Here is a 72,089-nt window from a genome sequence, read left to right as displayed (position 1 = left end):
CCATTTTGAAATTTGACATTGAAATCCTAATTAGTCAAATGGGTTGAATGAAATTTATAATCGACCGCATTACCCTAAAAAGGGAAACGGGTCAAATGAATTGAGTAAAATTTAAAAACTTACTCAAAATTGACCGAACCATCCCTAAAAAGGAACTTGATCGAATGAAATTGAAAATTTTATTCAAAAATGGATCGGATCATCCTAAAAAGGAACTTGATCAAATGAATTGAATGAAATCGAGAATTTATTCAAAATTGACCAGATCGCCCTAAAAGGGTAAATTGGTCAAATGAATGAAATTGAATTAGTGATTTATTCAAAAATCTGCCGAGTGACCCTAAAAAGGGTAAATTGGTCAAATGAATTGGTGATTTATTGAAAATCAACCAAGTGACCCTAAAAAGAGTAAATTGGTCAAATGAATTGATGGTTTATTGAAAATCGACCAGGTGACCCTAAAAAGGGTAAGTTGGTCAAATGAATTGATGATTTATTGAATGAATTGGCAAAATGGATTGGTTGAATTGTCCGGCCATTGGCTACTTCAAAATTATTGAGGTGCATTGGTCTATGACCTTCTAAAAATCAAATTTTGGCCTCAATTTATTTATCGTCTCAATAGGAGGAATCATTTGTGAATTTCTTCAAATTAATGTCCTTCACGCAAGGGATTTTTACCAATTTTTGATAAAATGGCCAAAAAGTGATTATTAGATGCTCATATTCCAAAGATCACTCTATGAAAATGATCGGATCCTACCTTACCTTGTGCACTACCCCTTTGGATGGTACAAAAGTAAACGTGCAAGTCTCATTTGGATTAAGTATCCGAGACACAAGGTGGTTTATTCCTAAACACGGGATTCCCTATGTGGCATTCCCTTTCTATGGTTTATGCATGATGCCAGTTTATTAAAGCGATGTAAATATGTGACAAATATGACCTAAAGGACATAAATAATGCATCGAGGGGAAAAAGGTCTAAAATGAAATGTACTTATCGAAAATTAAGTGTAATGACTGAAATTTAAACATGTGAGTTATCTAGTGGGTAAATCACTAAAAGAGTGCCAAAAAGGCCTCTTATTGCTATGGCACATGAATGCAGGCCAAGAAAACAAAGAAATGGTTAGTGCAATTGATAGTACACATAACACATTGGGAGCAATTAAGAAAAAGAAATACAATAAAAACAAGTAAAAGGGGTGGAACCCCTTCCCTCGTGCCTAATGTGCTTAAAAGGGTGAGGCTGACTCTACCCTAGGAAAATTCTAATATGGATGCATGAGGCTGGGGTTCACTAATGCCTAGACTCGATAAAGCTTCGGCTCCCAAGCCTTCAGACCTAAAGGCGAAGGGTCATCACTCCCAGGGCCTTTGATCGGTGGCTCGAGTGATCCCTTAGGTAGCGCTATGGGCGCAGAGCACACCATCCGCCTACCCAAGGCAATCGATCCTAGTCCTACAAGGCGGTGTGGGATGGCGCCCACGAAAAACAAAATAAAATGGGATAAAGCAAGTAAATATGCACGTATGAAGTGTTCCCCTATTTTGAGGGAAGGGGTTGAGAACCACGCGAGGCTCTAAAGGTGACACACCCCCTCCCAAGTGCAATGCAAGCGCGAGATAAATAAGTAAACATACATCCAAACATACATTCATGAGTCGAGGGATTGGTTTGAGACGCGAGTGATGCAAAATCCTAAAAAGGAAAAAAAATGCAACCCTAAAACACCCAAATGTAATATATGAAAAGGTTAAAAGAAGGAAAAGGTTGATTAAATCAAATTTGCTCGGACTCTCGAATGTCCCCAGTGGAGTCGCCAACTGTCGCGCCCCACTTTTCGATCGTCGAATGTATGATGTGTGAAGTGTGGTGTGTGAACGTGTGCAAAGTAAAAGTAAAGGCCATGGGACTTTGGAAAGCGACGATTTGGCCAAAAAATAGTTTTAAAAAGGGTTTTGAAATGAAAAGTTTGGAGTCGCCACTTGGTAATGGTTTAAGGTGTACCAAGTCACCCAAAAATGAGTTTTAAAGTCAAGTAGTAATAAACCCTTTTTAAAACGACTCCTAGTCTACGTAAACCAAAGAAAAAGGTTCGGGAGTCACGTTTGACAAAGGGGAAGGCAAGGATAGAATCCAAGGCACCCCTTTGACCTAGCCAAAGGCTAGTTGCGTTGATTTAATCAAAGATTTTCTTGTTTTAACCAAAGAATTTATTACATTTGAGTGCCCTACATGAATGCAAACCCTAGACCTAGGGGAATTGGGGGAAATTTCCCTTCAAAGGTTGAGTGGTGCCAATCACATTAATTGTGAAGCCCAATATCAATCCTTTGAAGAAGTCACGAATAATGCAAGTGGGATGCAAATGAATGGAATGCATGTGTGTAATGTGAGGACATGAGTTTGAAAAAGTAATAAAAGAAAATAAATATGTAAATGAAAGTGTGCACGTGAGTGGGCAATGTACGGTATGTGAAATGATAATATGAAGTGCATGTGTGCAAGTAATGATAAAAGTGTTCGTGTGCAAGTGAAGAAACTCAAAGGTGCACGTGTGCAAAAATGGGAGGAAAAGTGTTCATGTGCAAGTGAAAGGATAAAAAGGTGTACGTGTGCAAATGAGAGGGAAAGTGAAAGTGTAATGATGGAGTGGACTTAGAATGCATGAGCCTAGGGAATTCATGCAAAGTGGGACGGGGAGACCTAAATCGTGACTCAATTTGCCCTTTTATAGAGAGGATATAAGCGTGCTAAGGCTTTAGAAAAAGCCACACTCGTCTATATCCCATATTTAAGGGGATTCTCAAGCAAATGAACCCTGTAACTAGCATGAAATGCAAAAAATCCTAAAATGAAGGAAAGGGGGGGGTTCGAGGAGCATGCCAAGTGATAAAACTAAGAAAAATGCATGATATGTGGTGAACAAGCAAATGATGTGCTAACGAGGGGAAATCCCTAAGGGTCTAGCGTTGGACTAGCCCATCCTATGAATTCCGACTAGCGTTGGACTAGCGGAAACGTACATTCATCCATTCCATTCATTCATGGCTATGAAAGCAAGTAGACATGCCAAAATACTCGTAAACACATAGCACATAGCATTTAGCATGCTCGACTAGATGCAAGAGCCTAATAAAGCGATTAAACACGTAGCAACAAACACAAGCAACCAAAGGGAAGGGGAAATGGACCAGATGCTCTCCGAGCCCTATCTATTACAAGCCAAGAGGTGTACACATACCCCATAAAAGCATAAAAGGGGAAAGGGAAATGGACAAGATGCTCTCCGAGCCCTATCTATTACAAGCCAAGAGGTGTACACATACCCCATAAAACTTAAATAAAAGTAAAAGCAAGTAAATGCACGCAAGGAGATAAGGAAAGCGAAGTAGACAGGCATATTCACATAACACGTAGGAGCACGTAAGGTCAAATGTAGTGCAAATGAGGGATAGGGTGTACCTCCCTTGAATTGACGCCCCAATGAAGTGAAATTATCCAATTACCCTCCAAAATAATAAAAAGGTCAAGGCACCACTTTATTTAAGAAAAATTAAAAGAAATGGGCAAAACAAGGCTCACTTAGTCATAAAGTCCCTAAAGTCATAACTTAAATGCAATTGACAAAGCACGGTAATTAATTGAAGCAAAACAAGCAATGAAGTTGCAAGAATTAAAATCATCAAGGACCAAATTGAGGAGATTATCCAATTGGTTGGGCCGTAATACAATAAAGGGAGGATTGAGGGGTCAAAGTGAAATTTGGCAAAGATTATTTCATGCAAATTCATGCAAAGTTACGGTTCAACCTTCTGCAACAAAAGAAACAAGTGAACTGCCGCACTTTTATTCCACTTTCCAACATCAAATTAGATTTGATCACATACTTTAACCCAAAGCATTCTTGATCCAATATCCAATTTCAAATTAAACAACACATAACATGGACTTGCCATCCGAATCAAACCAAATCATAGGAGGAAATCATGCAAAATAACAAAACCTTCACGCAAAAATTTGATCAAAGAAGCTTTCTTCAACTAGGAAAATCTGTTTCAATTTCAGTTTTAACATCAAAGTTTGATCACAACTTCTAAACCAAACCTCCAAATTTTTGAACTAAGCGTTAAGACACATGAATTAGATGTTCAAACAAACATATAGCAAGAAATTAAACCAAGAAATCAAAAGACTAAGACGGCAAAATGCAGCAAAGAAATTGGCCGAAACACACATGTTCCAATCAGCAATGAACCAATGAAACCTTCTCCATTTCTAGTTGCTAGATTTCTGCCCAAAACCTCCCATCAATTACCCAAACAGCCACAACAAAAATCCCAGCTCAAAATTGATTAGCATCCATCGGACAGACATGTCATACAGCGGTTACTCATGCTCAAAAAAAAAAAAAAATCAAAACAGATAAGAAGTTACAATCCCAAATTCTTGCCGCAATTTTTGCAGATCATACATGCAATTGTATCCATGTAGGAATCTAATCAGACTTACACTCTCACCACCTTCAAACTCACGTAATCCTCATTCCTTAATCAACTAGACTAATCTAGGCAAAGAAAGTGAGAAAGAACAAAGAATATGACCAGAAAATCCTGACAGCTTTTTGCACAATGAGATTCGTAACAAGCTATGTAGTTCTCAAGGAACTTATTCGATTACTTGCTGATTTCTGGTGCTGTGATTTTTGTGTTTTCTTTCAAAAAATACCCAGCACAAACTATCAATCATTGCCCAAACACATAATCCTATAAATCATTGCCGTAACACAGGTGAAAGCTGAAATCTAACCATATGCTGGATTCAAACCACAAACTCTTCTCCCCCTCTCATTTTTATTTCGTAACTCATGCCCAAAACACAAAGGACAAAGGGAAACAGAAAACAAAACAAACGTAAGGGAAATGGCAAAACTGATTACCTAAATTGCTGGGGCCGAAACAAGATCTTCTGCTACGCTTTCGTACGGAATCGAAATTGGAGTGGTGAAGGCAAGGCAGCTCTTTCACGAACAGATTCAGCAATCTTGCAGTTGTCCTTTCTTCAAGGTATCTGAATAAAAACTACTCCTTTCCCTTCGTAGATGGAGCAGAAATTGATGGCTTCACCAGTAAGGCTGGGTCGGGGAAGACAATACTCGTGAAAGCAGGCTGAAAGATCAGCCTTTTTACTGGTTTTACTGAGGAAAGTCTTTGTCTTTTTCCTTGCTCACCGAAGCTTTTCCCTTTAAACTCTCCTCCTCACAAGCTCCACTACCAGCCCTTTTTCTCTCTAGCCCCACCTTCTTTTCTATTTTTCTGGTTTCTCCTCCTTATCCCTCAGCTCTCTTTCTTGCTGTTTTCTTTTGTTCCGTTAGCTCTCCAATGAAACCCCCCCTTGCGGCTGATCCTTTCTCTTGTTTTTATATGGTGAATCAACCCTAAGAACCTCTGTCCTTTTTCGTATTTTGCAGCTTCAGGAGCCGTCCCCAAAGTCCTCTTGCAAGCTGCGACCAAAACGCAGCTTGCGTACCGTGGTGTTCTTTTTTTTTTTTTTTTTTTTTTTTTAACTTAACAACTAGTTACTTAATCAAACAAAAATTGGTAATAATAAAAATAACAAAACAACAACAAAACAACTTACAAAACAACTTAATTAACACTGGATAAAATAAAAACAAAATGCAACTTCCCATTTTCTTCTTCTTTTTTTCATTTTTCTCATTTTTCACTTTTTCTCTTTTTTCCCGAAATGAACCAAATAAAAGATAAATTAAGTAGAAATGACTAAAATAGATGAATAAAGCCAAAATAAAACAAAAACTCTATTTTTCTTTCTTTTCATGATTTTCTCTTAATTCTATGCTAATTTTAAACTTAAAAGCTAAAACTGAAAACTAAAACTAAAAGTGAACAAGAATAAATAGCAAGTGAAATAGGTCAACTAAAAGGGCGAAAATGAATAAAACTAAAATATCATAACACACAATAACGAACTAAAATGCAAGCAATCTAAAATAAAAATCATGAAGTAGATGCCACATATAAATTATTCAAAATTTGGTGTCTACACGAGGTCTTCTTGATAGTTAAAGTATTGGAAAGATGGGATTCTGGGAACATTGCATTTTTGGAAAGCAGAAGAGAGTTAGCATCTAGTTGCCGACAGTTCACAGGACAAAAGGAACTTTGGACTACATTCATTCAGACCTCTGGGGACCTTCTCGTGCTTCTTCTAAAGGAGGTGTCGGGTACATGTTGACTTTCATTAATGACTATTCAAGGAAAGTTTGGGTATATTTTCTTAAACATAAAAATGATGTTTTCCTAACTTTCAAACAATGAAAAGTTTTGATTGAGAAACAAACAGGAAAACATGTTAAGCGGTTGAGAACAGATAATGGCATGAAATTTTGTGAAGGTGAATTTAATGAATTTTGTAAGAATGAAGGAATTGTTCGGCATCACACTGTCAGGATGACGGCTCAACAAAATGGTGTGGCTGAAAGTATTAACAGAACGCTTTTGGAGAGAGTAAGATGTATGATCTCCAATGTAGGGTTGACAAATGACTTTTGGACAGAGGCAATCAATATGACCTGTTATATTGTCAACCGTTCTCCTTCTGCATCTCTAGATTTCAAAACTCTTGAGGAAATTTGGTCAGATACTCCTGCTAATTACTCTAATTTAAAAGTTTTTGAGTGTCCAGCATACATATATGTGAATGATGAAAAATTGGAGTTTAGAGCTAAAAAGTGCATTTTTCTTGGGTATGCTTCTAGGGTGAAAGGATACAAATTATGGTGTCCTGATCCCAAATCCCCAAAATTTGTAATCAGTAGAGATATTACTTTTGATGAATTATCTATATTATCTTCCAAGAAAGAGTCTTCTGATCCTTGTACTACTGATAGTACACAGAAGCAGGTGGAGCTTGATATTGGCTATTCCGATCCTTCTCAGTCCAAATCTTCTATTCAGCAAGAGCCAATAGATGCACCTGAATCTACTGTTGAAGATAATTCAGAAGAAGAGGAGTATTCCATAACCAGAAATAGAACAAGGAGAGACATTCGATCACCACAAAGATATGCAAATTTAGTTGCATATGCTTTGTCTATTGTAGAAGAAACTGATGCAGTTGGTGAGCCTTCTACCTATTCAGAAGCAGTTTCTTGTGATGATTCTGCAAAGTGGTTGATTGCGATGAATGAAGAAATTGAATCACTTCATCAGAATGAAACTTGGGTTCTTGTAAAGCCGCCTTCAGATAAGAAAATTGTTGGATGCAAATGGGTCTTTAAGAAGAAAGAAGGTATCCAGGGGTTGAAGATGCAAGGTATAAAGCACGATTGGTTGCAAAGAACTATAGTCAGGTACAAGGTGTTGATTTAAATGATGTGTTTTCACCTGTTATTAAACATAGTTTTATTCATGTTTTGCTTGTTTTAGTTGTCATGTATAATTTGGAGTTAGAACAATTCGACGTTAAGACAACTTTCTTACATGGCGAACTTGAAGAACAAATTTATATGAAACAACCCCAGAATTTTGAGATTGAAGGTAAGGAAGACCATGTTTGCTTGTTGAAAAAATTCTTATATGGATTGAAACAGTTTTCAAGACAGTGATATAAGAGGTTTGATTCCTTTATATTGGGTCATGTTATTTGAGGAGCATGTATGATAGTAGTGTTTATTTTTGAAAATTAAATAATGGTTCTTTCATTTATTTGCTACTTTAAGTTGATGATATGCTCATTGCTGCCAAGAATTTGTCGAAAATTTACACTTTGAAACTGTAGTTAAATAGTGAATTTGAAATGAAAGATTTGGGAGCAACTAAGAAAATACTTGGCATGGATATTAAGCGAGATCGAGGAGCAGAGAAGTTGTTCTTAACCCAAAAAAATTACCTGAAGAAAGTCCTAGAGCGTTTTGGTATGAAAGATGCAAAACTTGTAAGTACTCCTCTTGCTAGCTATTTTCGGCTATCTGCTACTCAATCACCACAATCAAATGAAGAGAAAGATTATATGGCATGGGTTCCTTATTTCAGTGCAGTCGGCAGTGTTATGCATGCAATGGTTTGTAGTTGTCTGGATATTTCACAAGCAGTCAGTGTTGTTAGTAGATATATGTCTTGTCCAGGTAAAGAATATTGACAGGCTGTGAAGTGGATTCTCAGATACTTGTAAGGGACTTCAAACGCTTGTTTGGAGTTTGGAAGAAATAAAACCACTATGATTGGTTTTGTAGATTCAGATTACACCGGGGATCTTGACAAAAGAAGATCATTTTCAGGCTACGTATTCTGCATTGGGGGTTATGCAGTTAGTTGGAAAACTACTTTACAATCCATTGTGGCTCTATCTACTATGGAGGCAGAATACATGGCATTGACTGAGTCAATCAAAGAAGCCTTGTGGTTGAAGGGATTATTTGGCGAGTTTAATCTACATCAGGATGTTACGGTTATTCACTATGATAGTGAAAGTGCTATACACTTGACTAAAGACCAGATGTATCATGAGAGAACAAAACACATTGATATAAAATATCATTTTATCCGGGATATCATTGCTGAAGGAAAAATCCTTGTTCGAAAAATCAATACCAAAGAGAATCCTGCTGACATGTTTACAAAGTCTCTTCCAGTTTACAAGTTCAAGCAGTGTTTGGACTTGATTGGTATTCGTTGATTGGTGATTTAAGCCCATTGGGGTTTATGTGGAGAAGGTGGAGCAGTATTGCTATTGTTGATGTTGGGGACATGCCAAGGTGAAGATTTGTTAATATGTGACTTTGTCCCACATCGACGAAAGCCAAAGGAAACCTTTCGTTTGCTTCCTATGAATAAGGGAGCCTATTGAAGGTTTTAATTGCACCAAACCAAGAGAGCATTAGTGGCTATTTGGGCTTTTGGGTCATTAAGCCTTTTGTAGTAGAAATACTTTGGCTCTCTTGTGTTTTAGTATTAGGTGTCTTTTGGGTTTAGAAACTACTTTTCTAAAGCTTTTGTATATCTTCTTTATCGTGGAAGTTTTGCTCCTCCTCCGTCCGTGGACGTAGGTCAATTTGACCGAACCACGTAAATCTCTGTGTCTTTTATTTTGCTTTGTTATTTGTCTTTATTGGGTTGCCACAACCCTTTTATATGATCAGTTTTACCGCCTAAACATTATATGGTCGGTTATATCGTCTAAGCATTATATGGTCGGTTATACCGCCTATTTTATTCTAATTTTAGTTTGTTTATTTTTGAGCCAGTCCTAACATGTTGTATTTGAAGATGGCATATCAGGAACACCAATCCATTCTACCAAGCTCGTCATATCCTCAAGAATGAGATTTTCAAGTGCTGGAAAAACATATGGCTCTACCTAGACTACTGCAGCTTGATCCAATGTAATAATCAGTTCCATAAGATGAAGGAGCTATAATTCTTACATTAGTAAGCCCTTCCAATTTAAGATGCTGGAGAAATGGTAGTTGTCCGAGCATTGGAATTTCTTTACTTTTTTCACACTGGACTAGTTCTATCTCCACCAAATTCTCAATTAATAACCATACATTCTCAGTTTTGATAGTCATTTTGATAGTCCACAAAGGACACTCATTGCCCATGAATTTCTCCATCTTCAAGCTTTCTATATTTGGGTGATGTCAGAGGCCTTCCAGTACATTTTCGTCGTGGTTGTCACCTTGTCTATTCCTTCCCCAATAATATCGCTATCGAATTTGTAGATATTTGGCTTTCCAGATAAATTTGCACTTCTAGCTTCTTGTGCATCATTTAGCAGTTCTAGATTGCGCATCTTCATTCACATTCAAGGTTACTCAAGCATCCCAGCTCGCTAATTCTACTGCCCTTCTCTTGATCTACATTAAAGGGTGACAATGTTTGAAGATCAATCAGTTTTCCTATCCCAAATGGTATTTGAAATTGCTAAGTTTAACCTCAGGAAATTGACGAAAGGATTTTTGACAACTCTCAAAGACAAATAACAAAGTAAAAAATAAATGAAACAAGAATACAGGAATTTATGTGGTTCGGTCAAATTGACCTAAGTCCACAGGTGAAGGAGGGACAATTTTTTACTATGAAAAAGAGAGTATAAAAATGCTATAGGAAAGTGTTATTAGACCTAAAATACTTAATACTTAAAACACAAGAGGGTCCAAAATATTTTACTAAACAAAAAAAAGTTTAATGACCCAAATGCCCGAATAGCCCACTAAACCTCTCTTGGTTTGGTATAACGAATCCCATCACAGGTCCACTATATTTATAGGTAACTAAGAGAAAGACTCTCTTGTACAAAAGACGATGTGGGACAAATCCACTTTAACAAATTTTCACTTTGATGTGTCTCCAACATCGACAATAATAAATCTGCTCCACCTTCTCCACATAAGTCCCAATGGGTCTAAATCACCAACAACGAATACCAATCAAGTCCAAGTATTGCTTGAATTTATAAACTAGATGAGGTTTTATGAACATGTCAGCATGATTCTACTTGATACTAATTTTATGAACAAGGATTTTTCCCTTAATAATAGTATCTCGAATGAAATAAAATTTCATATCAATATGTTTCGTCCTCTCATGATACATTTGATTTTTAGTCAAATGAATGGTACTTTGACTGTCATAATAAATAGCAGTAACACCTTATGTAGACTGAGTTCACCAAACAAACTCTTCAACCATAAGGTTTCTTTGATTGTCTCGGTCCTGACCATATATTCTGCCTCAGTAGTAGATAAAGTTATAACAAGTTGCAAAGTAACTTTCCAACTAACTGCATAATCGCTGATGTAGAATACATAACCTGAAAGTGATTTTCTTCTATCAAGATCCCCGGCATAGTCAGAGTCTATAAAACCAACCAAAGCGTTATTATTTCTCTCAAATTCCAAACAATAGTTTGAAATCTCTCGAAAGTATCCGAGAATCCACTTCACAGCCTGCCAATATGCTTTTCCAAGACAAAACATATATCTGCTAACTACACCGACTGCTTGTACAATATCTAGACGAGTATAAATCATTGCATACATAATGCTGTCAACTGCACTGGAATAAAGAACCCGTGCCATATACTCTTTCTTTTCAACTGACTGTGATGACTGAGTAGCAGATAGTCGACAATGACTAGCAAGAGGAGTAATCACAGGTTTAGCATCTTCCATGCCAAACTTTTTTAAGACTTTCTCAAGGTAATTTTCTTGGATAAAAAATAACTTTTCAACTCCTCGGTCTCTCTGGATCTTTATGCCAAAAATTTTCTTAATTGCTCCTAAATACTTCATTTCAAATTCAATACTTAATTACAATTTCAAAGTGTGAATTTTTGATAAATTCTTGGTAGCAATGAGTGACAGGTGCTGAACCTGTGCAATAATAATAAAAACCTAACTACCACTAAACGCAGGCAATAATTAATCCTAGGTACTGGAGTAGGGACTCTAGGTGTGCAATGGGTTACTTGATTCATCCTGTTCCCGAAGAGTTTGATTAATCCGATATACCAGAATTAACTAGTTGACAAAATTTACTAAATAGTAGACAGTGACAAGTAGGGTCGTCTCCTTAGGGACTGGGAATATTTGTCTCTTTGAGATTCCAATTGGTAAAGGGGGATTTTGTCAGACTAAAATTAAAACAGTTAAGCAATTCACTAAAAATAAATAATTAACTAGCACGAATATAGGCAGGAATTGAATCAAGAATAGATAAATTTTAGTTAAGGATACAACTATTCGGGCACAGTCCACTCACCCGATCATTGATACAAGGGAGGTTCACTTAATTTATTAATAGGCTAGTTATAGTCGCCGACGAACTCTAACGACCAATTTTTCCTTAATTTATTGATAACCAAGGTACGGTCATTGATTACCCCTAACCAGAAAATATTCCTAGGTACGATCATAGGAATTAATTTTTCAATTGCATTAAGAACTAGAAAAACCTAACCCCAATCAATAACACGCTACAAGGGTTACTTAAATTGGATTGCACATTTCCCTAGTGTGTAAACACGCCAGTTGCCACTACTATTAATCAATCAAATAATTACGGATTTAATTGACTAATTTGGCAAGAGATTAATAAATTGTATTGAACATCGGGCCCTTGACATCCAATTAACAAAATAATCCCACGAAAATTCAAATAGACAACGTGCAAATATTAACAAATTAAGGAACGCGTGAAAACTAATTAGATCTCATAGATATTCGGGACTGCACCGTCGAGTTGATCCTTGACTAGATAAAAGACTTAGCCACGCCGCATAAATAAATCTCCATGCAAATTAATTGATTGCAAAAGTATCATGTTTTTCACTAGAAAGCCGCTGTAAAAGATGTTTTTCCCGTTGGAAAATATTGTCGAGCACCTCGTGCGCATGAAAAGGAAAAAGAAGGAAAAACTATAACTAAAGCTATGCTAAAAATTGTAACTGCCCAGCCGCTGTACGCTTTTTCCTTTCAAAGCCAAAAAAATGTTTCATGCCCTCTAGTCCGTCGGTCCCTACCGAATTGAGCAAAAGTCCAAGAAAAGTCGGGCTATCTCGAATTGACTCTTGTTTCCTATTGCTAGTAGGACTCCTCCGTACCAGCCATCTCTTCATCCACCCAAAAAAGGAAAAGGAAATCAGCTTTGGTCCCCTCTTGTGGGCCACGTTGATGGGGCTTTGTAGAAGACTCCCACGTGTGAAGTAATTTGCTTCAGAAAGTCCCTCCTTTTTTGTAGTTTTCTACTCCATTTCCTGAAATTAAGTCCAAATACCAAATATAAGTAGATATTAACAATTAAAATAATATTTTGTAGGAACAAAAGAAAAATTAGTAATAAAATTGCTAACAATTAATACCCTATCAATGAGCATGTTATCAACATAAAGCAGCAAATAAATGAAAGAAGCATCATCTAACTTTTCGAAATAAATACAACTATCATAAATATTTCTTGAATAATCATGACCCAACATAAAAGTGTAAAACCTCTTATATCATTATCTTGGAGACTTCTTCAATCCATATAAGGATTTCTTTAGCAAACAAATATGGTCTTCATTTCCTTCAACTTCAAATCCCTGAGGTTATTTTATATAAATTTTCTCTTCAAGTTTATCATGCAAGAAAACTGTTTTAACATCAAACTACTCCAACTCCATATCATACATGACAACTAAAACAAGCAAAACACGAATAGAGCTATCCTTAACAATAAGCGAAAATATTTCATTAAAATAAACACCTTGTACCTGACTATAACTCTTTACAACCAATTGCATTTTATATCTTGCATTTTCAACCCCTGAAAAATCTTCTTTTTTCTTGAAGACCCATTTACACCCAACAATTTTCTTATCTGGAGGCGGCTTCACAAGAATACAAATTCCATTTCAATGGAGAGACTCAATTTCTTCATTCATCGAAATCAACTATTTAGCAGAATCATCACAAGAAATTACATCTGAATAGGTAGCGGGCTCACCAATTACATCGGTTTCTTCTGCAATAGATAAAGCATATGCAACCAAATTTGCATATCTTTGTGGTGGTCGAATATCCCTCCTTGGTCTATCTCTGGCAATAAAAATTTCTTCCTCTTCTGAATTATTTTCATCAGTAAATTCAGACGTATCTACTGGCACTTGTTGAATAGAATAACCAAAACTACCAATCTCAAACTCCACCTGCTTCTGCATACTGTCATCTACTTGACAAGAATTAAAAGATTGTTTTTGAAAGATAATATAATTTATCAAAAGTAACATATCTACTAATTATAAATTTTAGAAATTTGAGATTAGGATACCATAATCTATACCCTTTCACCCCAAAAGCATACTCAAAGAAAATACACTTTTTAACTTGAGATTTTAATTTTCCATCATTTACCTGCATGTATGCTGGACACCTAAAAATTTTAAAATCAGAATAATCACTAGGAGTACCTGATCAAAGTTTCTCAGGAATTTTGAAATTAAGAGCAGTAGAAGAAGCACGGTTGACAATATAGCAGGCCATAGAAATCGCCTCTATCCAAAAGTCTTTTGTCAACCCTATATTAGAAATCATGCACCTCGTTTTCTCTAAAAGTGTTTTGTTTATAAGTTCAGCTACACCATTTTACTGAAGCGTCATTCTGACAGTGCAATGCCGAATAATTCCTTCATTCTTGCAAAATTCATTAATTCCTTTTCACATAATTTCATGCCATTTTCTGTTCTAAGTTGCTTAATCTGTTTACCTGTCTGTTTCTTAATCAAAACTTTCCATTGCTTGAAAGTAAGATAAACATCATTTTTGTGTTTAAGAAAATAAATCCAAACTTTCCTTGAATAATCATCAATAAAAGTCAACATATACCTGATACCACCCTTAGACGGAACACGAGATGGACCCCATAAATCAGAAAGAATATATTCAAGAATACCTTTCATCTTATGAATTGCTGGAGAACTAAAACTAACTTTTTTTTGCTTCTGAAAGACACAGTGTTTATAGAATTCCAATGACCCAATACTCTGATTGCAAAGAAGTCCCCTTTTGCTTAGTATGTCCAAACCTTTCTCGCTCATATGTCCCTAACACATATACCATAATTTGATGATGTCAGAAGCTGATAAAGATGATGATGATGAAATTGCAACCGAACCTGTGACAGTAGTTCCCCGTAACACATATAAACTACCAATCCTGCAAGTTTTTATTACAATGATAGCACCTTTAGAAACCTTCATAATTCTATTTTTAGCTATGTATTTGCACCCAAGAGTCTCTAAAGTGCCCAAAGAGATGGGATTCTCTTTCAAATCAGAAAAATGTCTAACATTAGTGAGAGCCCTCACAACACTATCATGCATTTTAATTCGGATTGTACCCTTACCAACAACATTACGAATTGCATTATTGCCCATCAAAACAATTCCTCCATTATAGATTCATAAGTGAAAAATAAATCCCTATTGAAGTACGTGTGATAAGAGCATTCTGAATCTAAAATTCATTCATTTTTATACATTGTCCTGCCATTAGTCACAAAGAAAATATTTCCTTCATTCTCATCAGCTGCAACACCAGTTTCGGCAATCTCAATATTTTTCTCATCAGATTTCCCCTTTTATTTTAATCTATTTTTTCAATTTAAAATAATTGGCCTTAATGTGCCCCAATTTATGATAATAATTGCATTCTAAATTTTTATGTCTGGATTAGGGTTGCAAACGAGTTAAGTCGAATAGAGTGTTAAACATATCAAGTCGAGTTAGATTTATTTATATGTGAGTTCGAGTTCGAGCTCGAGCCCGTCGAACTCGGAAAATAAAGCTCGAGCTTGGCTCAACTTAGGAAAAAGCAAATTCGAGATCGACTTGCTTTGACTCGTGAACCTAGCTCGATTTTTGGCTCGCGAGTAGCTTGAATTTTGCTCGTTTTGTTGGCTTGTGTGAAGTTCGATGTCAGCTCAAATTTAGCTCGATTTCTAGCTCGTTAGAAACTCGAGCTTGGCTCGACTTAGGAAAAGGCAAATTCGAGATCGACTTGCTTTGACTCGCAAACCTAGCTCGATTTTTGGCTCGCGAGTAGCTCGAGTTTTGCTCATTTTGTTGGCTCGCGTGAAGTTCGATGTTAGCTCAAATTTAGCTCGATTTCTAGCTCGTTAGGAGCTCGAGCTCGAAATCAGGTTTCTGGAAATTTAGGCAAGAAACAACATTTTTGCCCGCATATTTTGATAAAATTTGAGCATGATAACAACAATTTTCACATATTCTTGATCCTGAGGCCTACAAATCCACTAATACAATCATAAACATATAAGACATAAAAATCTAAAAGTCCAACACTTGAAATGTCATTGTCACACAAGGAAACAAACTACAAGAAGTCACCAACAAGTTTCAAATATAAATGGTGTCTTTAACACTTCATCAATAAGTTGGGTTCCGATGCATAAGCTCTTCAACATTAACTATATTAAAAAGCAAAAGAAACCAGCAAGTGAGCTGCCAAAAAGAAAAAAGCAAAATAACAGCTAAAAAAGTGAAAGAATCAGCCCAGCTTTAGAAATTGTAACACGAGAAACCAACAAAAATTAGTCCAAAAAATTAGGAAAAATAGCTTGAAACACAGCTAAAAGTAGCCAAGAAAAGGGACCAAACAACCACAAAAAACTGTCCATATCAACAAAGACAATGAAATAACAACAAGACAAACAAGACATCTTCAACGTTGCCAGTCTATTAAGCAGCAAAAAATCATAAACTTAGTTGCTAAAAAAATCTCACAATTTCAGTGTAGTAGTTGAGAGAAATCCAGCACAAAAAGTCATTAAGAAATAGCTCAAAAAATCAACAAAAATAAACCTTAAATGCAATTACAAACTAGCCAAGGAAAAGACAAAAAAATAGCCAAGAAACTTCTACATTAAAGGCATTGAGGTCTTAATATCATGAGTTACAATTGGACAAAATTCTCAATAGGAAATTAAAGAAAAATTACCTCGAACATCTCCGAAGTCAAGAAATAGGCAACATAATCTCTTGTGTATTCTTCAATTTCTGTAAAAATAAAAAATTAAAATAAAAGAAATCAAGAAATAGTAAGAGATATTTTAAATATTATGTGTGATAATTTTGCTTTTTAGTTGCCTTTTCTCTTTTTTCATCGTGTATAGCTTACGATACCAATCTCTAGTACAGATTAACATTTCTATAGTTTTTGGAGCCAAAGAAACACGCTATGAATTGATTACTCTGGTTCCAACACTAAATGTATCTTCTGAAGCTACAGTGCTTATAGAAATGGCTAAAATATTAGCCGCCATCTTGAAAAGAATCTTGTATTTTGTTGTGTCTTTTCACCATTTCAAGGCATCCAAATTCACAATATCTACCGTTGAATCATCTGCAGTTGTAAGGAGACCATCTTCAAAGTAGGTATCCAACTCATTCTTGGTGGGTTGAATGCTTTCAACGGTAGCAATATGGGTCAAAATTCACTTATACCCGAAACATGGGTCACTGATGAAAATGCACTACTACTGCTCTTAGTTGGGTGATCATTGCCAGTTAATAGTTGAGAAGATGACCCACTTTGTCCTAAAATATGTATCTCCAAATATTCATCATATAGGTCATACAAGGCTTGTCGAATTTTGCCTATATTATGTTGCACTTCATGTGGAGGATAAAGTAATGGAAAGCAATAGTTTATGACTCTCATCTTACATTTGGGATCCAAAATAGCTACTATAGACATTAAGAAGTTACATTTACCCCAGTACTTATCAAATTTCAGTTTCATCTTTTGCATCATTGACCGAACAAAGTCATCTTCAATATCAACCTTACTATCTACCAGTACTTTTATTTGACAAATTTCATTTAGATATAAATTTGCCGTTAGATAATCACTACCAGATATCACATGAGTTGCTGTCCAAAACACTTGTAAAATTTTGCACGCTTTTTCAACCTTTTTTCCAATCTTCTATGGTCGGACAAAAATTATAATTTGGCTCTCTATCTCTGTGTCTTGGAAAAATGTCTTGAAACTTCAGTGCACAAGTCAGCATCTCATAAGTAGAATTTCACATTGTCTTGCAGTCATCAATTAGCACTTTTCCTGACAACTGCAGCTGGCATACAAGTTCAGCAAATTGCAAGCATCTTCCATCTGTCTTGTTGATAAACTCCATACTATCTCTAATTGTGTCAACTATTTCTTTGATTTGACTGAGCCCGTCTTGAACCATCAAATTCAATATATGAGCACAACATCTCACATGAAACAGTTTTTCTTTTGCTAATAGACACTTGTTTCTGGAGAAAGTGTCCTTCAAACATCTCAGTGCACTATCATTATTTGAGGCATTATCGACTGAGACTGTATAAACCTTGCTCTCAATCCCCTAATCTATTAAACATTGAAAATAGCATCCGCAATTTGGATGCCCCGATGTGGAGGAGGGATGTGCAAATTGAGGACTCGTTTCTATAATATCCAGTGACTATCAATCCAATGTCCGGTTACGACCATATACTCATTTTTTTTTGGGCTTCCAAAGATCTGTAGTTAAGCTGATTTTCTTGACTTTCTTTAATTGGTTCTTCAATTTTGTCTTCTCTCTTTCATAAACTGACATGCAGTGATTTTTGTTCATAGTCCGACTAATTCTTTGCCATTCGTGCATCCCTCTTTTTTGCATCAAGTTGAAACCATCTTCCTCTACTATTGAAAATGGATGCTCATTCATAAGCACCCATTCCGCAGTAGCTTCTCTCATGGCTGCCATATCAAATGTCTCAGTATGAAGGTAAGCCTGAGAAACTTCGGCAGAATCAGCAGGTGGAAAATTTATCTTTGTTTGTTGTACTGCGTTGTTTAGTTTTTACAATCGGATAGCACATGACTTCCTCTGCCTTAGCAAACTTGAAGTTATACTAGTTTTCATCTTCTTGAATTTTGCATGGCAATGTATACACTCCGACATGAGAAATTTTTAAGGGCCAACTTCAACATCTTTGAAGTCATCCCATGCCACTGATTTTCTGGCCGTCTTTTTTTTCCTAAAAGCATCCAAGCCATCATCTATAGTAGCCTCTTCATTGGTTGTTTCAACGGTTATATGTGTATCACCTTCTAATGCCTCATCTTCACTCCCTAATTCTTCATCTCCAAGAGAGAATTCCAGCTCTTCATCAACGTTAACAGCAATATCTTTGTCAGTGATATTCATAGGATTGGCAAAATCACCAACTGATCTAATAATTGGTGAAGATTGCTCTTGGTTGGATGTATCCATCTTACAGTCTCAATTTCTTTTAACTATACATAGAGAAAAAAAAAAGATATGAGCAGCATTCTTTTAACTATTAACAGGGAACAAAAACAATAAAACACATTGATAGGCTTAGCTAAGTGTTAACAACGTTTCTAGTAACTAGAATACCAATGAATTTCTCAAGTCTGAGCTAAACTTAGAGTTAAGTGGGTAGGATTCCTGGCTGGAAATAAGAAAACATTTCCCATGAAATTAATATGTTAAATTTCCATCTAATGTAACTGGTATCATCAATGATAAGTTAAAACTTGAACTAGATCCAGGAGAAATATCTCCAACAATAGACAATGTAAGTCAAATTACAAAGGCCAGACAACAAACAGAGATGACTTCAACCCGGAAGCAGATCACAAAATAGAGGAAGATGAAATATCTGAGAGCACAAATAGTACAAGTAAAACTATAAAGGTATAAGACCAGACTAACTAAAGTTCATCCTTATTTATGTAAAATCAGCTTCCTAATATTACAGTTTCATAAAATTTATACCTGTTTGAACTACCTGAGAACATTGAAGCAACTAAGGGAGTGAACACACAGATGCCAAGAGAAGACAAGATTTCTGAAAGGTCTATCCAAGTTTCAATTGCCAAGGTTATTGGAAGGTGTAGCAAAGAAATAAAGGACAAGAGTATTGACAATGTGACTGGTGATGAGTCACCAACCGGAATATGTTAAAAAAAAAACACTAAGACCACATTAAATGCAAGTCAAAGTACAAAGGCCAAAGAAAAATATTAAGAAATTATTGTTCTATTTTGGTAACAACTCAGCTCCACAATGCTGATGTTGCATAACTTTATTACAGCTTGAAGAATACAGTATGATTGATACAAACCAAAGTTTAGAGAAGGAGATCACAAGTACAGACAAAGTTGCTGAACAACCTTTCCAAGTATCAACTGCAAAGGAACAAGTAAATGATATCCCAGGAGAAGGAAAGAAGGAAAGGAATGTGACAGATGTAGCAATTGAAGATGAATTACAGCCAGAAGTAGCTCCAGGAATAAAGGCAGATAATGCATCTAGGGCCATGATGAATGCAAGTGGAAGTGTCAAGGTCAAAAAAGTTAAAAGTACCAATAATTTGAGTATTCCTTTTCATGATAGCTCAATATCATACAGCTGCAAATAAAAAATTCATGCCAGTTTCAAGAACCTGAGCCAATTGATGCTGCTCAGAGTATTGAACAACAGATAACAAGTAAAGACAAGGTCGTTGAAGGGCTTCACCATGTATCAACTATAGACAAAATAGTAAATTATCACCATGCAGATGAGGGAGAGGAAAAGAATGCCAAGGATAAAGCTACCATAGATGAATTAAAGCTGAAGGTAGAATTAGGAGTCAAAGCAGATGAAGTATCTGAGACACATTATGCAAGCAAAAGCACAAAGGTCAAAAAATAATAACTAACAATTTCATCATTCCCTTTGGTAACAAATTACTTTGTAATGCTAACATTTGATAAAATTCATACTAGTTCAAAGAAGCAGAAACTGTTGATGCAACTAGCAGTTTTCAGGAACAGATGCCAAAGGAAGACAAGGTTGTTGAAGGGCTTGCTAGAGTTTCAACTATAGAAGCAGTGGTTAGTTGCAGCCAACCAGATTGAGATGGATCTAACTCATAGATTGAGATGCTTGTTTGAGACCTCTCGCAAAACTCAAATCCAAGTTCTCTGGCTGCAACTACGAAAGCTACCTTGATGGAGGTCGAGGGGGAGGTGGAGTTGGAGGTGGTAGTGGGCTTGCTCTGTTTCACTTAGCTTGGTTTTACTCAAAGGTTTTCTCAAGCTCAATCAACTCAGCAGCAGTAGCAGTCAAGCTCAGCAGCACCAACAGCACAAATGCCGCCGATGATCTGGGGATGTTAGACAAGCTGGGGAGCGGTGGTCCTGGTAGAGGTGGGCTTAGTGGGTTGCAGTGGAAGAAAAGCTCGGAGGTGGTGGAGATGGAGCTGGCGGACATAGCGATAGCGGAAGTGGGAATTAGGAATTTGGGACAGAAGAAAATTTGAAGTTTCGGATAAGGGAAATGGGAATTTGGGAACCTAATTAGAGAAACAGGGCTTCTTGTAAATTCCAATTGATGTAGAGGCATCTTAGTAATTTCACATTTACTCGAGCTTTTCGAGCGGCTTGTCGAGCTATCGAACCTAAGAAATGGAGGCTCGAGATCGAATCGTTTGTATTAATGAATGGCTCGAGCTCGGTATTGACCAATCTCGCGCCGCGAGCAGCTCAAGTCGTTACTAGTCCTAGTTTGGATTTAGATTTAGATTTAGATCTATTACCGTCAAATTCTCTTTTTTCGATTCTGCCCCTAACAACTAGACCTTCCACCTAATTCCCACTAAATTTGCCAGTAATATCCCTGTCTATTTGCTCCTTAGATTTTAATGCAGATTTAATTTTTCGATACGAAATTGTTTCTTTTTCATAAATCATATTATCATGAAAATGTTTAAAGGATTGGAAAAGGGAACACAAAAGTAATAGGGTCTAATCCTCATCATCAATTTTCGAATATATACTCTCCAAATCCATAATAATGGAATCAAATTTATCAAGATGTGAGAGTGTAGATGTATCTTCAATCATGCGAAGCATATACAGACTTTGCTTTAAATAAAACCAATTCTCAACTGTCTTCTTCATATACAAAGCCTTAAACTTATCCCACATGGCCTTTGCCAAAATCTCAGTGGCTACCTCTCGCAAAACCTCATCAAAGAGATTTAAAATAATACTGGATTTTGCCTTCTTATCCATCTCAACAAAATTTGCATCTGTCAAACTCTCTGGCTTTTCCTCAATTCCCTGTATTGCTAAATCAACTCCATCTTGAATCAAAATGGCCTCCATCTTGAGCTGCCACATCCTGAAGTTGACATTCTTATCAAATTTCTCGACAATAGTTTTTGTTATTACCATTATTGCCACAAAACCTAAAGCCTCCGAAGAACCTCTGATACCAGTTTATTAGGTCTGGCCCCAGAAAATTGATGAAAGGATTTTTGACAACCCTAAAAGACAAATAACAAAGTAAAAAAATAAATAAAACAGGAATATAGGAATTTATGTGGTTTGGTCAAATTGATCTATGTCCACGGGCAGAGGAGGAGCAATATTTTACTATAAAAAAGAGAGTACAAATATGTTTTAGGAAAGTGTTCCTAGGCCTAAAACACCTAATACTTAAAACACAAGAGAGTCCAAAATATTTTACTAAACAAAAAAGGCTTAATGATCCAAAGGTCCAAATAGCCCACTAAAGCTCTTTTGGTTTAGTGCATCGAATCCCATCACAGGCCAATTATATTTATAGGCAACTAAGGGAAAGCTCCCTTGTACAAAAGGCGATGTGAGACAAAGCCACTTTAACAGAAATCTTTCAAGAAATTAAAAATAAAGGTGTCTTGAGCTGATCAAATTTTGAAAGTTTTGCAGAAACTTATTAATAGAACCAAATAGATGGAGGGCCCTCAGAATTACCACATTATACAGCTTGCAAATCGGGTTTGGCAGAACCTTAATATGAGTTCCTGACATAGTAAGGTATCTTAAATGTGTTAGCTTGTTGATTTTGGAGGGCAGTTCCTTGAGAAAATCTGCATCCTCCAGATTTAGTACACGCAAGAACACAACTCTAGCAACACTTGGTGAGGAACATCATATTTCAAGAACAACATGTGCAGATTTCTTGCCTTTTCTTCCAACAGATTTTGGGGTACGTCATTTGATGTGCTCAATGTGGGGCATCTTTTTTCAGCACTTGAAACAGACTTGCAAGATCATGCACAGGATCATGCATCTTACAGCTAATGACATTGTCATATATATACTTCTCCACATGTTGAAGTAAGCAGTTTTGGAGTAAAATGTGGAAAATCTTTACCCCTGTTTTCTCTGTCACATCACTTCCTTGATTTGAATACCAAAATCCTTCGGATATCCACAGTTGGGCCAGTTGTTCCTTTTTCAATTTGAAGTCCCTATTAAATATTGAGCAATAAGTAAAGCATTTTTTGGCAGGAGGAGTCGGCAAATGATCAAAGTTCAACTTCAGTATTTGCAAGATGCTACTACCATATTCATCTCCATTTACATGAGAAAGGCCATCATTCAAACTTGGTATCCATTCAGATTTTCCCTTATTGGTAAAATTCCCCCTTCCAGATTTGTTCCACGTAGGATAACTAGGATTTAAATCTCACGGTCACTATTTCCTTTTCTTGCTTCTTTCCTCCCCCCCCCCCTTACAAACAATTTAAGTTCAAGAACATAATTGTTTCCTCTTTTCATTTAAGGACAAAGTTACAATGCTGATAATTATGATAGCAATATTCGGACAACCTACTATTGTAGGTTTTTATTGACTCTAGCGGCACATTTTTTTTAACGTCTTTCAATATTGTATTAGAATAATTAATATTAGTATTAGTAAATTCTTAAATAAAATTGGTAATTATATCTCCTAACTAGTGAATATGGCCACGGTTGGATTTTTCTAAAAGGTGAAACCTGAATCGATCCATATAGGGATGGTTACGGTTACAGTTCTTGAACTTTCAATTCCGATCCAATTTTAGTTCCGATTTTATTCTGGTTATGGTTTCAATTTCCTTTGATTAAGATTCCAGTTCTTTTAATTATGCTTAAACGCTTTTGTAATAAAATTGATTCTAAGAAAATATGATAATGAATGTTAAAAAAATAAACCTTATTGTATTATCAAGTGCAAGGAAAAAGAAAAATGACGCAAATTGTATTAAAAAAAATCTCAATGCTGATTAGATTAGATAGGTCTGGAAGTTAGATTAGTTATGAGGCATAGACTTTTTAATGGAATGGGATAATGGGTTGTTGGATTAAAATAGGAGTTGCTGGTGTTAGATGCTGACTATTAATATTGAAATTTAAACTAGCCAAATAGTTTTATGTAGCAAATGACTTTTTAGACTATTTGAAGGGGTCCTAATAAGTGTTTATTATGTGTGCTTTTAAGTAGTCTTTTAGGCTTATTTTTGGTATAATTTAGGGTTTTTATGGTGTAACTTGCTCTCTGAATGTCCAACTAAATGTGCAAATTTCGTTATATTTGCAGGAATTGACAAGAGTTATCAACGTTTTTGGGAGGTGGATCATTTGAGCTCATTAGTGATCAATTCAACAAGTGATTTGGAAAGTAAAAGAGCATCAAATGCAAGTGTTATTGGTGCATTTCATGAACAAGTACTTAGACATCTTGCTAGCACTCTTGATGAAGTGGAGCAAAAAAAAGGCAAGAAAATGTACCAGAATAGAAACTACGACTTTGAATATGCGAGCTGAGGTCAAGTATTGTGCTCTATTTCACTGCAATTTGTTCTGCAACATGCTCTATTTTCACACATCTTTCTAGCTCAACTCCAGCACAGAATTTCGACTGCACATGCTCAAGATTCCTTAGGGAAGAGAAAAGAAGCTTTATGTCATATTATTAACCACTTTTTGACTTTCCTAACATTATATATGTAAGAATCATTGAGAAAAAGGAGAGTTAGTCATTAGAGAGAATTATTATCAGATTTTAGTTCAAGAGTTTAGTGTTAGCATTTTCTTGTTGTTTCTTGCAAGAAACTTGTAAGAACAATTGGAGATTTCATTGCACAACTCATTTTTGTTGAAGAAATAGAAGATTTGGGAGTTTGTTCATCATTTTGGCTAAACTTTCTTTATCTATCATTTTACTTGTGATTTAGTATGTGTTCATGCAATGAAACTATATTCTTTCTTGTTACATATCACATGAGTTTCTGAATTTCTAAATCTAGGGAGTATATGAAACTTTTGGCTATTTGATATGAGTTGAATATGATTTACACTTGCTATCTCTTATATTAAATAATTCATTTATGCATGAGTATCACTTGTTGTTGCTTGATCATTAATAACAAGTTATTTGTTGTTATTACTCAATAAAGTTGGTGATAATGATAGAACAATATATATGGAACTTAAAGAGTAGACTCATGAGAATAAAGATATATCTAAGTGAATTGCATTTCATTAAGAAAACAAGAGTAGATCTAGTTATTAACAATGAAAATAGGGAAAACCCTAGTCTAGGTCATTCCATTATGAGAGTGAGTTTTGATAATATTTGGAAATAAATCCCTAATTAAACAAGAGTAGTAACAAATAGAAATTTATGCTTTGAGTAATCAATTTACATATTATTCAATCAAATTTATTTTTCTTTAAACTAAACTTACTAATAGTAAAAGAAAAAAATTTTCATCTTTAAGTGAAAAAATAACCTATATCCTTGCATTATGAAGTGTATTGAAACTATTACTCTCCTCGATTATCGTCCTCCTATTCTACTCTCACAATCATCCTAATTGTTTCTAACAAATTTGCATTTTTTTCTAATGCTATTTATTATTGCAATTTTCTCTTTTAATTAATGGCCAACACTAACTATTTAATAAAATAACATTAATGACCTCAAAATAGCAATTAGTATACAAATACTTTTAAAAAATCTAAATTTTTTTCGAGATAATGCTCATAAAAATAAGATCCAAATGCTAATAAAAATCACATGCACAAATATAATCAATTGAGTAATTCAAATTAAATTCATTTTATGTATAAAACAATCCTAAAGTAATTAGCACACTATGATACCATGTTGTATTAACAACAAAAAATAATTTTTGACTAAAATTCTCAAATATCCATGACATGTGTATGAAAGATATTTTACCATATTGTATCTCACATCTACTCATTGATGTTAATTTCAGGAGGAAAATTTTTATAATAAAATCATTTTGAATTTAGTTTTGAGATTTAAAAAAATAAAAATATTTTGGGAATTATTTTTTTATTTTCTCAAAATTAAAAAAAATGTTGTATTTTATCAATTGTTGTCATTGACACTTATTGTCTAGACCAACTTTTATCAATGTAAAATTAGTGCCATTCACAATAATTGAATCAAGTTGCACAAGTTCTGCAAGCTGCAAGAAAGCTTTTTGGCTGAAGAACTGGCCTTGAAACTGGCCCAACACTAGCAAGCATGGCTGGTTTGTGATCATGAACTGTCTCAGTAACCCATGATGTAACCAATGTTGGTTTTGAAGCCAAATAACTCTATAAAGAAGACCGAATCAACTTTTGCACAAAATATAAAAGTTATAGTTCTTTGAGTTTGCTTTCCAATTCCTCAAAAATCAGGTCAATTGGAAGTTTGAATGCTGAGATATGTTCAAAATACTAAGGACTAATTTGAAGAACATTGTAGCTGAAATATGCTTCAGTAACTTAGACTTTTGGCTACGAAAACATAAGAATTAGACTTTGATGTCTCATAAGAATCGTAGAGATTAGCATTGATTTATCCAAATGTAAATATTTAACTCAAGTAACAATATAAATAATAGATATTTAAAAAAAAAGAAAAGAAAATATGTGCTTAATTGATCGAGGTCAAACAACAAATTCCATTAATGGATAACTAGTACATGTTAAATTATATTTTCATTTTGCTAGAAATCAATACATATTATCTATCAACCAAGGACTCAATTACTAATTCTTTCTACAAATCATACCTAAACTTGTGATGTGATACGTATTGCATTTGCTCACCTTTATACTCATGTCATTGTCCTTTCTCTCTAATTATTTTTTAAGGGTGCAAAATTCTTTTGATTATAATAGTGAAAAAGCACTAAATTTTTTATGAAATTATTTCAATTTATTTACAAAATGTTACTACTTTTAGGGGAAACTGTGTATTGTAAGAATGGTTTAATAATTTTCTGATAACAACAACTACGACATTAAAAAGGCAAAAAGACTTGATTTTATTGTGCTTTAATTATTAATACTTTTACCAATAATAATATGAATAGTAAGATTGGTGCAAATTTCAAAACAATAAACACATGAATATGGTAAATTTTAGGCCGATCAAACTAATATAAGGAATGTAAGCCATAAAGTAGTAAGTTTTAGTCATTTGTGAAATGACAATTAAAACAGTTTACACACCATTCACCCATAAAAACTTAATATTATTATAAAATGGCATTTTTAGAAGTTTACGTACCATTTATCCATAAAAACTTAAGGTTATTCTCATAAATCTTACTAATTTTGGCTAAGTGTAAGCTTCACAAGCATAATGTTGAGTTTTTGCAATAAAATAATAGCATAGTTAACTAAAATCTGGAAAACATAAAATACAATATATAATATGTGTCTATATTATATATCATTAAAAGTGCAACCCAAAAAATATGAGTTTGGCAAAAAGTGCATAGAAATCCATATGTAAATAATACAAAATATATTTGAAAGCTACGAAACTTAATATATGAGTAAAATTACTATAATTTTCAAAGATTATGCTACATTAATACAAGTTTAAATTTTATGCTTGTGTCCCAGACAATAAATATATTAAAATTTTATCATCTTATTATACTCATAGATATTAAATTATAGAAATTGTGATATATAAACAAGTGCTATTTTATATATAAACAGGAGGATTTCCAAACCTTCAAGCTTTTCAAAAATTGAAAATAGCTTGGAATTTATAATACAACAAAATTTTATTGCATGTTTTATAAGGTTATGTGAAAAGTAGAATTATTTTTCATAGTATTTTTAGAATGTATAAAACACTGAAGATTTTTAAATGAAAGAAACAATCATGTATTACACAAATATTTTATACGTACTCACTCACTATAATACTAAGTTTCAATTTTTAATAAAAAAATCCTAGCATTATTTCAAATAAACAACCTACTGCTAGTTTGATATAAGTTTTTAAAGTAAAATACTAAATTTTGTGCCCCAAACTAGTAAGTTTTTATCATTAATCAAATTTACTATATTATCAATAAAAGCTTACAATTATTTGTACTAAACTTACCCTCTATTATAGGACTGCGAATGAACCAAGCCGCTCACTCGAGTTCAATCAATATCGAGCTTGAGTCGAGCTCGAACTCGACTTCAAAATATTAAGCTCGTTAACTCGCGAGTTCGAATATATATATATATATATATATTAAGTATATATATTTTTTTATTTTTATTTTGAGTATATATATTTTTTATTTTTTTATTTTAATAGTAAAATTACATATATATTCTTAATATTTTATTATTTATTAAGAAAAAAAATATTATTTTATTTATTTTTTAAAAAATAAAAATAATTATTTTTTATTTTTTTGAACTTGAGCTTTAAATTGGTAGCTCGTCGAGCTCGAGCTCGAGTTCAAGTTCGAGTTCGAGTTCAATAAAACTAAGTCAAGACTCGGCTTGATTAGGCCAAAAGTCAATTCGACTCGGCTCGTTTGTAGCTCTACCCTCTAAAAAGTACAAGTAATTTTGGGATATAAAGTAGTAATTTATTCCCAAAAAAAAGTAGGTTTCATATTTATTTTAATTTACTTTTTGAAACATAAAAGTTACTAGTTTGTTACATTAATTGACTACTTTAGATGACCAACTTACCACCAATTTTTTAGGCATTATCCTATATAGGTGGATGGATCCAACAATTAATCAAATGATCATTAAAAATGTGATAACTTGTAGTATCACGTAAAAACTTTTGTTAGGATAACAATGGTTACTGGAGCATTTTCCTTCATTTAAATTAGACATACGAGATTATTCTCCACGAAATTTGTTTCCCAATCTTGTTTATCGCCAATATCCATCCCATTGAGTTTTCTTCCTTGTGTGCTATATGTTTTATTCTATAAACAAACTAGTATGAGTCTACGAGAGCACGTGCGATACACGTGGCGTAATGAAGGATTTGCTTTAATAAAATTTTATTTCTATAACCAACATCTTAAACGTCCATAATAGTCCAATAGCCATCCAAAACTCATAACAAGAGTCATAACTCTAGGGTATTTGAGGGGATGCTTGTCCACTATTTGAAAGCTCTCAAGGATGTTCATATTTTTTTTCCTTTAAAAAAATATTTTAAGCTACTAATTGTCCCCTAAGGAATTTTCAAAACATGTTATATTGATATGAAGGCTTATATGCATATATATTTCACCCCCTCAAATTAAAATTTCTAGTTCCATTCTCTAGTGCATATTTATTCATTGCCAGCACCTGTTTGAACAAATGAAGAGAACAAGACAAAGCTCATGAAACAAGTTTTTTTAGGAATAGCATTAGTGCTACCAGAAATCATCCTTTTTTGGGTAACTTATGATTAGAGATGACAACAAGGTGAGGTGGTGAGGTAACCCTTTCTTGCCTCCCATCCCATCACCCAAAAACCCCCTATCCACTGCTTTATCTCTCACTGCCCCCATCCCTGTCATATCCTTTGCCCTACCCTTTCTCGTTATCTTGATCAGTGCCTCGCCCTGCCCTATTACTATTTTCATTTTTATATTTGACTTTATTTTCATATATGTAGAGTACTAATAATTTTTTTAAATTTTTAGAAAAAATTAACATGAAATAATGTTTAAAAATTATTTTGATCTTGTCAATGTGATACTCTATATTTGATGTTATATAAAATCTAAATCAATTACCGTTATTTTTTTATAAATTACATGCCATAACAAAGAAAAAAAGAGCAAACTAACATAACAAGTTTACCATTAAGCCATAAAAAATTAACAAATTTTATCATAAGAAAATATCACATTATCAATTTCATTTTATATGTATATAATTATATTATATTATGTATTTTATATTTATATATAATACTAACAAAATTAAGTGAGCGGCGCTAGTACTCTCTAGCTCCCCGTCCAGTTTAAAGTGTGGGGAGATTTACTCCCCCCACCCCTTACTTCATGAATTTATTACTTCAAGTTTACATTAATTTGATGGTTCTATAATGAACTAACAAATTACGAGAGGATGAATGTTCAAACGTATTTCTTGAGGAGAAATATAGACGTCCACACTTATTAATTTCATAACCTTAAAACTATTTTTTGAAATTTGAACACTTCAAGCTTGGGTTAGCACGACTGTTTCGAAGCCGCTACCCGCCTTACGGCAAACTTTATAGTGGTCATTGAGCAAATTATAAGATTTCCTATATAAGTGTTTTTTTTTTAAATCCAAATGATAGTTTTTTATTAATAATCAGCAGCAATACAAGGAATTTGAGAGTTGGAAGCACAACCCCCAGCAACAACTAAGAACCTGAGAAACTACGCCTTGTCAACCTGCACACATACATAGCCAAGCCCTCGACAATGAAGATTCAAAGCCGCCCAAATCCTCCCTGGAAGCAGATCAGGCGACGTACAAAAGAACACCGATGCAAGTCGCAACTTAGACAGCATATTTGCAAAGGAATTAGCCTCCCTAAATATATGCTGAATCAACGCTGAAAAGAAAATTAACAGCGCTCGTATCCTCCTGAGCGTGTTATAGAGCGGCCACTTGGCCACTGCTCCTGTAGTGAACAATCAAACCAGGCTTTCTGAGTCCACCTTTATCACCAGCCGCTCCTAGAGCTGTTTCGAACACCGCTAAAGTCCATACAATAGCGAGGCACTTTCTGCAAATAGCATATCACTCTCCCCAAACTCCTTGTAGAAAGCAAAAATTAACTTACCATCCGAGTTGCGCAACAAACCACCCCCATAAGCACGGCCTTGACTAACACTTGCATCCGTATTTAGCGTGAACCAGTGTATCAAAGGTTTCGTCTAGGTGACCGCAACTGCACTATGCTTCAGACTCATAGTTACCGCCCAACAAGACCATGGGTCCTCCAGGTCACCCCTAAAGTTGTTCCCTGATAACATCCCAGCCCTCCCCAATTGCTCAACTAACTGCTCCACCATGAAAACCACATCTCATGCCTGATAAGGAAGGCCTTCAAATTGAGCCTTATTTCTCCTCTTCCACAAGAACTAGAAAACTAGCAATAGAATGATTGTTCTTATGTGACCCCGCAATATCCGGTGAGTAGAACAGTACCACGAAAGAAGTGTGGCTGAAACAAAGGAGGAAAGACCATCCAAAATCCCGAATCTTTTCCGAATATCACCCCACACCTCTCTTGCTACTGAACCAGTCACAAAAACATGCAATAAGGACTCCTCCGCTGCAAAACAACAGGGACATTGACAGCCCAAAGAGATACCTCACCTCTTCAGAACCATCTCTAGGGGAACCCATCCCCGAATCAACTTCCATGCAAAGAAAGACATCTTGAGGGGGACACTACAATTCCAAACAAATTTGGCCACATGTGAGACACTATGCCTCTGTCTATTAGATTCCCATGCAGCTCTGACTGAAATTCTCCTGTGGCAGCACCGAACCATACCATGCAACCTCCTGGTCTGGATATAACTAGGCATCTTGTATTTGATGCACCAAACTCTTTGGCACCCATTCCCTCAGCCTCTCAGCCTTCCATCCACCATTATCAAAAAAACTCTGCTAGCAACATATGCGAAAGGTTTAAAATAGAAGCCATCTCGACAAGTGGTAGGTCAAAAAGCCAACGGTCGTACTAGAAGTTAACAAACCCCTTGCTATCTAAGTTGCTCAATAACTATTCGCATCTTGCTAACTATTTGACAATGGTTCTAGCCAGTGCCAAAGCCAGAAAAAAATCTTAGTGGGGGCAAAAATAACACCAAAATTTTTTATCTACTCTTTTTTCTAATTTTTTTTAAGCAAAAAAAAAATAAATTCACCAACAAGTACAAATGGGGGAAGAAAGAGGGGCCGTCGGTTGTGAACGAAAAATAGGGGACTAGAGGAGGAAAGGGAACTTGGGGAGTGGGGACCAAAAGGAAAGATTGATATAATTGGTACTTGGCCTTATTGGGGGGAAAATGGGGGACCAGAGGAGGAAAGTGAATGATATAAATTTTGTGATCCATTCTTTCACATTTTTTCTAAAAAAACTCTAGGGGCATCTTTATAATCATGTTAAAATTGTATAACTATTATAGGAATTTAAGGGGGGCTGTGGGGCCCTTTAAATCCGCCCCTGGTTCTAGCTATCAACATTTAGATTTCTTTAAATAACAATAATGATTTAATTAATATTAACATGGGATAACTTTTTTTTAAGACTTGGTTTATTAAGCAAAATTGCAATATTAGATATGTTAACATTATCTGAAAATTAATACAATGGACACTTACCAACATTCAACATCAATATAATACAATATTCGATCAAATAATTGACTAACTCAAAAACCAAATGACTGATTTTCATTAAAATTGCTACTTCATATGAAAATATATACATATGTATCGCTTAGAACTTGGCAAAACTATTACATTAATTCCATTAAGAAAGATATCTAATTTTTTAAATTGTAGTACCCATTCACAAACTAAAAGTTTTGAGAGCTTTTAACTTTTTTTTGGGAATCTTCCAGCATATGTCTTCAATGATTACTTTTTCCCATGGCAATATATGGAGCAGTGAGTTATCTCCGAATCGGTAAAATCATGAATAGGGATTTAAAGAACTTTTTCTTTATTTTTTGTGCTCTACAAATCATATCAAAGAATATGAAGTCGAATTTCTTTGGTTGCCATAAGAAAATCCCCATTTGGGTTTGAGTGAATGGCCAAAAACATCACTAAACTATTAAAAATGGCATCCTCTCACCAAACTTTTTTTATGGCAAAAAAGGTCACTAAACTCGCAAAAAGGCTCTAGCGGAGTCATTTTACTGAATTTCAACGGTTTCTCGTCCGGTGGCATGGGCAACGTGGATTTGAGGAATATAGTCAAGGGGCAAAAATGTCCGAAAGATTATTGGAATAGGTAAAGCCATAGATTGTTTCCAAATGCACTCTCGAGTAGCCTCCCGTCTCCTCTGCCGACTCTGACCAGCCGCTACCGCAACCACCACCACCTTCCTCCATCACCACAATTATCACAACTCTTTCAGCAGCACCACCTTCTCGGAATCTCACCCAATATTCTCCCTCTATCTCCCCAACCACCACAACCTGTTCCCAAACCTCTGCTTCTTCTCCACCAGGGCAGCTCGACCTGTTTGTCCAAATCGATCCGACATCGAAGCCCGAGCCAGATAACTCCAAACCCACCGGCTATGGACTTATGCCCTGACCTTTAGCTGTATCGTGAGGTTTATAGTCATCGTTCTCAACCAATTTCAAGACCAACTCGTCTTCTACGTCACCCCAGCTGATGCCCTTGTGAAATATTCCCAAAACCCTTCAAAATCCAAGTTCCGTCTTGGCGGGCTCGTTCTAGAGGGCAGTTTGACGCAGATTCCCTCGTCGCCGAAGATGGAGTTCATGATTACAGACTTAATGATGGATATTTTGGTGAAGTACGAGGCTTCGTTGCTGAATTTGTTCCGGGAAAGGCATTTGGTTGTGGTAGAATGGTTTATTAGGAGCGAAATAGTAGTAGTAGCAATCACAAGATGGAATGGTTTATTAGGAGTAGGAAATGTTATTTTAAGGCCACTGAGGTTTTGGCTAAGCATATGATGAGAAATATATGCCTCCAGAAGTGGCGACGGCAATTGAGAAGAATAAGAAACCAGCAATTGAGAAGAATAAGAACGTTTTGATTTAGGAGCAACAGCAGTAGCAAGGAGCTGAGGGGAAAGGAGCCGTAGATGGGGCTGTTAGAACTGCAAAGTTTTAGAGGAATTGGTAATGATTTTGATTTTGACTTTGACGTGAGCTTCTATGGGTTCACTTGTCCCAACAAACCGTTGGACATTTTTGGCCCCATTAGAATATTCATACAACTCAAGGACCTTGTAACCGGATGAGAAACCGCTGAAATTCGGTAACATGACTTTGCTGGAGCGTTTTTGCGAGTTTAGTGACCTTTTTGGCCACAAAAAAAGTTTGGTGACCAGAGGGTGCCATTTTTAATAGTTTAGTGACCATTTGGGTCATTCACTCTTTGGGTTTTGGATAAGGGTGGCAATTTTTTCATATGATACGACAACACGACTCAAACATGATTTGAAATTAATGGCCATTAGCACAACCTGAATTTTAATGGGTTATTATTGGATCAACTTGTTAGTGGCACGAATATAAGCAGGTTGAGTCGAGTCAACCTCTACATTGACATGCTAACTCAATAAGGTGCTTACTTTATGATACTAATTAAACTCTATAGAAGTCATTTTGAATATTTAGTAGAAACTAACAATGATCAAATTTGGCTTGAAGATTTCAATTCGAAATTTTAAAAAGGGATAATTTTAGAAACCTCCACTGAGGTTTCTGACAATTTCACTAAGTTCTCTTGAGGTTTTCAATATTATAGTTATCTCCTTTGATGATAGACAATGACTATAATAACCTTCATAATTTTTCAAAAAACAAGCTAACAAGAAGGTAAAGATAACAAAAAAAAGGGAAATTACAAAAAAAGGAAAACAATTACAGATAAAAAAGGGAAAAGATGATAGAAAAAAGGAAATCAATTTTGGTTGACTAGGCCATATATTGCGGCCAAACTGTTTCAGCCATGGCCATTAAATTATAACTTTCTTTCACTCAAATATGCTAACAAGGCAGATGTCTCATTCCTTATCGTCTGCTTGCCATCACCATCTCTATCACTATTAGATGGTTAATTGTGCATATAATTTGTAAATAATTTCTCCTTTATTCTGCTAAAATATAATGTTAAGTGATAGATTCTACTGATAGTTGATTTTCAGTGTTACTTCTAGGAAATTGCTATGAAAAAGAGAATAAAAAGGCCATTAAAGCTGAATTTCCAGAAGACTACACTCTATAAGGCGTGACCACGTCTTATTCTACTCTAGAGTCTAAAGCTCGAGGGACACAAGATGAATCTATTGTTCGATTAAGAAATTAGCTACATCTCTTGGTTGTCCATATTAGCCACGAATTAGAAGTTCTAATTCATTGTGAAGTGGTGCATTCCATTTGGAAAGTAACTAGCCTATTGAATTTTTATTAGTTTATCAGTTTAAGTAGGAATAAGACTAGAAAAGGAAGTCTTTCCCTTTTAGTAGACTATTCATGTGAGACCAAGAGGAACGAATAAAGCCAGAAACGTTTCTCTAGCCTGGGGTTTCCTTTTCTCTTCAAAAACAATAAACCTTAATTTAGTTTTGGTTGCGAATCTGCCATGAGGAGCGGCTAGGTTTTTGTTCTAGTTGAAGGATAATTGAAACTTTGGTTCAATAATACTGTGAAAACAAATTTGATTTATTTGTTTCATTTATTTATGAGTATTTTTATATTTCCTATTCATTCATGATTATGATTATTTTATACTATTAAATAACTGGCCATTATTTAATTGTAGGAATAATCTACTGCCATCTAAAATATCAAATCCGTAATTATTTAATGGTTTTAGTATTTGTGATGAGTGATATAATTTGATTATAGAAGAAACTTTTGAATTTATGTCACCGGAATATATAATCTAATTTAAATGAACCGAGCTTATGTATTTGTTGGTTAGAATTGGTAGCTTCTCTAATTATTAATGCTGTCACTAAGTTCCCTTGAGGTTTTCAATATTACACTTACCTCCTTTGATGATAGACAATGACTATAATAACCTTCATAATTTTTCAAAAGACAAGCTATTGATAAAAAAGGAAAAGATAACAAAAAAAAGGAAAATGAAAAAAGGAAAACAATTTTGCTTGACTAGACCATATATTGTGGCCAAACTGTTTCAACCATGGCCATTAAATTATAACTTTCTTTCACTCAAATATGCTAACAGGGTGGATGTCTTCTTCCTTATCGTTAGCCTGCCATCACCGTCTCTACCGCCCTTCTCAAAGTGTTTCTTGAATTCCTAATCTCTTAAATGTTAATCCAAAACTTGTAACTCTTTTTTATTTTGCCACCCTAATCATTACAACATTGGTAATTGTATCCATAAATTGAAATAGAATGGAAATCTAAAATTTTTACATAGAAAACCCTTTAGAAGCCTTTACCTCACTAATCTTATTGTCATGCTACTGTTGTTGATGATGATGGAAGTAATCATCGCTGCCAACAACTCAATTGTTCATATCATTGAGTACAAAAAAACTACTGGATTACGGGAAAGTATAATTTGATAAATTGTACTAAAATTACTACCCAAAACTTGCACTTTGTTGATGTTTTGTCTGGTTCCTTGTAATAAAGATCAAACTGGCACTCAATAAAATTGTATCAAGTCAGAGAAAAAAATGTGGACTGATTTAGGATAGCTAGCTGAAATGTTGAGAGCAAAGGTTAGAAGAATTTTGGTGGCTGAGGGCTTGGCTGTTTGAGTGGGGAAAACGTAAGGATTGTGAGTTTTATGAATAATGGTTTGGTAGGCAATATATGGAAGAAACCTATGGAGAGGTAAAGATTGTGAAGATAAGAATTACAATGGTGGACTTTGGCATCTAAGACAAAGAGTTTGTTCAAAAGAAGAACTGACAAGAGTTTAAAAGTTTAGATGGATGTAGAAAATTGATAAGTATGTATTTTATGTATTTTAAGTATGTTTTATTCACTTTTTTAGCTAATGAACTAAGTTTCTAGTGAAATTATACATTTTATGGTTTAAATATCAAAAATTACATTTCTATAGATTTTAATGGTGAAATTTTCATGTTTTTGTAGGTATAATGATTCAATCATCAAGTAGAGTGAATGGAGAAGATATTTGGATGATTTTTTATGATTTGAAAGGTTTTGAAGAAAATATGAAGTGCAAAATATTCAAAAGATGAAATGCAATTAAGAGTAAAAGAGGAAAATTAGACAGCTTTGACACCTTGTGATATTTTAGATATATCTTGAGTTACAAGTATTAGATTGAGGTGATTCTCATGCCATTTTGAAGCTACCTCATAGATCTACATTTCTTATGTAGATGTCAAATCCAGTTCATAAGTTTTAAATTAAAATGTCAAAATACTGTCAGCCATTTTCATTGTCAAAAGCCGAAACAGAGTTTTGACCAGTTGAAGGTTTTTTGGTCATTTATCAGTCCACAAAGCTTCAAATTGGATGATTATAGAGGCATTGGAAAGATAATTCAAAGAGCTATAGTTTTCATGCCTTATAGAAGAGCTAGTTCAGCCTCCATGATTAAGAAAATATCAATGAAGATTGATACAAAAATAGAGCAAGGATAAAGATTGACCATAATTGAGCAGACCTGCAAAAAGGGCAAAAATGGGGGGTTAATAGGCGAGGTAGATCACATTTCTAGCTCATGTTTTCTTCAATTGTAGTTGCAACTTGCTGTGCAACTTGTGCTCTATTCACACAAGCCTTTTGACCAATTTATTTGCAAAAAATCTGGTTGGAATTAAGCAAGCAAGCATAGAGAATTCAAGAAACAACTTTTGGTGATTCCAAGATGCATTTCATATCACTTTAACAATTCACTCTAATCTTGAATTCTTTATAAATAGAATCCTTTGGAGAGCTTGTTTTATAACTTTAGAAGGCTAGAGACACTCCCAAAATGCAGTTTCACTAGTTTTTCTTAGTTCATTAGGTTAGTTCATTTGTTTAGTATAGAATAGTATAGTTTCCGTCATTTCTTGTATTAGCTAAATTTGGATGAGATAGAGGATGAAGATGGAGATGTTTGAAACTTATGTGACAAGGGTGATTTCTCTCATACCTCTTTGTTTCTTGTATTAATTCTTATGTTTAGTTATAATACAAGTTTGGTGGTTGTTTTTATGTGTTGTTAAAGTTTATACCTAGAGTTATTGATGAACATTATATAACTTGTTAGTGATGTTTACTTGGTTAATTGATAATATTATTTTGAGCAAGTTATTTATCATTTTTGTTTTTCTAATCATGATTAACCGGCCATTAATTGTGATAATCTTGAGATGTTAAACTTATCAGAATTGGGATTTAATACTAGTTCAAGGAAGTGAAAAACTTAGGGAGTACACTCAGAGAGTAGAGGTGCACCGATATGGCTTTAGTGAATTGTTTTATATAATTTCATAGAAAAAATGAATTTGTAATTAATTTTATAGCCACGAGATTAGGCATAACTTAGTTACAAGTATAGTTGATTCACTACAAGAGTAGATTTCACATACATGAGAAAATTACGCCATAACTAGTCAAGATAATAACATTCAATTAATTGGTAATTTCACTTGCTAGAGTAGTGAGGAATTCCATACTTCTAGGAGTTTTTTATTATTATTTATATTACTTATATTTCATATTTATAGTATAGATTTAATTTGTTGTATTTGTGGTAGTCTAAATAATAAAGAAGTTCGAAAACCATTGATAATTGACAATTGTTCCTGTGGATTCGACCCTTAATACCCTATACTCGCCCATGACCTTTATACTTGTAGAAAATTGTGTATGAGGTATTTAAAAATTTATAAATGTAAAATTTGATTATGGAATGAGTTTAATTGTTATATGCATACCCTGCACTCATAAAAAATCATGGGGATGGAAAATATCAAGATATTAACTAAGCAATAAAACACATAATTTTGGTAATATACAAGCGTATTCTTGACTTTTAAAATATTTGAATGATTATTCATATTAAGGAAATTTAGATGAGGGCAATTTTGGGCATTCATATACTTTTTTGGTCTTATATCATCAAGATGAAACCCAAACCTATGTTCTAGGAGAGGTATGTGTAATTTTCAAAACGTGAGAGGAGCTGTCTAAGATTACTAGAAACCTCAAGGAAGGTTTCTAAAATTATCCCTTTTAAAAACTCACAAGTTTTATATCTTATCATATAGGGATAATTTCAGAAACCTCCCCTAAGGTTTCTGACAATTTCACTGGCCGTCATTAAAGTTTGTAAAATTACACAAACCTCCCTTAAGATTAAGGTTTTGATAGTCAAATTGGTTCAATTAGAAAAAATAACATTAAAAGATACTTTAAAGAGAGAGATGAAAATTTTATTTCATAAATACCCCTCATGCATGTGTATAAGTTGTATTAATAAAAGAATTAAAATAATTAAAATTAGAAACAATTAATACACATATTTCATCACTCAAAAAGATCATATTTAATAAATTAAATAATACAAATAAGTAACAAAACTACACTAATGATCACAAAATTCAACAAAATAAATTAGTCATCTCTTTTGATATGATGTTTACTATGATTCTTGTGATTTTGAATAGAAAAAATTTTCTTCCTCTATTCTCTATTACTAATATCTAACAATTAAGTAATTAGACACCAATTAACTATTAGTTACTACTTAATGAAAATAATTGTTAAAAATTTCTTTAATGATGAATGATGTATTGTATTTACAAAATAACATTAATTGATATACCTAATGGATGAAGGAGAAAAAATTTGAAAATTTTTCTATTCAAAATCACAAAAATCATAGCAAACATCATGCTAAAAGAGATGATTAGTCTGTTTTGCTAAATCTTGTGATCATTAGTGTAGATTTTTTGCTTATTAATGTCGTTTAATTTATTAAATATGAACTTTTTGAGTGATGAAATATGTGTACTAATTGTTTTTAACTTTTAATTATTTTATTCTTTTACTAGTATAACTTACATATATGCATAAGGGGTATTTATGGAATCAAAGTTTCATCTCTCTCCTTCAAATACTTTTTAATATTACTTTTTATATTTGAACTAATTTTGTTATCAAAACCTTAACCTCAGGGGCGTTTGTGCAATTTTATGAACTTCAAGGGACACTAGTGAAATTGTCAAAAATCTCAAGGGAGATTTTTGAAATTATCCATATCATATATGAAACTATATTGTAACTTTCTCTCTCCTATGAGAGCTCTTTCTCTCTCTGCGAGAGCTTTTCCCCCCAATAGTGGGAGCCAAAACTTTCCAACTCTGCAAACTTTTCAAACTTTCAAAAATCCAAAAACAGAGACTCAGACCAGGAACTAACAATCAAATACTTGCAACCAATCAACGTGAATCTGCTCGCAAATCCAAACAAGATCAAGTGCTAGTGCTGGTGGGTGTCGGAACAAAAGGTGCCCAGGATCCAGGAGCTTCGGACATACTATTTATAGCTGGTCGGAGCTAAGAAGTTGGACCGGCGCAGAACAGGAATTACGGCCATAAATGCATGCTTTAAAGCCTGAGGTTTACTTAGGTTTTATCCCTTAACATTTTTCTCTGCATTAGTTACTTTTATCGCTTTCCTTTCTTCTTCTTTGTTGTTTTTTCGTGTATGTTGATCTCCCAGAAAGGCATTTACCTAGTGGAAGTTTGCAGATTTGAGTGCTCATCTGTATAAGTTTGGTTAGATCCTTTTCATATTTCAGAGAGTGTGGGTTTCCATCTAAATATCATATTACTACAATGGCTGAAGAGTTGACTGAAATCATGCAAAAGTTTGCATTAAATAGCCATGAATACAGTGTGACTGATCTGGATGCAGGGGATGCCCGCACAGGTAGGCAGGAATGCCAGACCAGTTTGTTGGGAAGAATCAGGGGAGATAAGATAGCTAACTATACTGGGGTTAAAAATTTTGTGACAAGTGCTTGGGGTTATCCGAAAGAGCTCAAAGTAACTGAACTAGGGCCAAATTTCTTCCAATTCGGAATTCAAGGGGAGGAAATTAGAGAAAGGATAATCAATGGAGGGCCTTGGATTTTAGATAACCAGATACTTGTGTTGAGTAGGTGGTACGAGGGGATTGAGGATGATCCTAATGCCTTCAGTATAGCACCACTTTGGGTTCAAATGTGGAATCTTCCTTTACATTGCATCTCCAAGGAGGTAGGAAAGAAAGTAGGTGTAGTGTTTAAGGAAGTCAGGGAAGTAGTTATCCCACAGAATGGAGGCAAAGAAGGAAAGCATCTGAAGGCTCTGGTCATGGCTAACATATTCCATCCTCTGCTTCGTGGAACAACAATCAAAATGAATGGTCAAAAGAGATGGATTAAGTTCAAATATGAAAGGTGTCCTGACTTCTGCTACACATGTGGGATTATAGGCCACAGTGAAAAGGGCTGTCAGTCTAAGATACTAGTAGGAAATGATCAGCAAGAGAATCAGTATGGGCCATGGATGAGAGCAATTTGGGAATCATCACCCCAAAAGGAGAAGAACTATTACAAATCTCCATCTAAGAGGCAATACTAGGGGGTGGAAAACGGGGAACTGGTGAGGAAAGAATCAAAGAGGCAGGAAGAGGAATATGAGTCCACAGCTCCAAGGGGAAAGGAAATTCTGGAAGAAAGGGACAAGGAAAAAAATAAACCAAAGGAGAGAGTGGACCATATACCAAGGAATTTGAATGTGGAACTACAGGTTCAGGCTCTGGTCAGCAAGGAAAAGAGAGTAGAAAATCAGGCAGATATGGACAATGTGGAGGAAATAACTTTGGAGGAAGTCCAGGCAGGAGCTCAACAATCTAGCAGTAACAAGATGATGGAGCTTCTAAAAGAGATGGAAAGATGCAAAAAACCAGAATTCCAAGGAATTAATGGAGATGATGAGGTAATGATGGACAGGGAACTGCTAGAACCAGAACAAAAAGCTGATCTAAACATCCAAGAAGATGGCAGTTACAGTACTATGCCAAGTGAGGTACAAGGTAAACCTGAGGTCCAAAACAGCAAAGGCTCTCAAGTAGAACATCCTCAGAGACAGGAAAGAAAAACAAGGAAAATAGCAAGGATATCAATGGGAAGGGGAAGGAAGGCTTTGCAACAGATTGACAGCAATTGTTTGAGCCAAGTAGGAACGGCCAAAAGGAAATTGGCTGTGGAAGATGAAGATATGACAGACTCTGGAACAAGCGAACACATCCTGAAAAAAAGTAAAGGGGGAGACCAAGTAATGGAAATAGAAGGATTAAAGGAAGGGGTGGGTGCCAGCCTTCACTGGACCCCAAGTAATCCATGAAGGTTATGGTGTGGAACTGCCAAGGTGCTGGGAGCCCCTTGACAGTTCCCCACTTGAAGGAGTACAAGCGACTCCTCTCCCCAGAAGTGATGTTTCTTTGTGAAACTAAGAATAGGAAACAATATATGGAAAAGGTCCAGAGGATCCTAAATTATGAGCACAGCTATATAGTGGAATCAATGGACAAGGCAGGAGGTATGGTCCTATACTGGAGTGCATACACCAAAATATTGCAGGTACAACACACGGCCTTCACTCTAGAGGCTCATATAGAGGACCAGAGCAACAATAGTGACTGGTGGATAGTTGGGATCTATGCTAGTTGTGATGACTCAATAAGGAAACAACAGTGGTCGGTCATTCAAAGAAGGAAACATTTATGGGGTAACAAATGGATAATTGTAGGGGATTTCAATGACATTTGCTCCAATGAGGAAAAGTGGGGAGGAAGAAAAAGAGAAGAGTGGACTTTCACTGACTTCAGGAACTTTATCCACGAAAATCAGCTGATTGACATTGGCTATGAAGGATAGCCTTGGACATGGAGTAATAACTGGGAAGGGGACGGTGAGATTAAACAAAGGCTTGATAGAACACTGAGCAGTGTAGAATGGAATCTGAACTTTGGAAAAGCAAAATGCACTCACCTGAAGTCCCATGTGTCTGATCACAGTGCTCTACTTTTGGATACTAACCCCATGGAAAGAAACAGGAAAAAAAGATTCTTTTTTGACAAAAGGTGGCTTCAAAAAGAAGGAATATTTCAAGTTATCAAGCAAGCTTGGGACAAGCAGGTAGAGGGGTCCAGGATGTTTCAGGTTAAGACAAAAGTGAGGAATTGCAGAATTGCCTTACTTAGATGGAGCAACAATAATAACAGGAACTCTAGGGAAAGGATTGAGAGTATAAAGGAAAAGTTGGATCAGATTCAAGGAACTTCACTGGTAAGTATAAGGAAGGAAAAGGCTTCTCTCAAAATGCAGCTGAAGGAAGCTTACAGGGATGAGGAAATGTTTTGGAGCCAGAAAGCCAGACTCAAATGGTTACAAGAAGGAGACAAGAATACTCAATTTTTCCATGCACAGGTAAACAGTAGAAGAAAGGTGAACAGAATGCAGAAACTACAAAAGGAAGATGGGACATGGACAGAAAATGAGGCTGATTTGGGAACTGAAATTGGTAACTACTACAGGCAACTCTTCACCAAATCTACCGAGAGTAGTAATCATGAGATTATAGATGGAATCCCAAAATCCATTTCTGAGGCTATGAACCAGGATCTAACTAAGGTAGTAACAGAAGAGGAAATCAAATCTGCAATCTTCTCTATGGATAGCAACAAGGCTCCTGGCATAGATGGGTGACAGGTGCCGAACCTGTACAATAATAAATACCTACTCGAGAAAAATACAGATTTTGTATATAGCGGTGAGTAGGGTCGAATCCACAGAGACTGGGGATAATTCGTTTCTTCTAGAGTTCAAAGTATGGGGGGTTGATTAAGAGAAATAATTAAGGGAAAACTCCAGCCAAGGGTACACTTCAGAAATGGTTCAGGCACTGATCATTGATGCAGAAATAATCCCAACATTTAGTAATAGATTAGTTATAGTTGTCATGCACGCGATAAACAACCAACCCTTCCTTAATTTCTCGATAGCTAAGGTACGACCGTTAGCTATTTCTCTAACCCAAAAACAACCCTAGGTACGACCGTAGGATTTAATTTCTAGATTGCATTAATAATTAGAAAGGTCCAATCCTAACCAACAAACACGCTACGAGAGTTTGTTTAAGTTAGATCATATGCTCCCCTGACATAAACCCAATTACGCCAGTTGCTACTGAGATAGAGATAACGAACAATTACGGATTCAATTACCCCTATTTAGCAAAAATAGCCTATATGAATAATTAATTATTGCGCACTAATCAATCCTACACAAGGCCATAGCAATTAAAATCAAGGAACATATAAATACCAATAAATGAAGAAAATAATTAAAACAGATTCGATCTCACAGTAATTGTCGAACCAAATCGTCAGTTGTCCCCTTGACTAGAAAAACTTAGCCACGCCTCATGAGAAAATCTTCCCGTTGGGGAATATTGTCGAACACCTGGCGTGTGTCAGAGGCCAGTCCAAAGAAAGAAAACTAGAACTAAACTAACAAACTAAAACTAAAGATGTCTTCTTTCCCTACGTTATCCCTATTTAAACAACAAAAGAAAGATAGGCTAAAACTATCTAGGTGGTCCCCACACATGTGGACAAAACCTCCAAAGTACTTCTTGCTCTAAGTCTCTTACGTAGCTTTCTTTGAAGAGCCCAAATGACTTATAGCTTTGTGGTCCCTACCAATCCAAGGGCCCAAGGATTGAAGCCCTTAGAAGTCTCCATATTCTCCATAAAATCCCTCTTTTTTGGTAGTTTTCTGTTTCATTCCTGAAATTAAGTTCAGATACCAAATATGAGTAGATATCAGCAATTAACACAATATTTATCAGAGATAAAAGGGGAAATTAATAATAAAATTACTAACAAATAATGCCCTATCAATTCCCCCCACACCTGAATCATGCTTGCCCTCAAGCATGGGGACAATTCAACTCAACAATGGCTAGCTTTCACATTATAATTGCCCGCTGTGCTTATACCCAAAATCAAGATTTAGTGGCTAAGTGTCAAGACATATCTCTCCCGGTTAGCTCCTAAGTTCATAGACCTGTCCAATTCATGGCTAACTCGCCTAGAAAATCCAAATATTAACTAGCAATAGTCAGCAGTTAAGTCAACTGGCAACCAAATCCTCAAAATTACGAACCAAGGATCGGCAGGCCAACATGATCATAAACTCACATAATCTCCACATCTGATTTTCTTTTTTCTTCTCTCTTTTTTTTTGGATTTTTTTTTATTATTATTTTTTATATTTATTATTTTTTTTTTTTTTTTGCATTTTGCATAAACATTGCTTAGTCCCAAGCTATTCAAGTCTTTTGACGTGAACTCTGACATTTTTAGATGAAAGAATCCAGTTACTCAACTTTTCACAGCTCCAGGTCCACTTACTCATAGATATTGCCACTTTTTGACGCGAGAGCCGACATTTGTGGTAAAGACTCCCGGTTACTGGGTGGCGACACTAGCGGAGTATAGCCATACGTTATTCACCAATAAGTACCAAAATATCAAGTAATTAAAGATCATAGCCTGCGTCATGTCCTAAATATGGAGAACTAAGGTAGACAGGAGACCAATCCACACAACAATGCCAGCCAAATATTTACATTGCCTAAACAAGTTAGTCATAAATTGCACCAAGTCGTTAAACTCAAACAAATTCACCAAGACAGCATGCTCTTACTTGCCACCGAAACTCAATTCATAGTGTAAACTACAACTAGCAATAAATAAGTGAGCTGCCAAAATATTCACCAAGATAACATCAAGGGAAAAATACCCAAAAGGGATAAGGGAATAACACCTAAACAGAAAACAAGAGGAAAACAATAAAAAAATGAAAAATTGAAAATATCCAGCACCCAAACCGACCCCCCCACACCTAAGTTACACATTGCCCTCAATGTGAAAATGTAACAGCAAACATGAAGGAGAAGGGCAACGGTACTTCCCCGAGGTCGTAAAAAAAGGGGTGGATCGAGCGCGAATTGAGGCTCAATTCCCACACGGTGCATAAATGCTGCCAAATTCTGCGCCATGCCATGAAAGTTGAAGCCAAGCTGGGTCACGCGAAAATTCCAAGCAATAACAATTTTCAAAACCAGCCTAATGAATCAAGAGAAACAATTCACTCGCCCACAGGTTATACGAACTATCCTAATAAGAGCGCAAGCAATAACCACTGGTGTTCCCAATTAAGGCAAAAGCAGAATAAGATCAGCCTAACAATCTCACTAGATGTATCAAATCAGAATAAGCAGAGCAAATGGCACAATAGCCCCTAAACAAGGCAAATAGAGGCAACTACTTCAACAGACCAGTGCAAATGGCACCTTCATATCCCAATTCAACAAATGCACGCAGAAAAATACCCACAATACTAGGACACAATTCCAATCAAAATCCCAACAACTGTCTCCAATTGGACAGTCAAATATCCAATTCGATTTCCAGCGACAACCGAATATAATTCGATCAAATCTCAAGAATTGCAAGCAACACCGCAACCAGTACCACTGGTGCACAGACAGGAAAGAATTAAATTCAATGGCAGCAACTCAACCGCGGGAATTTAAACTGTAAAATACGCAAGTATCTTCAAATAGCGGCAACAATGATAGGCAAAGGACCTCAACCAATACCACTGGTAAGCCACAGGGAAAAATTAATCAAACGGACAACAATCTAGCAGCAATTAAACTCAATTCAAACCAAAATTGGCCCATTAATCTTGACTTGAAAAGAAATAAATTTCTCGCCAGTCCCTGAGGAGACGACCCTGCTTACCACTGTCTACTAAGTTAGTAAATTCAGTTAAATAATTAATTCAAGTATATCGGATTAAGCAAACTCTTCGGGAACAGGGTGAATCAAGTAACCCATTGCACACCTAGAGTCCCTGCTCCAGTACTCGAATTGATTATTGACTGCTTTATGTGGTAGTTAGGTTTTATTTATTATTATTGCACAGGTTCGGCACCTGTCAATTTTTGGCGCCGTTGTCGGGGACTGGTGTCAGATTAATTTGTTTCTTTTTGAGTTCATCTTGTTTTTATTTTTTTATTTATTTTTCTCTTATTTTTTTTTATATAGTTTATGGCTTCTAACACTCCATATTTTGGTGATAGACTGGATTTTGTTTCCGGGAAAGGTGATGAGACTAGTTTTTTTGCTAAGTTTGCATATGCAGAGGCACTAAACTCTATTAGAGAAAGAATGGCTGCTGCAACCTGTAAAATTTGTTATGTCAGGGATCATTCAACCGGTATGTGCCCCGAATATCAAGATAATCTGAATGTTCCAATCAATAATTATGGAGATTTTTCACCCTGGTCTCAAACGTGGTATAACTCTAATCCAAACGGGTATGATCAAGGATGGTGGGATAACTCCAGTTATAATTATACAACAGGGCCAATGAATTTTCAGCAATATAAGTCTCAAGAACCGTCATCCATGTCAGGTATGTCACTTGAAGAAATAATTGAATTAATAGCTACTAACACATATCAAATTCAACAGGAGGTACATCAACTTCAACAGGAGACACAAAGGATGAGTAAAGAGATGAAAGAAGCAAGGCGTGAATGGGCATTTAAAACGAGCAAATTGATTTCTCCAGTTTATGAAGAATTGCCCTCACCGACTATTATCGACCATGAAGAAGATGAGAGTGCAATTATTCTGACAAATGACATGGTACTGCAAGAGTCTCAAGAAGAAGAATCTAAAGATGCAGTTGAAAAGAAAATTGAAGAGCAAAAATTGAGACCCCAACATCAAATGGTTCAAGTGAATGAATCCAGTGAACAATCTCCAAATGCGGTGACATCTCCTCCACTCCTTGATCAATATTTTCCTGACTCTTATTTTTTAATTCCTGTTAGTGAGATTGATTTTATTATACCAGACGATTTTGAATTTCATGCCAGGAATAAGTTAAGAGTCATGATGGCAAAATATCTCAAACCAATAAATGCTTGTGATGGAGGAGTGAGTGAAGACTTAAGATCATTACTTGATTGTTTGACGCCATCTACTAGTCTAGGGAAGACCATAGCTCGTGTGTTCAAGGATTACTCTATTTACGAGGGATACCAGGATTACGTAGAAGATGAAGCATTGAAACGAGTTACACGATTTTATCCTCCATGAATAACCAGGACAATGCCTAGCCAAAGACATTAAAGAAAGGCGCTACTTGGGAGGCAACCCAAGACTATTTGTTTCAGTTTTCATGCATTTTTGAAGTTTTAGTTAAGTGTTAGTGTCAATTAATAGTTTGATGTTTGGTGGCAGGAAATTAGTAGTTAAACATGCCCACGCCAGGTGGTCACGCCTGAGGGAAAGGAATTTTCGTTCAGGATCTGCGGACTCTATAGCAGTTAGACGTGCCCATGCCAGGTGGTCACGCCTGAGGGAAAGAAATTTTCGTTCAGGTTCTGAGGACTCTGTAGCAGTTAGGCGTGCCCATGCCTAGGTAAAAGGTTCCTTACTCCTAAAAAAAAAAAAAAAAAAAAAACTCAAGTGCGTGCGACGCACGCGTGGCGCCTTCCTTCACTCCAATGCCCCGCCCTACTCTCTTCACTATCATCCACTGCCTACTCCAAAGCTCCGGTGAATTCTTTCTTTATTTTTCCGTCACTAAGTAGCGGAGGCCAGATTACTAGTTCTTTATTAGCTGATGCCAGAATTTTACTTTCTTAGCTGAGGCCAGATTTTTGATTTGCTAGTTGAGGACAGAAAATTTGTGCTTGTTTGGGTGCTGTGACATATCTGTGGATTGATTGTTGATTATTTGGTTAACGTTGTGCCTAACCAGTGATATTTGGGGAAAGTTTTTACTCTAGTTGCCTGTTTAATTAGTTTTTGGGGAATTTTGCTGTGTTTATCTAATTAATTGATTTTTGGGTTGAATTGGTAGTATTTGGCAGAAATTTCGTCGTTCACAGGTTTAATTAGTTTTTGAGGTGAGTTTATTATCCGTTTTTGCACTTGTTTGTGATTGGGAGCTGTGACTGGGGGTCATTTGCCTTGTTGGTTGTTTGTTGACATATTTTGAACACCATTACTTTGCCTTTGTCTTGCCACTGATATCCAATGACCAAACCCAAGAACCAAGGCAAGAGCAAACCTTCCACCTCTACCCCACTGCCCACAGTCCCCTCGAGTGGATCTGCCCCCTCGATTTGACCGGGAGGACCTCGGACTGTCCTCTGCGGCACCTCCACCGTCTTCCTCCGCCGATAGCCAGCTTGCAGCCCTTCGGCTCCAGATGCAGCACATGGACACTCGTATGGAACGGATGGAGCGTCAAATGGGCGGGATGACCCAGAATTTAACACAGTATCTCCATCACGTGGGTTTCCGCCCGCCTTTCCCTCCCCAGCCATAGTTCAGTTCTGCCCTCCTCCGTTTTAAGGGAAGTGTCGTTGCCCCAATATCTCTGTTTTGCTCTTTCTTTGCTTACATTGAGGGCAATGCAAGATTTAGGTGTGGGGGGTAGTATATTGGCATTTTATTGAAAGTGCAAGTGTAGGCATTTTTGTTGGAATTTTTTGTTTGGCTTTGTCGAATTTTGTCCAATTTTTGCCTATCTTTGTGCTTATTTGTGATTATTCCTGATAAACGATGGTTAGATGTCTCAAAATTTTCTATTGCTAAAATTTTACACTTTAAGGTGTTGAGTATGACATGGTTGATTTTAAGGGTATCTTTTGGGTGAATATTTGAGATTTTGTGACTTTTGCACTTTTTGGTTGACTTTTCTAAGTATTGTAAATATTTGTCTAGCATTTTTTTGTGCAAATTGGTTCAGCTATTAATCTTAGTTCTCCATGTTTAAGAAATGAAGCGGGTTTGTGTGGTATTTAATTGTATTTTTGGTGCTTATTTATGAATAGTATTCAGCTATACTCTGCTAGTATCGTTGTCTAGTAACCGGAGGTCTTCACCACAAGTGTCGACTTTCGCGTCAAAAAGCGACGATAACTATGAGTATGTGGTTTTTAAGCGATGATGGCTGAGTAACCGGGCTCCTTCATGTGGCCAATGTCGGAGTTCGCGTCAAAACGCTTGAATGGCTGAAAACTAAGCATTCCCCCGAGAAAAAAAAAATCAATCAAGTGGAGATATTAAAAAAAAAAAGTGCTAATAGTGAAAAATATGAATGAATTGCTAGCCCGTTGACCCATGAATTTTATTGTTGAGATTTTGCTTAATAGTCGAACCATTTGCTTTTGGATGCAGGTTGAATATTTTATATTCTTAGATTAGTTAGTCATAAATTGAAAGAGTCCTTAATCTTCGAAGCTAACTGGAGAGGTATTGCTTGAAAAATTACCACTAATACTTGACATATGTTTTAATTGTATCTTGGCAATAGAAGATTTGAACAATAGCCATTGTTTGATTTTATTTGTTTGATTTGTTGTTCTCATGCTTGAGGACAAGTATGGTTTAGGTGTGGGGGAAATTGATAGGTCATAATTTATTGCTAAACTTATAATTATTCTTCCCTTGATTTTAGCCAAATATTGTTTTAATTGTCGGATTCTATTTATATTTGGTTAATTGTACTAATTGTAGGAAAAGGAGCAAAACGTGATTAAAAGTGACAATTTTCCAGTTAATTTGATGGTGGTATGTTCGGGACCAACATTCAGAAAGTCGGGATTGATATTGGGGCAGTTTCCTAATCCAATTCAAATTCCTAATTTGTTAGCTGTCAAGATTTTCCTTATTCCGCGGGATCATTCTCAAGAAAAAGGAGAGTTTTTAGGAAATTGAAATGTAATAGGAAACATTTTAGAAATTTGATTGGAAGCCAATCAAGAAGAAAATTCGGCCACGGGAGATCAAGGGAAGATGCTGGGCTCCACTGAATAGTTTTCTTCTCCTATTAGGTATCTATCACGTGGGCGGAAAAGGCCATATAGCAAGGGACATTTAATTATCCCTTTGGGGGCTTGGTAGTTCGATAGATAGTTCTTAATTCCATCGAGTTTTCTTCCTTCGAATGAAGAGGAGAAAGCTGGGAACAATGAATTGCATGGCTTGTTCTCCATTAATGGAGAACTAATTTTACACTGCTAGTCAAGGGGAGCATATGATCTAGCTTAAACAAACCCTCGTAGCATGTTTGTTGGTTAGGATTGGGCCTTTCTAATTATTAATGCAATCTAGAAATTAAATCCTACGGTCGTACCTAGGGTTGTTTTTGGGTTAGAGAAATAACTAACGGTCGTACCTTAGCTATCGAGAAATTAAGGAAGGGTTGGTTGTTTATCGCGTGCATGACAACTATAACTAATCTATTACTAAATGTTGGGATTATTTCTGCATCAATGATTAGTGCCTGAACCATTTCTGAAGTGTACCCTTAATTTCTCGATAGCTAAGGTACGACCGTTAGCTATTTCTCTAACCCAAAAACAACCCTAGGTACGACCTTAGGATTTAATTTCTAGATTGCATTAATAATTAGAAAGGCCCAATCCTAACCAACAAACACGCTACGAGGGTTTGTTTAAGTTAGATCATATGCTCCCCTGACATAAACCCAATTACGCCAGTTGCTACTGAGGTAGAGATAACGAACAATTACGGATTCAATTACCCCTATTTAGCAAAAATAGCCTATATGAATAATTAATTATTGCGCACTAATCAATCATACACAAGGCCATAGCAATTAAAATCAAGGAACATATAAATACCAATAAATGAAGAAAATAATTAAAACAGATTCGATCTCACAGTAATTGTCGAACCAAATCGTCAGTTGTCCCCTTGACTAGAAAAACTTAGCCACGCCTCATGAGAAAATCTTCCTGTTGGGGAATATTGTCGAACACCTGGCGTGTGTCAGAGGCCAGTCCAAAGAAAGAAAACTAGAACTAAACTAACAAACTAAAACTAAAGATGTCTTCTTTCCCTACGTTATCCCTATTTAAACAACAAAAGAAAGATAAGCTAAAACTATCTAGGTGGTCCCCACACATGTGGACAAAACCTCCAAAGTACTTCTTGCTCCAAGTCTCTTACGTAGCTTTCTTTGAAGAGCCCAAATGACTTATAGCTTTGTGGTCCCTACCAATCCAAGGGCCCAAGGATTGAAGCCCTTAGAAGTCTCCATATTCTCCATAAAATCCCTCTTTTTTGGTAGTTTTCTGTTTCATTCCTGAAATTAAGTTCAGATACCAAATATGAGTAGATATCAGCAATTAACACAATATTTATCAGGGATAAAAGGAAAAATTAATAATAAAATTACTAACAAATAATGCCCTATCAATGGGATGTCCCCCCTTTTTTTCCAAAAATTCTGGGATATAATCAAAGGAGACCTGGTAAATGCTATTAAAAGTTTTTTTCATTCTGGCAATATGCTAAAGGCTATCAACCATACCATCATTTCCTTGATCCCAAAGGTCCCATGCCCCATTAACATCAAGCAATACAGACCCATTAGCCTCTGTAGTGTGATTTACAAAGTTATTGCCAAGATTCTAGTCAATAGGCTCAAACCCATTCTGCATCATTGCATTAGCATTAATCAATCTGCCTTCATCCCTGGGAGACACATTCTTGATAACATCATTACCTCTCATGAGTACTTGCATCATCTCAAAAATAAAAGGTATCGTAAGGATGCATTTATGGCTGTGAAGCTTGATATGTCTAAGGCTTATGACAGAGTTGAATGGCAATTTTTGCAAGATATAATGGGAAAAATGGGATTTTGTGAGAAATGGATAACATGGATAATGAAGTGCATAAATACAGTCTCTTTCTCTTTTAACATCAATGGAGAGTGTAAGGAATACATTGTACCTAAAAGAGGATTAAGACAAGGTGATCCTCTGTCACCTTATTTATTCCTCATTTGCTCAGAAGGCTTCTCTAGCCTGCTGAAGAAAGCAACGCAGACAAGAAGCATGGCAGGCATGAAGATAAGCAGACATGGTCCCTCTATAACCCACCTTTTCTTCGCTGATGACTCCCTGATCTTTTGCAAAGCCAACTCTCAAGAAGCAAAGGAGTTGAAGAGGATACTAGAGGTATATGAACAAGAATCTGGGCAGATGATTAACTTAGACAAGTCCAGTGTGTTTTTTAGCAAAAATGTGGATGTGGCAACTAAGGAGGAAGTGTGTATGGAACTAGGAGGTATTCAACCAGTATCGCAAGGGAAATACTTAGGGCTGCCCATGGTGATTTCAAGGTCTAAGGGACAGCTGTTTGGTTACATAAAGGATAACATCAAAAGAAGAATGCTAAGCTGGAAAAACAAGCTTCTAAGCTCAGCTGGGAAAGAAATTCTGATCAAAGCTGTGTCTATGGCAATGCCTAATTACACAATGTCTTGTTTCAAACTACCTTGCAGGTTATGCAAAGAGATAAGCTCTATGCTTTCCAATTTCTGGTGGGGAGAAAAAGGCAACAAGAATAAGGTGTACTGGGTAGCTTGGAAGCAGCTGACAAGGGAGAAAAAACGAGGTGGTATGGGATTCCAGGAGATTCAAAGTTTCAATAGAGCTCTGCTGGCTAAACAAATTTGGAGAATCATCAGAAATCCAAATCTGTTATCCAGCAGAATTCTGAAAAGCAAGTGTTTCCCAAATTGCAGTGTCTTGGATTCCAGAACCCCCAACAATGCCTCATGGTTTTGGCAAAGCATCATGAGTGCAAGAGAAGAGCTTCAATGGGGAATACGAAAAAGGATAGGGAATGGTCTTTCTACAAGAATCTGGGATGATCAATGGATTCCAAACCAACATTTAGGAAGGCCAATCACAACCAAGCCAGGAGACTGCCAAGTTCAGAAAGTTGCTGATTTGATAGAAGGCTACAGGTGGAACAGAAACCTCATTTTCAAAAACTTCAAAAAGGAGGATGCTGAAAACATTCTCAAGATTCCCATAACATCACAGGAAGAGAGGACAATATCTTCTGGACAGAAAATCAGAAAGGGGAATACACAGTGCAATCAGGCTACAAGGCAATCCAAGCTAAGAAAGAACATGAGGGTAGAGGGAGAAGAGAAGGAATTGAGGCTAGCTATAGACCAAGAAGGACTGACATGTGGAGAGTGCTGTGGAAACTAAAAATCAGTCACAAAGTTAAGATCTTTATATGGAAAGGCCTGAAAGAAGCAATTCCAGTCAAGGAATTAATCTGGAGAAGGATGTCTAAAGGAGACCCTATATGCTCAGGCTGTGGGGAGGAGCTAGAAACATTGGAACATCTTCTTCTGAAGTGCAAGAAAGCTAAGGAGATCTGGAAAGTTGCACCAGTACAATGGGATGGGATTCAGGAGCTGACTGGGAATTTCAACAGATGGTGGGCTGCATTATCCGAAGCAATTCAGAGAGATCAGGGGATAGACCATATATCTCTCACAGCTTATATTCTGTGGCATATCTGGAAAAGTAGGAATGATAAAGAGTTTAACAACAAAACACATGAGCCAGCACAAGTGATCACCAAAGCCTGGAATGCATGGATGGAGTTCAATGACGGGACCAAAAAGACTAGGAGCTGTAGTATTGAATCAACAACAGCTTCACTTCACAGGAATGAACAAGAAGCTAGCCAAACTCCAGACAACAGAACAGTAGGAATGCAGCTAAGAATAGCAACCAAGTGGAACAAGGCATCAAAGTCCATTGGATATGGTATTGTTGCAGCTGATTGCAGAGGGCAGGATGTGATGGGATGGAAAATGAGAGAAAGAGAAAGCTCAAACCAAGTTCAACATGAAGCTGAAGGTGTTAAATGGGCCCTGATCAAAGCAGCAGAACAAGGATGGAGGCTGGTATGTATTGGAGTTCCTAATACGGACCTTCTGCAGCAAATACAGGGAACAAAAACAGTAGGCTTGTGGTTAGCTACCCTAATAGAGGACATCCGCGAGCTAAGTAAGATGTTTTACAAATGCTCCTTTTGCATAGGAAAATATAGAAGGAATGATCTAAGTTGTTTGTTTAGTGCTCAAGCTTTGAGCAATTATTTTGATGTAGAATGGGTTAACCCCAATCTATAGTGCAAAATGCACTTTGTATAGCATCGAGCAAGTCTCGCCTGTATATAATCCTTTTCCAATCAATATATTCCTATCGTTTCGACAAAAAAAAAAATATATATATATATATGAAACTATTGGATCGTGTTTCTAAAAGATTGATTGGATCGCATTTTCTAAAAAGTTTTTGGAGAATTTTTAAGACGTGGTGTATATGAGATAAAAGGTGATTGGAAAAAGTATATAAGCAATATGGGAAAATTGCCATTTTAGTCCTTGAACTATTTTACTTAAGCCAATTTCATCCCTCAATGTTATTTTAGCCTAATTTAGTTCTTCAACTAAAATTTCTTGTCCAATTTAGATCCTTTTATGGCGGCACCACCCACTAAACCTTTTCAATACAGAAGGCATTGCTTAAAGGGAAAATGGCCAATTTAGTCCCTATACTTTTTTTTACTGTCAATTTAGTCCTTATATAATTTTTTTTGGCCAATTTAAACCCTATACTTATTTATCGGTTCCAATTGAGGAGCTCCGCGGCGGCGCCACCTTGTAATTGCGATTCAACGTCTAATTGAGCACTTATGCGGGGGCATTTCTGGTACTTCACTGTTGGGGTTCCTTTTCAGAAGTAAAAATCAAAACCAAAAAGTTACTGGTGCAATTTCCCCTCCTCCACTCCCCACCTTCACCCATTGGACTCCGAAGACGGGAAGATGTCCGGCATATTCCGGTACAAAACCAAGCTCCGTTCCCTTGCCCCAAAGATTACCACACTCTCCCTTTCATCCTCCAAATCCCTTTCAGTTGGAAATTCTGATGGAACTGATATGCCCGAGTTAAATTGCTAGACTTGGAGGTCTAAATTGTTTGGGGGTTTTCAAGAAGTTTGGTAGATCTGTTCTACGGGTGTGGGGAAGTTACTATGGATGTGCATTTGAAGAATTTGTTTACTAGATATCAAGAACAATTTGGGTGTGGCCCAGGACTTGGTCCTGGATCAGGAGCATGTTTGTTGAAGGTGGATGGCATTACTCCACCTTTTATTAAGTCTCTGTATAGAACCGCCGCCGTTTTGTACAGGACTGATCCATGGAAGTGGTTGCGCCCAGAGCATTTGTTTGGTATAAAGGTGGGGAAGGATTCAGACTGGTCTAGCAGAAAACAGCCATTTCCTTGTGTTCAGTTTATTGGTGGGAATGGTGGGGATATAGGGATTTACATGTTCAGGGCTCATGATGATGCAAAAAAAATGACTGCTTCTAGGGAGACTATTCGAGTTCCAAACACTGAGCTTTTGAGGGTGACTTTTGAGCTGGAGTCAATCATGTTCCCTTCAAATAAGAGAATGATAAAGTCATTAGCTTTGGAGGTCTCGGATACTGATCGATTTCCGGTTATTGACATTGTTCGCTGCACGTCATCTGTTGAACTTCAGTTCAGAAATCCTACTCTTGAAGAGCTTAAGTTTACGTATGCTATTTTAAGAGCCATTCCTTTAGTGCATCCTCTCCTTAGGCAAGATTATGATGCAGGACCAAAGTGGTCTCGAATGATGTACTTTGAATCATTTATTGAAACAGTTGATGTCCAATGGCCCCTGGAAATGGCAAGAGCAAATGATCTTGTAGCGGTTACGGTTTCATACCCTCCTGGCCACAGGTTTTGTACCAGAATATGCCGGACATCTTCCCGTCTTCGGAGTCCAATGGGTGGAGGTTGGGAGTGGAGAAGGGGAAATTGCACCGGCAACTTTTTGGTTTTGATTTTTACTTCTGAAAAGGAGCCCTAACAATGAAGTACCAGAAATGCCCCCGCATAAGTGCTCAATTAGACGTTGAATCACAATTACAAGGTGGCGCCGCCGCGGAGCTCCTCAATTGGAACCGATAAATAAGTATAGGGTTTAAATTGGCCAAAAAAATTATATAAGGACTAAATTGACAGTAAAAAAAAAGTATAGGGACTAAATTGGCCATTTTTCCTTGCTTAAACAAGGGCAAGAATGGAAGTATAAGTCATTTCCTACATTAAAATAAAGAAATCTGAAAATTTTTCATCTAATGGGGTAAAACAAAGATTTTACTCTAAATTGGGGAGCAAAATAAAATATTTGTAAAAGAAGATCCCAATTTTCATCTACATTTATCACTGGTCAACAAGTCATCGCCAACTATGTCACCAATCTTCTTTGACAAACTTCCGAAACCAGAACATCTTCTTTTTTGACTCTTAAATCAATAGTCTTTCTCAACTAGACAATCAAGTATCCTCTTTAAATTTGTAAATATTTTTACAAATGAGGCACTGCAATTTTTCCTTTTAACTCTCACATATTCTCTGCCAGTATTGCTGCATTGTTAATTCCAGAGGATTCATTAATTGGAAAAAAAATTCTGCGTGATTATCGTAAAAGCAGCTCATTTGTAGGATATTTTTACGAGCAGTTTTTTTTGCTCAATATGTACTCTACATTGTGTATAGTTATTTACTCAATATGTATTCTAGATTGCATTTTGTTGAAGAGGCCCGAAAGTGTTTGATGAAATGTTTAAAAGAATTATAGTTTCATGAACCACCATAGTTTTCTAGGTCTATGGAGGTATTTATAGTTTTTCAACCTCTATTTGATGGAAGGTAGATAGAGGACTTGAACGAATTTCCTGGAGCTTTTTATGATGATATTGGTGATGGTACTGGAGTGAAGAGGGAAAAGCCTTATCTCCTCTCTATTTGAGACACAATGGGTTTGGAAAGCATTGACAATTTAATTCCATAAGTTCTATGCCTTGAAACTTCATCAATTTTCTAAATTTTTGCCATCTTCGTGAGAAAAAGAACAAATAAAAAAAAAAGAATGAGAAGGCGATAGAATCCAAGAGATGAAATATGTAATGAGAGAAGATGGCGATGCTCAAGGAAAGGTTGTGGTTGATAATTATTAGTAAATGGTAGTAATAGTGAAAAATTTTGTTAAGAGACTAGGTATGACTTGGGTCGGGCAAAATGCTTTGACGCAGAAGGATAACTCAAATGCTCTTTTGACGATCTCTATTTTCTTTCCCAATTTGGTGGAAAATTTGTTTTTCTCCCCTTTTTAATGGAAATCTTTTTTTTTTTGGTTCTAACTTTGGCCCTAACTTTGTAATTCCTGGATTGCCCTTAATTGGGTGGTGATTTTGTGCTAGAAATATTTTAATTAGTGGTGTGTCTGTGAAAGGATTTAATTGGACAAGAAATTTAAGTTGAAGGACTAAATTAGGCTAAAAAGACATTGAGGGATCAAATTAACATAAGTGAAATAGTTTAAGGACTAAAATGGTGATTTTCTCAAGAAATATTTAAGAAAACAGAGAAAATTTTCAAAAAAGAACAATCCAAACAAGGCCGATTTTGTAACTTACATTATGCTTAGAAAACTTCATCATCTATTATCTTTTGAATGTTTTGAAAAACCTAAAATTTTGTATTGACTATGTATCTCAAAAAATTTTGCTTTAACAACAACATCAAATGGATTACATGATCAATTGGGTTAAAATAGGTTAATAGGTTAATTTAGCAAAATAATGCATAGTATTAAAATTATTTTAATCGTATAAACTGTTCAATGAATTATAGCGTGTTGGGTCGAATCAACCCATTAACAAAACAAGTCATTACATGACATGACATAACATGAAAACAATCTAATGGATTAAGTTAGATTTGAGATTTTTTGACACGACTACGATAACGACACAATATGATAAGTACACGATATGACCCGTTGCTACTCCTAGTTTTAGAGGGTAATTGTAGTAGCAAGGTAGGAAATGAGAGAATTTAGGAGATAATAGTGAATGAATAGAGGAGAAAAAGGGACGTATAATTATTCTTGTTATTGTTTGATAAGAGAGCAAAAATTAATCTTACCTAACTAGACCCATTAGTTGTGTAGTTGACAAGTTTTAATTGGTTATGAAAGGACAGAATTTAGGAGATAACAATGAATGAATAGAGGAGAAGAAGGGACATATGATTGTTCTCGTTATTGTTTGATAAGATAGTAAAAATAATCTTTCCCAACTGTGTTATCTAGTTGGTGATAAGTAACTTATAGGACAATTCATAGATTGTTCAATGACGATAGTAAAACTCACTTCAACGCTGTCCCAACTCGCCACCAATCCCACCAAAACATATTATGCCTCATTCCCCTCTTTTACATGCCATTTGTGAATCCTCTCTTCATTATATAAAATGCACTTCTAGATGCATAATGCATGTATTCATTTTGTTAATAAGAGTTAGAATTAGTCAAATTTAAAAATGATCTCGTCATTTTCTAATAAATGGAACGCGTGTCATGGATCAAGATGTATACTGTGGGAAATAGATGGGAAATCCATAGAGAAGATCCAATTCATGGTGTTGTCTCATCAAACTTTTGTTCTTCTTTTGTTTTTGAAATGTTTGGTACTATGAACCAAAATACTTTAGTCCTAAAACATAAAAAGCATTTTATTATTTTATCTTTAAAAGATTAAGAGCGTTTTTTTCTCTCCTAACCAAAAAATAGGAGCTAAAAACTGTGAATTACAGAAAGAAATGAGATTTTACATTTTCGGTAAAGTTAGAAATGAGGCTAAAAAAATGAAAATGCATCTATTTGGCGTGAAAAGGCGCGATTGCTTTTTGAAAGACGTATCGAGCGGTCCCAGTAACGAAGTGCATTGTAAGCATTCGACGCTGGCCTTTCGATTGGCTGTGTGTAGTCGTACACAATCACACTGCAATGACAACTTTACTCTTCAAGTCAGTGAATACTACAAAGAAAATGAAGGAAGAATTGCAAAACTCAGCTCAGGTAAATAATGGGTTCATTTCATGTTATGGGTCTTGATTACTACCATGTTTGCTTGTTTGTGATCTTTAAAGTTTTGTTTGAACATTCTTGTAAGATCTATCATTCTACCTTGACTAGAAGAATCAGCTGTAATTCAGGCAGCAACATATTGGACAGTCTGGTTTCTTGCTAATTGATTTTATGTTCAGAATTGATTGAGCAATAATATGTGCATTCTGAGCATGCATAGAAGACTTCTCTACAGTTTTTTTTTAGATCTGAGTTCTCACACACTCAGTCACACACATAAACACAAGCACTTAGTGTATATGCATGCTCTAGCTTCCAGGAAGTTGGATTATGGAAGAAAGGTTCTTAGGAGGTAGTATTATTCTTGCAATGCTTGTGGGTTTTTCTTTTCTTTTCTTCTCTTTTTTTGGTAGGAGGCAGTCTTGAACTCTGGTGTTTAAACTTGCAAAAAGGGCTTAGCTTTAGCATTGAAAAGTTTACCAGTTGGTATTACCTCTGGAAAAGCTAGCTTGGGAATTGGTGACAATAGTTTTTTAAGTTTTATTACCTGCTCCTTTGATGATAGTAATTGCACTCTGATATCAAACAATGATGTTCTAACAATGAAAAACATTATAAAACATTTAAATATAAGGATTAAGCCCAAGAAGTGTTCAATTTGCAGCATCCTCAAAAGTCATAGGAAGTTCAAAAAGTAGGATTGGTTTCAGGGCTTGTGATGTTGCCCGGCCTTATAAACAGAAACTATTGTCGTGAGATTTAACCAATGAAATTAACCTGTTTTAGTGCCATTTTACTTGAACAAGTAATCTAAATGATTTTTACTAGCACCTGATCGTTACAAATGGACGACGGAGTGCCCGAGAGATTGTGGTTATGATGTTGTGTAACAAGATGGAAATTTCGCAAGGTACAGATAGCTAAATTGTTTGACTAATATAAATTAATATTTTCTGCAAATATCCTCTAGAAATAAGCGATAGTTATTTGGAAGTCGTCAAGGTTTCTTAAACACTTCCATTTGCGAGACATACTGAGGACAGAGTGAGTGCTTGCAGAAACTGGTAATAGAGTTCTTATTGTACATGTGGAGGGTATTCAAAAACTTTTCACTTGTAACAGTAACATCTAACAACGGAAGTTCCTGTTTATTTGTTCTTCGAGCTCTACAAGATACAATTAATTTAGAGAAATGCATGCATTTTTTTTTCAGAAATCTCAAATTGGCATTTAATTTCATGTTGAAATTTGTCTTGACTTCCCTCCAGTTTGTCTAGGCTAGCTGGATTGATTTTATTAGAGAAGAAAGAAGGGAAAGAAGCAAAAAGAATACATGGCCTCCCTCATCCCTCACATGGTAAAGAGGCTGTGGGATGAGTGGAATCTTCGCGCTGCAGTCCTTATTAGTCTTTTCTTCCAAATGGTGTTAATATCCTTAGCAACATTGCGGAAACGAACAGGAAGCAGAATAGTGAATGCCATAATATGGTCTGTTTATCTGCTTGCCGATTGGCTTGCTGCTTTTGCTGTTGGACTTATCTCTAATGGCCAAAGTAATGGCAATCCTGATAAATTCAGAGTAAATGAAGATCTTGCGGCATTTTGGGCTCCATTTTTATTGTTACATCTTGGTGGCCCTGATAACATCACTGCTTTCTCCCTTGAAGATAATGAGTTGTGGATCCGGCATCTGCTTGGGCTTGTCATTCAGCTTGTTGCTGTTGCTTACGTCTTTGCCCAGTCCATCGAGAATGTACTCTCAGTTCCAACAATACTCTTGTTTTTCGCTGGAGCTATTAAATATGCTGAGCGAACTCGTGCTCTATATTTAGGTTGCTTGGGTAATTTCAAAGCTTCTATGCTTCCAATGCCAGATGCTGGACCAAATTATGTTCAGCTTATGGAGGAGTACTCATCTAGGAAAGCTGCTGATGTTCCGGTTAGGATAAAAATAGAGAACGAACCTGAGAGAGGCTCTCAGACTTCTGAAATTCCAGATTGGACTACTGAAGAAATAACTCACCTAGAAGTTGTGCAGAAGGGGTATGAATTTTTCACCAATTTTAGGGGGCTGATTGTTGACCATATGTTTAGCTTCCATGAACGTAATCAAAGCAGAAGCTTCTTCTCCCGAAGGTCTACCCATGATGCTTTCAGAGTGATGGAGGTGGAGCTCAATTTCATGTATGATTCTCTCTACACTAAGATGGCTGTGGTACACGGTTACATAGGTTTTGTTTTCCGTTTCATCTGCTCTGTACTTATAGTGTTTTCTTTTGTGGAATTTGAATCACATCGTAGTCCTGAGATCAACCATTTTGATGTTACTGTTACCTACATTTTGCTTTATGGTGCTGTTGGCTTGGATCTTGTGGCTTTGATTAAGGTCATTTTCTCTGACTGGACTGTAGTTGGGCTTAAGACTGGCAGAGTTAAACGAATTGTATCTGAGGTCCGTGACAAGCTGTCATTTCATCGAAGGTGGTCTAATACAATCTCGCAGCATAACTTGATCAATTTTTGCCTGAATCAGCGGTGGAGATGGTTAGATATTGCAGCTGAAACCGTTGGACTCAAGGCATTTCTTGATGAAATGAAATACAAAAAGGACTTTGTCATTCAGGATAATTTGAAAGTATTTATCTTTCAAGAGCTCAAGGATAAAGCTCGTAAGGCAGAAACCAATAAAGATGCCAAAGAAATATACTCGGCAAGAGGTCAACGGGCTCTGTCAGGTTACATTCGCAGCAGATCTGACACCATCTCATCAAGTGTAGGTGAGGAAGTTGATTATGATGAAAGCCTGTTGCTGTGGCATATTGCCACTGAGCTATGCTATTCCACAAGTTCTAATGCTGAAAATTCCAATCGTGAATTTTGCAAGCTTATATCTGATTATATGTTGTATCTCTTGGTTATGCGGCCTACAATGATGTCTGCAGTTGCTGGCATTGGACAGATTCGATTTCAGGACACGTGTGAAGAAGCTAAGAAGTTTTTCAGCAGGTGGAAGACAGAATCAAGGCCATCAATTTCAACAGCCTTGGATATCTGCTTGAAATTGAACATCTACGTCGCAGCCAAGAATACACCCCCTGCAAGAGAGTCAAGTTCAGCAACAACCCGACAAAGAGATGCATGTCAAAAGCTACTTAATGTAGATACAGAGGTTAAACCCATTTATGTGAAGGGTGACAGAAGCAAATCAGTGTTGTTTGATGCCTGTATGCTCGCAAAGGAATTGAGAAAACTGAAGGATGATCAAAGGTGGGAGATAATGAGCAAAGTGTGGGTGGAACTGTTGTCCTACGCTGCCAGTCACTGCCGTGCAAATGGTCACGCTCAGGAGCTCAGTAAAGGGGGTGAGCTGATTACTTTCGTCTGGATACTGATGGCTCATTTTGGACTAGGAGAACAATTTCGGATTGAGGCTGGGCATGCAAGAGCAAAATTGATCGTGGGAAAATAGGGATTATAATCAAGTAAAGGCCAAATAAGAATTTTCTTCTTGACTGTGGAATCAGATAGAGTTCTTCAGCCAGGATTACTTCCCTGGCTTGGTGAGTGATTGTTCTTGTGGCAGAAAATTTTCATTTCAGCATGATAAGTCAAGCTAATATTTCCTTATTCATCGAAAGCTGTTTTGTAGATTCATCTTGTTTGACATTATGGCACTAGTGAAACTCAGCAAGTATGAACATTTATGAAGCATGTATGCAGATAACAATTGGTATGCGTTCCATTGCCTGTCACGGTCTACCATTTCCTTCCCTTTTGAAGGTATCAAAGAGTTTCATTGGGAGAAGACAAAAGTTGCAAGACCACTAAAAGTTAGAGGTCCATCTACACGGTAGGGACAATTTCAAAACACGACATGTGCAAAATATTTAAGAGTACTTGTATTTCCCCTCAACAAAGTAATAATACATAAATTAGTATTATTTATTTTCTAAACAAAATCAATATAATTATAGTTGTTCTAGATTATGTATTAGTTTTAAAAATTAGAATTAAATCATTTTCAACCTTGAATTTGAGCTCAATTCGACTCGCTAAAAGCTTTATAAGACAACTACAGCAGTTCTGCATGATTAATTACGAACTCAACCCTCCGTGTCTGAGTCAATTATGAGAAACTAGCTTAGCGTGTTACAAGTCATATATCTGTAAACATGTGGATGTGTTCTCGTCAAGTTTGTTGGGAAAAGAAAAATATAACAACAATAATTGTGTCACCTCATCAAATAAACATCTTGAATTTACGGTCTATTAATTGGATGGTATATCTTTTTCCTCTTTTATAAAAAATAAAATTTATTTAAAACACTATCTACCGTCACAGTCTAAAATACCCATAAGCTAAAGAATAGGATTTATCGTAGCATGATGTTTCAGATAAGGTGACGGGTATTGAATTTACAAAACATAAAAGGGAAAATGGCTAGTTTCATACTTCACATTTCATAAAAATATTCCTTTCGTCCCTCACTTTTAAAATTAAGCAAATTCATTCTTGACATTTAAAATATAAAACTTATTGGGTTACTAGATGGTTTGATTCAGATTGAAAGTTGGGTTGAATGATGTAATAGTTTCAATTTTTAAATGTCAAGAATGAATTTGTTTCATTTTAAGAGTGATGGATGAAAAGAATATTTTTGCGAAATGTGAGGGATGAAACCAATCATTTTGCCAAAATAAAAATACCTAATGAAGAAAATTTTGCCTTTGTGTGCAGTGATGAGTAGACTCATTTTCATAGGAATTAATTGATTTATTTCTTTGTAGTAACTATGAATGAGAGGAAGAGAGGGGAGGGGGGGCTTTTCAGAACTTAAACAAAAGTACCTTAAATAATATAAAGTAATAACAAAAAAAAAAATCAAATAAAATTGGATTATATACAAACCTCTAGTCAAAGGGAAAATCTTGGTTTTGGTTCATTCCACTGATTATCGATGTAAGGATACATTCATATATTTATGAATAAATTGGTTAGATAATCAATAAATTCTGACAACCTGCCTCTCTTTAGTCTTTCAATAACCAAAACAATTTTTTTGATTATTTCTCTTGTTAATAGACAACCCTAAACAAGCTCTGAAGATTGAATGTATCAACAGCATTAATAACTTGAGCGGTTCACTTTGAAGACCAACAAATAATTTGGACGGAGGGAGTAATAATTATTAGACTACTTCGGTTCACTTTGGCTTTTGGCTTACATCTTTCTCACAATTACCACCTTGGTTGTCAAAAATTTATCGACTAAAAATGTCTTTTTTTTTTTTGGCCAAATGGTAATATTTTGTAGATATTAACACTTAATAATATAACAGCTATTTACAAAAAGAAGCAACCGCCTCAATTCTTTCCGTGTCGTGTCAGTTAACCACACAGGAAAATTTTTTAGCTTCCCGTTCAATGTCCTTGAGAGTCGCAAGCTTACCCAGAAATGCAAGATGCAATTAGCATCTGTAAATGCAACCTGAATACGCTTTTGACGCGTAATGGAGGTTGGGAAGAGTGGGACAACATCCACTCCGAGGAACATGTTTTAAAGAAATAAATGTGATCCAGAAAAAAGAATCAAAAGCAGACTATCTACTTTTATTTATTTTTCTTTCTCAGACATAAAAGTAAAGAGAAATAATATTGGTTTACAGGTTGCCTCTGAGAAATCTTGAATCAAAAGCAGCCTATTTTACTTTTATGATGCATTCAACGCTGCTGAGTATGGCCCAGGAAAAAGCCAAAGGGTATTTCCAATGTACATGAACTCGTTATCTGGATTAAACGAAAAAAGAAAAAAGAAACAGTGCTGTCGCACCATGTGCAAGCCTTTTTTTTTTTTTTTTTTTAACGTGACATTTATTGAACTAAAAAAGGAAAAAAATTTAAAAAATTATAAATGCTGCCCTTTATCTTGGAATAGTAGGGTTTATATTTTAAATAAATCTTTTCATGCATCGTTAATATATACACTTATAAATCTAAATGTATATCATACATAAAAAGTTTGGTATTTAATACAGTACTGTTTCTTTTTTTTTTTTTAATTATCATTTTATATTTTAGTCCTCGGACTGGAATGTAAAATAATAATAATAATAATAATAATAATAATAATAATGTGTCACCACGCATGGGCGATATTGTTTAGAAAAAATTGGAAAAAAATGGGTTTTGCCAAATGTATGGTGATGCTAGATCAAGCAAGCCAACCCACAAAAGCCCCACTTTTTGTGATCTTTTTCTTTTACAGCATTAGTTTGAGAAATTTGCCTCTCAAATAATCCTCTTTCAAAGGTAGAGTATTTACTATTTGCGCTTATTCACAAGCTGAATCATCAACTCTCAAAGGTAGAAAATCAGCAATTATGCATTACAAGTATGCCAGCATCTCGGAAATTACAACCGGAACTATTTTATCATAAGATCAAGTGCCATCAGAAACAAAGTTATTTGAGCCATTAACATCAGTTTTTCTTCTTCTTTTCTTTTTGTGTTAGCACGAAGAATTATGTACGTGAGAAGAGGGAAAGAAATAAACTCACAATGAAACATCAATAATTTTATTAAACCAAATCTCAAAAACAACAAAAGACAAGCCGGAGACCTTTCACTCTTGTGCTCACGGCTCTCACAATTCTCGCCAGGCTCTAACAATTTCTTGGAGCCGTCCCTCCTCCAGTGTTGACATGTTAGCAGTAGTGCTATATATAGACTATTGAATCAAGAAACAACTATTCAATTAGATTCTATCTCAAAACTAATACTAATCACCGACTAAGCCTTTGAAAAGGAAACTAACTAATAACCAGTACTAGTCTTCAAATAACTCTGGAACTTACAGGAAACTAAAACAATTAGGAAATAAAATAGCTTAGTTTATTAATTTTCATCATTTTCTTTTCTTTTTCTAACAAAGGAATGATGAGATTTAAGAAGCGAAAAAGGAACATGGAACTAAGAACCTAAAAACCCTTAATTCTTGAGATCTCAACTTTAATCATGAATTTACAATGAAATTTGGACTCTCCAAGTCAAGATAGACAAAAAGTGAGAACTCAGTTTTTGTCCATTTCAGCTCCACAGCGCACAAGTATGCCAGCTTCTAAGAAATTACAACCAGAACTAAATCGCAAGATCAAGTGCCATCAGAAACAAGTCAATAGAGCCATTAACATCATTTTTTTCCTCAACAAGGGAGGGATGGGATTTAAGAAGTGAGGAGCGGGGAATTATAAATTAGAATCTGTGATCAGGTCCACTAGAAAATCGGTCAAATTCTCATTCAGCCGTCAGCCAGGCCTGCCGTCGAGAGCGCGCCGCCGCCTGCTTTTGTCGCATCTCATATAGACGAGCCTCCTCTCCTCGCATCTCCTCCTCCTTCCGTCGCATCTCCTCCTCCTCCTTTTGGATTTGTTCTGGAATTATCGTTGCTAAAGTCCTGGCAACTAAGGGAAGGCCAGCACAATTTTTGCTGATTATATCCTCCATCTTTAACAGAGTGCTGTTATTCACATCAACTCTTCGATTTTCACGGACAGCTTCAGAAAACACTGACCAGCCAATCTTCTGGTCCAGCAGACTATCAATTGGCATCAAGTTCTTCTCACCTATCATTTCTGTTGCAACACTCTTTCGCCTAGTTGTGACAATAATTCTCCCACCACTGTCTTTGGGCAATGCATGAGATATGCAGTCCCCGAATGATGCATCATCGCCTTTTGGCAGCTCAGAGCATAAATCCCCATACCAACCATTAACATGCCAGGCCTCATCCAACACAATAAGATACCTCTTGCCCGTTAGTCGACGGTAAAGCTTCTCGGTGAGATTGGGAATATCGCCAACATTAGCAGTCGACAATTCCGAGACATCACCACCAGCCTGCTCCAGCATTTTACTTAAAATCTTCACTCTCAAGTCCCCGCTCACCGGCGCATCATAGAGGGTCCCAGACAAAGAAACCCAAATCCTTGGCCAGAACATATTTCTCAAATTCCGGAAAACCTTCCGGGCAAGGGTGGTTTTCCCTGATCCCCCATACCCCACAATTCCAAACCCCTTCAGTATAGTATTAGCATCACCTTCACATCCCTCAAGTATCAATTTCTCGACTGTTTCCGCTGCTGGATCCAATCCTACAAACCTACCTGGAAATTTTGCTTCTTCATCATCATAAGCATCTTCATCGTCGTCCTCATTATTACCAGCAATTGAGGCGGGATCTACCCCTATTGAAATCTTTCGACTGAGAACTTCTTGGAGCTTATTGTCTAGTTCACCCAACCGTCGATTCTTTTGAATAATGAACCACAAACTCTTAAGTCGCAAGAAAATCTTCTTGTGCCCCACGGCCCCAAAACCGCGATGCTGTTGGGCAAAAACGCAGCACTCCGAGAGTTCAGAAATGAGGTCATAAATCAACTTCCGGATGTCAAGATCCGTACCAGAATTAGCACTGGTGGTTATTTTGCTATTATTGATAGCGTTGGCGTACTTGGGTTTGATGCGGGTCTCTGCACTTCGCAAGCGAGAGATGCAAGAAAGTTTGCTGACATCTTTATCTCTTTCTGCTTCGTCAAGACGTGCAGAGAACTTAGCTAAAAGATAATGGGATACTTCTCCAAAATCCACCGATCCCATTTTTTCTTTTTCCCCCACTCTCTGGAGTAAGAATCAATCCTAAAACTGGAAGAGAATCGGCAGATGGAACCGACGGAATACAGAGAGATGGAAGGAAGAAGACTCGAACACTCTTTAGGCTGAATTTAGATAGATGGAAGGAAGAAGACTAGAACGAGTGAGAAAGTCTTTATGCTGAGTTTGGATCGAGAGATTTGACAAAAGATTTGAAATATTTTCAAATTTCTCTAGTTGTTTAGGAAAGATTTACTTTATTTAGATTATTTAAGAGGCATTTAAATTTGTCAATCATAAATTAAAATTATTATAGCATTTAAAATGTGAATTATAAATTCAAAAGTCTTTTAATTTAGACATTTTCTTTAATTTTAAAAAAATTCAAAGGCCTTTAGGCCTTTTAAATAATTCAAACAACTAGAGAGATTTAAGTGAATTTCAAATCTTTTATCAAATCCTTCAATCCAAACGAAGCCTAAAAAGAAATTGATATGTTCTTAAGGGAAAATTTTCAGGAGGAAATTTAGTCGTCTATGTTATTAATTTGACGCAAATTTAGGACAATTGATTGATGTTTCCACATATTGATGGAATTAGTTACGTGCGTGTGGATGTTTGTTTAATTAAACTTTACAAGGAAGAAAACTAGCGAATACTCTTGAACAATAAGAACAACTTATATGGTGGCACGTTAGTAGCTAGTTAACTAAAAAATGAAAGAAAAATTTGTTAATCTATATGAAAAGTTAAATTACGAAGCTTGGAATAGTGGGGTTTGAGAAAGAAAATGAGTTCTACATTAATGAACTAGATACTCTTAACTAGTTTTAGTTTAATTTTTTTTCTTTATTTTACTAGTTAATTAGTTTGCACTAGTTATTAGTTCTTAATTTTGTTGTTTAAAGTTAGATACTGTTTTGCTTCTTTTGTTTTGAAATTTAATTTCACAAACACATTATTAGATGTGACTAAATTCTGTGAATAGTTGGAATTTTTTTTCAAATATCCTCAATTTGCTTTGAAGTGGATACATTAGAAGCCAAATTTACTCTTGCTAAAATTTTAAGAACCAAAACTATAGATGGCTAAATATTGAGGGCCAAATTTGCTTTTGTCAAAATTTTAAGGGGCTAAATATTGGTGATTAAAACTGATAATTTTTTAAAATATGAACACCTGAAGTCCATGGACAGACCCACACTAATAAAGTTTTGAACCTTTTTCTCGGCCTGTCTAACGAGTGTCCATAGGACACTCTTGAGATATATTTCAAGTGTTATATTTTTAAAAATATAAATTAATTAGGAAAAGTAAACAAATATATTGGATAATAGATAAGATTAAACATGAAAAGTATATAAATGCAAAGGAGGATAATAATTATTAGTATATGTATATATATGGTAGGTTAGGTGAATATTAGATATGTTAATAAGTATTCTAAGGGCATCGGTTAGAAATTTTCATCTAATAAAGTTCCAACCTTGTTTTTATTTATTTAATCTTTGATAGTATGCATGCTCGGCTATTCAGTTATGGGGATAGCAACATGGACAAGGGATCTCCTTCTTTGTTGCATGGAACAAGAGAGACTTGTGGATTGTGATTGGAATTGTCAACGATATGTGGTTCAAAACTTCAAATAGAAAAACGAGGCCAGCACGTCATCGGATGACATGCTTGCACGTATTAATATGTTGGGTTGCCATTCTTCACGTTTCCCAGTAATTTTTCTAGTATGTTATTTGTAGGTAGAAATGGGATACGATTTACTTTAACTTATTATTGATGTTCATCCAGATCCAACCATTTTTTTTTCATCCAGATCCAACCATTTGATAGTATCAATTTTTATTATGGGTCATTATCACTTTACCCCCTTAATATTTGATGTCACTATCAATTTTCCCATTAACATTATCTTTTAATCACTTTACCTCCAAGACTAATGGTCAAACTTAATGGAATTTATTAATTAAAGTGAAAAGACATGTTTCACTCTTAAAATTATTATCACTTTATCCCTATAAACTATAGTCTCATTATCAATTTACCCCATAGAGTTATTTTTGAGACAATTTATCCTACCATTAAATCAACTTAGCAAATTAAAAAACTTTAGAAGGAAAAACCCTCCTCTTTGCATAATAAAAATAATAAAAAATTTAGATTGGCTCTTCTTTTTAGTATCAAGAAAAAAAGTCAAAGTATTAATTTCTTTCTTTTTGGTAATCTTATTAATATAAAAAAAAGAATATGGAGAGGGCGAGGAGGAGGACGAGAGAGCTCAATTCTTTTTTTAAAATTACAAATAAGAAAGAATTAAATACTTTTATTATTTTAAAATTATTTCACTTTTCTATTTACTACCAAATTCCAATCCTAATCCTGACAACCTTAATGTAATACGATAATGTTAGACTTTTCTTTATTTTTTTTCTTTGCAAAATCTAATTTTCTTTCTTCTTCTTTTCTATCTCTTTTTCTTTTCGTAGTATTAATAAGTGTGAAAAAAAGAAATTTGAGAAAACTCTTTTATTTTTATGTTTTTTGATCTCTTAAAGTGAAAAAAAGGAAGAATAACCATTCCAACTTTTTTATTTTTAATTATACATAAAAAAGGGTAAATATATTTAAAAATTTTGACCATGCTAGTTAGATTCACGATGAAGTAAAATGTTTAGGAACTAAAGTGATTGTATCACTATAATCTAAACGAATAAAATGATAATAACAATGTAGTAATGCTATAAAATAAAGGGGTATTTCTATCCAAAATTTCTTAACATGTTAAGTTGAATTACTTATGGGAGTAAAGTGATTAAAAGATAAAGTTATGGGATAAACTGACCGTAGTGATATAGTTTAAGGGAGTAAAGTGATAATAACCCTTTTATTATTATTTTTTAACCATTTGAATATTTGATATTAGTTGGTCCACAACTTATACAAAGTGTACACAAGAAAGGGCCTCATCATGACTTGGAACTTCTTGTTTATAAATAAATACTAGTGTGAATGGCTCATTTGAGTTTGTGTCCAAATTAAAATTGTCTTTAAAAAAAAATTCCATATATACTAATACACTTTTAAATCATAGTCCCTTTAAAGAGTAAAGAATAAAGATGGCTGCCAGCCATGTAAATGTGGGAGTAGACATTTGCATTCAATATTTTGAGTTAGAACTCCATGTGTAATAAGATACATTACAAAGGCTATACATACATTTCAAATTGTGTCATCTTGGGAATATATTTTTTTGCCAAAAAAAAAAAAATAGAGTTTCAAAACAATATTGAGACTATCCAACTTACCGTTGCTCCCTTCGGACAATGCTTGCCGGAGTTTTTGCAAGCCCAGAGACCAGTCCCTTGGCCATCAAGGGTTCCACCGTAAATAGAAAGTCCGTTAACTCTTTCATATTCTTGCAATTTTGGCCCCAAAATGATGCTCCACCAACCAAAAATCTTCCCTGTGGAACGTTAGATTGTTGCAGGCGCAACTGAGGCACAAGCTGCAGCCCATGCACTCAGAAAAGAATTCATGGTATCACTTTTCCCATCAGATTTCGCCCCGTAACTCTGCACATTGTACGTTACACTCTTTGCTGATGACAAGAGGAAGGAAAAGAAGAGAAATGGCATAGCGAGAAATCTCATTTTGCAGTTCATTTTCTCATCAGGGGTGGCTATTAGAATCTGTAAAGGCTAAGATTAATTTTGGTGTAATAATCTGAGGGATGAGGAACTTGAAAAGCAATGGGCGATATTTGTAGGCTTGGAGTGAATGTAGGGATCGAGCAAATCACGCCATGCTGCCAATATTTTTTTTGCTTTAATTTCTTGTGTTAGTCAATGTCAGAAATGGCAGTTTAACTTTAACCATCAAAAACAGTACGAGCAAGCGTGAAGCACAAGAAGAAGAGGAAACAGAAAAATTATCGGCCGAAGTTCTTATCACATGAGACGTGGTCATTATAATGTGAAAAGGGTTTTAAAGAATTGGAAAAACAAAATATGGAAAGATGGAAGACTAGTTCTCAATAATTAAATGGAAGAAATATTCTACGATCACATGGTTTGTA

General features: G+C 35.7%; 4 protein-coding genes and 1 pseudogene across 4 annotated transcripts; 4 read left to right on the top strand and 1 right to left on the bottom strand.

The window, feature by feature from the left end:
* The first annotated feature begins 32,626 nt into the window (after positions 1-32,626).
* Positions 32,627-33,477, top strand: LOC113766626 (annotated as a pseudogene).
* Positions 33,478-53,655: 20,178 nt separating this feature from the next.
* On the top strand, positions 53,656-54,513 carry LOC113766625. Its single transcript, XM_027310799.1, has one exon. The coding sequence runs from the start codon at positions 53,656-53,658 to the stop codon at positions 54,511-54,513; it is 858 nt and encodes a 285-aa protein (XP_027166600.1).
* Positions 54,514-55,414: 901 nt separating this feature from the next.
* On the top strand, positions 55,415-56,287 carry LOC113766624. The gene has a single exon (XM_027310798.1). It carries the CDS (start codon positions 55,421-55,423, stop codon positions 56,285-56,287), a length of 867 nt encoding a protein of 288 aa, XP_027166599.1. The 5' UTR covers positions 55,415-55,420.
* A 4,399-nt stretch (positions 56,288-60,686) lies between these two features.
* LOC113766623 lies at positions 60,687-62,822 on the top strand. The gene has a single exon (XM_027310797.1). It carries the CDS (start codon positions 60,687-60,689, stop codon positions 62,820-62,822), a length of 2,136 nt encoding a protein of 711 aa, XP_027166598.1.
* Positions 62,823-66,646: 3,824 nt separating this feature from the next.
* On the bottom strand, positions 66,647-68,008 carry LOC113766622 (disease resistance RPP13-like protein 4). The gene has a single exon (XM_027310796.1). The coding sequence runs from the start codon at positions 68,006-68,008 to the stop codon at positions 66,647-66,649; it is 1,362 nt and encodes a 453-aa protein (XP_027166597.1).
* Positions 68,009-72,089: the final 4,081 nt, after the last annotated feature.

The sequence above is a fragment of the Coffea eugenioides genome, chromosome 3, assembly GCF_003713205.1.
Source record: "Coffea eugenioides isolate CCC68of chromosome 3, Ceug_1.0, whole genome shotgun sequence".
In the NCBI taxonomy this organism is placed as follows: domain Eukaryota; kingdom Viridiplantae; phylum Streptophyta; class Magnoliopsida; order Gentianales; family Rubiaceae; genus Coffea; species Coffea eugenioides.
The sequence above is the reverse complement of the archived record's forward strand: the minus strand, read 5'-3'. Positions and strand labels throughout refer to the sequence as shown.

Excerpts from the sequence above, each read along its gene's own strand:
- LOC113766625 (XM_027310799.1), top strand. The coding sequence starts at position 53,656 with ATGTCTAAAGGAGACCCTATATGCTCAGGCTGTGGGGAGGAGCTAGAA.
- LOC113766624 (XM_027310798.1), top strand. The coding sequence starts at position 55,421 with ATGGATGTGCATTTGAAGAATTTGTTTACTAGATATCAAGAACAATTT.
- LOC113766622 (XM_027310796.1), bottom strand. The coding sequence starts at position 68,008 with ATGGGATCGGTGGATTTTGGAGAAGTATCCCATTATCTTTTAGCTAAG.
- LOC113766623 (XM_027310797.1), top strand. The coding sequence starts at position 60,687 with ATGGCCTCCCTCATCCCTCACATGGTAAAGAGGCTGTGGGATGAGTGG.